This window comes from Mercenaria mercenaria, chromosome 16 (genome assembly GCF_021730395.1).
Source record: "Mercenaria mercenaria strain notata chromosome 16, MADL_Memer_1, whole genome shotgun sequence".
NCBI classification, from domain to species: Eukaryota; Metazoa; Mollusca; class Bivalvia; order Venerida; family Veneridae; genus Mercenaria; species Mercenaria mercenaria.
Window position 1 is genome coordinate 55,936,360 of NC_069376.1, and position 72,089 is coordinate 56,008,448.

The 72,089-nt window shown below is 36.5% G+C and overlaps 2 protein-coding genes across 6 annotated transcripts in view; one reads left to right on the forward strand and one right to left on the reverse strand.

The window, feature by feature from the left end:
* The first annotated feature begins 269 nt into the window (after nucleotides 1–269).
* Nucleotides 270–39,612, forward strand: LOC123540310 (tetratricopeptide repeat protein 39C-like). Of its 2 annotated transcripts, XM_053527151.1 has the most exons (13): nucleotides 270–513; nucleotides 6,845–6,893; nucleotides 8,601–8,738; nucleotides 11,245–11,791; nucleotides 13,472–13,569; nucleotides 16,920–17,013; nucleotides 18,354–18,408; nucleotides 19,543–19,595; nucleotides 22,442–22,675; nucleotides 26,162–26,259; nucleotides 29,061–29,165; nucleotides 30,964–31,002; nucleotides 31,359–39,612. In XM_053527151.1, the coding sequence occupies exons 1-13, from the start codon at nucleotides 356–358 to the stop codon at nucleotides 31,440–31,442; spliced, it is 1,752 nt and encodes a 583-aa protein (XP_053383126.1). In that variant the 5' UTR covers nucleotides 270–355; the 3' UTR covers nucleotides 31,443–39,612. The 2 variants fall into 2 exon arrangements, with proteins under 2 accessions (XP_053383126.1, XP_053383127.1); XM_053527152.1 differs by lacking the exon at nucleotides 6,845–6,893 and having other exon boundaries at nucleotides 384–513.
* Nucleotides 39,613–56,136: 16,524 nt separating this feature from the next.
* Nucleotides 56,137–72,089, reverse strand: part of LOC123540320 (solute carrier family 22 member 18-like) — a 24,815-nt gene continuing 8,862 nt past the window's right edge. For all 4 annotated transcript variants that reach the window (XM_045325240.2, XM_045325239.2, XM_045325241.2 and 1 more), the window contains exons 2-10: nucleotides 67,970–68,260; nucleotides 67,255–67,498; nucleotides 64,420–64,552; nucleotides 63,589–63,689; nucleotides 62,539–62,634; nucleotides 61,956–62,068; nucleotides 60,217–60,318; nucleotides 58,958–59,078; nucleotides 56,137–57,890 (exon numbers count right to left, since the gene is read on the reverse strand). In XM_045325240.2, coding sequence (XP_045181175.2) covers nucleotides 57,718–57,890; nucleotides 58,958–59,078; nucleotides 60,217–60,318; nucleotides 61,956–62,068; nucleotides 62,539–62,634; nucleotides 63,589–63,689; nucleotides 64,420–64,552; nucleotides 67,255–67,498; nucleotides 67,970–68,227 — 1,341 coding nt within the window. In that variant the 5' untranslated portion in view covers nucleotides 68,228–68,260 and the 3' untranslated portion in view covers nucleotides 56,137–57,717. The remainder of the gene's footprint in view (nucleotides 57,891–58,957; nucleotides 59,079–60,216; nucleotides 60,319–61,955; nucleotides 62,069–62,538; nucleotides 62,635–63,588; nucleotides 63,690–64,419; nucleotides 64,553–67,254; nucleotides 67,499–67,969; nucleotides 68,261–72,089) is intronic.

The window sequence follows — 72,089 nt, forward strand, 5'->3', positions numbered from 1 at the left end:
TTTTTAATGTATTAACCTAATTATAATACATATGATGAAATTATTCATAACTATACAACCCCCTCCCCCACCAAAAAAACATTATAATCATATTTAATAATAAAAACCAATAGGGGGTGAAAAGTCTTCATATGCTATAAAACACCAGACTTTTCACTCCCAAATTGGGGGTGAAAAGTCTTGGGAGGAAAAGTCTTGGGAGGAACAGTCTTGGGGGTGAAACGTCTGACACCCATCCGGAAGTGGGAGAAACTGATACAAAATGGCTGACTTTGCCAACTGAAAAAAGAGTCATATGACATTTTGTGTATTATCTTGCAGTTAAAAGGTTTTTAACCTCAATTTTGACAGTGAAATGGCTGAGTCTAACGAACAAATGAATAAGATGGAAGAAGGAAACAGTGCAGAAGATGACATCGATGTTTTCGACGAAATTCAGGTCGCTAGGAATGGGATCAACAAGCTGCTCAACAACAACTTTGAAGATGCTTTTAAATTGTTCGAGCAGCACAAGTATATATTTTTCTCATACTCATAATTACGATGCATAGGTCAACAAGATGCAGCATTTTTTTAATCTGTAAAGTAAACCCTGGGAGAGAAAATACCAAGGTTGGTTCAAAAGCTCACATGAGCTTATAAATGTTGACTTGTTGTACTTGTTTGCTGTCTTGCCGACTTTAAATAAATCTTATTTTATCCCTACAGGGGCTTGAACCTTGGACCTCATGATCAGTAAGCTTACCAGCTCTCCAGAATGACACTCCATGCTCACCGCATGAGTCCATCAAACACTTCTGACACCTTTAAAGTAAACCCTGGGAGAGAAAATACCAAGGTCCCCACTGGGGCTCAAACCCTGGACCTTGTGATCCATATGCAGACACTCTAACCACATCGCTAAAGAGTTAACACAACAGCAAGGCTGTTTGAAGTGGCTTATAAACCTACTATCACTACATCCAGATGACCTTCATGTTGATTACGACTGTCATGCCCAGAAAGTCATGCCGATTATTTTTGTTATTATAAGCAATAAAACATACTGTATACTTATGTAAAATTTAGGTACCGGTAATTAAGCTTTTGCTTATCAGATTGCCATTGTACCATTTATCTAAAAATTTCTATCATGCACCTTTAGGCAAGTTAACAACTCGTGACAGCATGTGATTATGATGCCTATTAATTATTAAGTTGGATAACTTGTATATGTTTTACTGAATTGAAACATGATATATGAAAAGTAAGAAACATGACATTTTAAAATACTGATAGAATTAAAGGTGTAGTAATTAACTAAATTTAGTCTAATTAAGATATGCAGGTTTAAGTTTTTTTACGCAGCAGGGCTCTCGTGAGTGGGCGACTTGAGCGAAATAGGCGCTTTGGAACTTCAAACTTGGCTCAAAACTAACCTCAAAGCGAAATGCAAGTCGCCCGATTTTCTTTGATATCCGCATTCGCTAATTACCGCAACCCGGACTGTTGACAATTCGCACGGTGTCAAATGAGTGTTGAATACACAGAGACACACGCCGAAAGCATAATTTAAGCTCCGCCTACTTCAGGTACTTGCGAGATTTTCCCGAGAAGTGTGAAAGCGAATCAGATTGTCGGATACACCAGAGTCGATTGTGTTTAGCCAATTAGCGCCGCGGTTACGTCTTTGTCACTTCGCGTTTAATTGTCAAGGAATAAGACCAGTAATTCGGTCGAAAATGTGCTTCCTTGGTGTAGTCCAAAGAAGTCCACAATAAATAGATCCTAATTTTCCAATTTTTTGCGCAAATTCGTGTAGAACGAGTGCTTTAATCACCGTTTTTCACTACTAGAAGACATTCTGCATGAAATGAGACGGTTTTCATGTTCATACAGCCCACATGGCAAGTTTTGCAGATCGAAACCGGAAGTAGGTGTTTATTGCGCGGACGAGAGTAAATATGCACCATTTTTAGGGTAGCAGACCACAACTGACTGGCATTTCACTAGGAACTACATAACCCCCTAATTTCTTTTCATTTTTTCGTTAATTTTTGATAGAACTTTCATGAAAAATAGGTGTAGGAAAAAGTGATGTTCTCTAAAGATACGTAAAGACGACCTGAAGTTGTCGTTTTTTATATGAAACAAAGAAGGATTTGAATTACTGACCTTTAACCTCAACATGTTTGAGTGCAAAAAGCAAAGTTTTTTTTAGAGAAACTGCTGATTAACCATGCGATTAATTGGAATTTGGTACACAATTATTTGTTATCTATGATAAAAGAACGACATGTAATGTATTAACTATGTTTAAATTGACTTCCATAGATGAATTTATTTGAATATGTATTTCTAGATTACACAGTTTACTTTCAGTTTCATTCGAGTGAGATTCTGACATTCCTCGGTGTTAATAATAAACACTTCATACAAGATATAACCAAAATTCGGCGGGTTACATTTACAGCATCGGCTTAAATTTTGAAAACGATATTTTTTTCAAAATTTTTTAACAAAACAATAACCACTGTATGGGAAATGATCTAACTAAGAAAATGAATGGTCACATCAATATTTTTATCAAGAAACAAGAAAGTTACAGCCACCTTTCGAATCACTGAACATCATTGCGGTAGGAAAAGTCTTCCCACTTCTCCTTAAAGTCTCCCCACTTCTCCTTAAATTTGCTTGAGGGAGAAGTGACTTCTCCCAAAAAATTGGACCTAGCTAGACCCCAGACGCAGTCTTTTGATTAATTTGTTTTGCAATTGATGAATTAATTAATTTAAGTTTTAACTAAAAAACAGTATATATAAAATTATCTTTTGTTGTGGTGTTGTTTGAATGTCAAATTAATGATTTAATGTCCTAAACAATAGACATGATGCTAGATATTAGCCTTTTAACTACAACATACATACCTTGCACCAAAAAAAGAAACAGTACTGAACCTGTCCTGCAGACAGGGATTCTTTATTATTATTACTTATCAATACAACCATCGTGCTTATAAGAAAAATATCTGGCACAACTGTCATGCTGATAGACACTTCCAAATTTACTAAATTATAAAATGGAAAAGAAAATACCATATTCCCTATTGGGGATTGAACCCTTGAACTTTTGATCCATAGGTGGACACTATTCACATCTCCAAAGGGTTATCCCAACAGCAAAGCTGCCAGAAGTGGCCTTTAGGTAGGGCACAATGTTTGTTCTTAGAATCTATATATCCTGTATAAACAACAGAACATTGTAAATCTAAAAGATATTTTCAGTTTTGATATATTTATTAAGATACTACATTTTCCAATGTTTTTATTATTGGTTGAAATTGCAAAATTGCATTCACTTACCTAATATGTCCTACAGAAATGCCAATTTTTTATGGTATCTGAAATGTTTTTCACTGATAGGTCAATTTTTGAAGCCTTTTATTGTTGTTAATTTTTAGTTTGTTTGCATTTGCATAATACATTCATTAAATAAACCACTACCATGGGGAACCAGGCTACATAACATAAATCTGGAAAAATATATATATATGTTTTGACTTATTATGCCCTTTTGTATGTTTATGATAAAGACTTTAGAAGAAGTAATACATTAATCATTATATCAAAATATTGTTACATTTACAAATGATCTGTTGAGTAATATTTGATATGTAGGGTGAGCATTGTACCCTACCTGTCTGTCTGTCACAAAGTTTGTCCAACTTCTCCAGTACCACTACAGTAGGGGTATTTACACCAATCTTCCCAGGAGTGATCATTGCCGAGCCTAGTTGACTGTTGAGCAAGTCATCAGCATTTTCCAGTTTGATGATTTTCAGCAGAGTTATGGCCATTGGGTTATCAAATTTTATGATGTTTTGGTCACTTGATTTATAATATTCGGCAGATTCCACCAAACCTCACAGGAGAGATCAGTGCCAAGCCTCATTGTGCATATTTTCGGCATTTCTCAGTAAGATTATTTTCAACATAGTTATGGCTCTTGATTTGTCAAATACAAGCCTCATTTTGCATATTTTCGGCATTTTCCGGTTAGATGATTTTCAACATGGTTATGGCCCTTGATTTGTCAAATATAAGCCTCATTGTGCATATTTTTGGCATTTTCCTGTTAGATGATTTTCAACATGGTTATGGCCCTTGATTCGTCAAATCTTTTATTATTGGGTGGAATTTCACCAAACCTTACAAGTACCAAGCCTTATTATGCATATTGTTTGCATGCTGCAGATCAGTAATTTTCAGTGGAGTTATAGCCCTAGATTTGTCATATTTTACCTTGTCCGGGCAACTGCTCTGATACCACATGGAGGAAGTACACCAAACTTCACAGAAGTGATCATTGCCAGGCCTAGTTGTGCATCAGCATGTTTCAGTTGGGTGTTTCCAGCAGGGTTGTGGCCCTTGATTAGTCATTATTTCTTTTAGATAAAACAGTGTTGTTCAAAAATTACAAATCATATTAATATTCTGCTAGTTAAAATTTCTTGTGCTGGCAAAAAATTGTGGTTACATAAAATATTTATTCTTGTGCTTGCTGTAATGAGATGATGATGTTATTTTTAGCTCACCACCTGAGCACAAAGTGCTCAAAGGTGAGCTTTTGTGATCACCCTGTGTCCGTCAGTTGTCTTGTCATCAACAATTTGACTGTTAACACTCTAGAGGTCACAATTTAGGCCCAATCATAATGAAACTTGGTCAGAATGTTACCCTCAATAACATCTTAGAAGAGTTTGATATTGGGTCATCTGGGGTCAAAAACTAGGTCACCAGGTCCAATCAAAGGAAAAGCTTGTTAACACTCTAGAGGTCACAATTTTGGCCCAATCTTAATGAAACTTGGTCAGAATGTTACTCTTGATAAAATCTTGGACCAGTTCAAATTGAGTCATCTGGGGTCAAAAACTAGTTCACCAGGTCAAATCAAAGGAAAAGGTTGTTAACACTCTAGAGCCCACAATTTTGGCCCAATCGTAATGAAACTTGGTCAGAATGTTATTCTCAATAAAATCTTGGACAAGTTCGATATTGGGTCATCTGGGGTCAAAAACTAGGTCACCAGGTCCAATCAAAGGAAAAGCTTGTTAACACTCTAGAGGTCACAATTTTGGCCCAATCTTAATGAAACTTGGTCAGAATGTTCCTCTTGATAAAATCTTGGACGAGTTCAAATTGAGTCATCTGGGGTCAAAAACTAGTTCACCAGGTCAGATCAAAGGAAAAGCTTGTTAACACTCTAGAGGTCACAATTTTGGCCCAATCGTAATGAAACTTGGTCAGAATGTTATTCTCAATAAAATCTTGAACAAGTTCTTATTGGGTCATCTGGGGTCAAAAACTAGGTCACCAGGTCCAATCAAAGGAAAAGCTTGTTAACACTCTAGAGGTCACAATTTTGGCCCAATCTTAATGAAACTTGGTCAGAATGTTACTCTTGATAAAATCTTGGACGAGTTCAAATTGAGTCATCTGGGGTCAAAAACTAGGTCACCAGGTCAAATCAAAGGAAAAGGTTGTTAACAGTCTAGAGCCCACAATTTTGGCCCAATCGTAATGAAACTTGGTCAGAATGTTATTCTCAATAAAATCTTGGACAAGTTCGATATTGGGTCATCTGGGGTCAAAAACTAGGTCACCAGGTCCAATCAAAGGAAAAGCTTGTTAACACTCTAGAGGTCACAGTTTTGGCCCAATCTTAATGAAACTTGGTCAGAATGTTACTCTTGATAAAATCTTGGACGAGTTCAAATTGAGTCATCTGGGGTCAAAAACTAGTTCACCAGGTCAGATCAAAGGAAAAGCTTGTTAACACTCTAGAGGTCACAATTTTGGCCCAATCGTAATGAAACTTGGTCAGAATGTTATTCTCAATAAAATCTTGAACAAGTTCTTATTGGGTCATCTGGGGTCAAAAACTAGGTCACCAGGTCCAATCAAAGGAAAAGCTTGTTAACACTCTAGAGGTCACAATTTTGGCCCAATTTTGATGTAACTTTGTCAGAATGTTACTCTTAATAAAATCTGGGTCAAATTTGATATTGAGTCATCTAGGGTCAAAAACAACGTCACCAGGTCAAATCAAAAGAAAAGCTTATTAACACTGTAGCGGCCACATTTATGACTATATCTTCATGAGTCTTCTTCAGAATGTTAATCTTGATGGTCTCAAGGTCCAGTTTGAATCTGGGTCATGTAGGATCAAAAACTAGGTCACCAGGTCAAATCAAAGGAAAAGCTTGTGAACACTCTAGAGGTCACAATTTTTGGCCCAATCTTAATGAAACTTGGTCAGAATGTTACCCTTAATAAAATCTTGGATGAGATTGATATTGGGGACATCAAGAAACACAACTCTATCCTGCTTTTTGCAAGAATGATGGCCCTTTTTAGACTTAGAAAATCATGGGTAGGACAATATTTCTATTACACAAAAAAAATCAGATGAGCGTCAGCACCCGCAAGGCGGTGCTCTTGTTTAAAATCAAAATTCATATCTGAAATGTACTAACAGGATATGGAATATATTCTGTCTACACGTGACGTCTATTGACCAATAGAAATGCAAGAAACTTGTAGGAGGCAAGATATTTGATTGTATCTTCTTATTACTCATTCTAGAGTGTTATCAGTCTGTAACTGGTATGAAATTATTGGCACCTCAGTTGTTAGTACTGAAAATTGATGTTTTTATTGATAATAATATCATTTCATATTCTTTGATCAGCCTTAAAACACAATTGAAATACTTCAGTGGAAAGACATATTTAACTTGTAAACATTTTCAGAAAAAGCAAAAAGAATGATGTTACATGAAACATTTTTTTTTTTTTTTTTTTCAGAGAAGAAAGTCCTCTTATGCATGCAGGGTACAGTTTCGTTTTTTTCATGGTTAGTACTCAATATATAAGATATCATGGTTTCCTGCTTACCTCATGGATAGTACCCAATTTATGAAATAGCATAGTTCGTGCTTACCTCTTGGTAAGTACTCAGTTTATAAGATACATATATCCTGCTTACATCCATAACATCATGGTCAGTACCCAATGTATATGGTACCATAGTTCCAGCTTACCTCAGTGTCAGTGGCCGATTTATGAAAAACCATAGTTTCCTGCTTACCTCATGGTTAGTACTCCGATTATAAGAAACCATGATTTCCAGCTTACCTCATAATAAATAACGTAATCAATTTATAAAATGTCAGTTTCCTGCTTACTTCATTATTGATATACAATACCATAGTTCCTACTTACTTCATGGTTAGTACCCAGTTTATAAGATACCATAGTTCCTGCTTACATCAGTGTTAGTACACAATTTATAAGATACCATGGTTCCCTCTTACCGCATAGTTGGTGCCCAATTAATAAGATACCATAGGTCCCACTTACTGCATAGTTGGTGCCCAATTAATAAGATACCATAGTTCCCACTTACCCCATGGTTAGTTCCAAATTAATAAGATACCATAGTTCCCAGTTACCTCATGCTTAGTTCTCAATTAATAAGATAACATAGTTCCTACTTACCTCATGCTTAGTTCCCAATTAATAAGAAACCATAGTTCCCATTTACCTTACTTCACACTTAAGATCACATGTCCCTTACCTTTGTTTTCAAGTCCCCACTTTGGACACAGAATTTTTTTCTAAGAGTAAGCCATCCAGCTGGCTTGTAGGCTGGTAGTTGTTCATGCTTTACCTATATTTGAAATAATGGTGAGAGGGGCACCAGGGTTTTTTATGCCCCCGAAGGGAGGCATATTAGTTTTCAACTGTCGTTCGTTCATTAGTCACAATGTTAACTTTTTGCATGGAGGCACTTTACTCGCAAACCACTGCACCCAGGACCTTCAAACTTCACATGCTGATAGTATTTACTGAGTACACAACCCCTACTGACTTTGGGGTCAAAGGTCAAGGTCACCAGGTCAAAGGTCAAGGCGCTGTGGGGGCATTTGTCACCATTAGTGACAGCTCTTGTTTCTACATCAGATAAAGCTGGTAAGTCTTTATATGACTTAACTTGTATCTACACAACACACACAGAAGCTGCTGTTAGTTATTGTATACTATAAATTGCATCAGGAATTATAGGGATTTGAACAATTTGACTAAGTTTGTCTAGGATCAGACTCTATGCCAAGATCTTTTTTGTGCCTTAGGTAAATCTCATATGATATATGGAAACTGAAAAAAAATCTTATAGAAATTTGCTTATAACTGACCACTTGGTTCCTGACTTTAAGTTACTTGAAGCAAAACTTACCCCTCTCTGCTTTGGGTTTGAAGCCTCATTTCTAGAGCTTAGAGCGAAACTGGTCTATCTGTTTCTATTTCTGTATACAGATAGACCAGTTTCGTTCTAAGTCTTCAAGTTTGGGTTGTAGAATTCTTCGTGTGTGGAAGTACAGAAGATTGGTTCTATCCAGGTGTCCACACATTCCTGTAGTAGTGACCAGAGGGGCACCTACAGTCTTCTTCCACCATCAACAGCTTGAAAATTGCTATATGACCTATTTTTGTGTTAGTTTGAAAACTTTTAAGGTACAACGCAAGTGTAGAAATAATTTGTTACAAATGAACATTTCAGCAAGGACTGATGTCTTTTGAAGATGAGCAGATGGATAAAGCGCTCAAAGCCCTGGAGGAGACAGAAAAGAAATGTGAAGTCAGCGATGGATTTGTCAAATCTATCAAGAGAAAATTTGGAAAAAAGAAGAAAAAAGAGGTATGTCTTAAAATGTAGATCAAAATCAGCATCCAGAATATTTAGCATGTAGTTCTTACTGTAGCTGATATATTGCTTTTTTTTGTGTCCCCCCCCCCCCCCCCCCCCCCCCCCCAATTGTTATAGGAGGGCACTTAGAAGTTGCCCTTGTCCGTCAGTCTGTCTTTCCTTCAGTCTGAATTTGTGTTTTGTATATCGCAAGTATTTGACCCAGAGTTATCATACCTCACATGATTGTTATTCAGCATGTGAAGTTGTGCACCTGGGGTTATAATTGGGATCTGGAACTGCCAGACCAGAGTTGTAGCCCTTGACTTAGTAAAAAATATGCATAAAAATGGTCTAAAAGTTTGTGTCGCGTGTATCTCAAAAAGTATTTGACCTAGGATTGTGAAACATTACAAGTTATTCTGGAATATTATTCAGCATGTGAAGTTGTGCACCTGGGGTTTTGTTTGAGATTTCATTCTGCCAGACCAGAGTTATGGCTCTTGACAGACCAGAGTTATGGCCCTTGACAGAAATATGCATAAAAGGACATAAAATTAAATGTATTTGACGTATGGTCATGAAACATAATAACAATATTATTCAGCATGTGAAGTTATGCACCTGGGTTTTGTTCGGGATTTCTGTCTGACAGATCAGAGCTATGGCCTTTAATTAAGTAAAAAATATGAATAAATGGCATGCAAGTTTGTGTGGCATTTATCTCAAAAGTGTTTGACTAAGGGTCATAAAACATGAGGACATTGTTACCTAGGATGTGAAGCTGTTCACCTGGTGTTCTGTTCGGGATTTCACTCTGCCCGGCCAGAGTTATAGTCCTTGACTTTATGAAAATTACACATAAAGTGCTTAGAATTTTGTGTTGCATATATTTTTATGCCCCCAAAGGGAGGCATATAGTTTTTGAACCGTCTGTCGGTCTCTCGGTCTGTCAGTCTGTCTGTCGGTCTGTCAGTCTGTCCGCAATTTTCGTGTCCGGTCCATATCTTTGTCATCGATGGATGGATTTTCAAATAAATTGGCATGAATGTGTACCACAGTAAGACGACATGTCGCGCGCAAGACCCAGGTCCGTAGCTCAAAGGTCAAGGTCACACTTGGACATTAAAGGATAGTGCATTGATGGGCGTGTCCGGTCCATATCTTTGTCATCCATGGATGGATTTTCAAATAACTTGGCATAAATGTGTACCACAGTAAGACGACGTGTCGCGCGCAAGACCCAGGTCCGTAGCTCAAAGGTCAAGGTCACACTTGGACATTAAAGGATAGTGCATTGATGGGCGTGTCCGGTCCATATCTTTGTCATCCATGGATGGATTTTCAAATAACTTGGCTTGAATGTGTACTACAGTAAGACGACGTGTCGCGCGCAAGACCCAGGTCCGTAGCTCAAAGGTCAAGGTCACACTTAGACATTAAAGGATAGTGCATTGATGGGCGTGTCCGGTCCATATCTTTGTCATCGATGGATGGATTTTCAAATAACTTGGCATGAATGTGTACCACAGTAAGACGACGTGTCTCACGCATGACCCAGGTCCGTAGCTCAAAGGTCAAGGTCACACTTAGACGTTAAAGGTCATTTTTCATGATAGTGCATTGATAGGCGTGTCTGGTCCATATCTTTGTCATTCATGCATGGATTTTAAAATAACTACGCATGAATGTGTGACACAGTAAGACGACGTGTCGCGCGCAAGATCCAGTTCCGTAGGTCAAAGGTCCTAAACTCTAACATCGGCCATAACTATATATTCATTCAAAGTGCCATCGGGGGCATGTGTCATCCTATGGAGACAGCTCTTGTTTAAAAATATTTCACCTAGAGTGATGAAACCTTGAAAGAATATTATTCAGCATGTGAATTAGTGCACTTGATTTTTTTTATTTATTTCAGTCTGCAAGACCAGAGTTATGGCCCTTGACATAGTCAAAAATATGTGCTAAGAGCATAAAAGTTTGTGTCCCATGTATCCCAAAATGTATTGGCCTGGAGTTATAAAACATTAGAGGATTATAATATAGTATGTGAAGTTGTGCATCTGGTGTTCTCATTTGGATTTCACTCCACTTCTTCAGAGTTGTTTCACCTAAAGTCATGAAACCATGTACAGTGACATGAAGTTGGGGTACCTGTGTCCAATGGACACACATCTAGTTTCTAAAAGATTTTGGCTCTTGAAACAATTGTTAAATTTTGTATTAATATCCCACTAAGGCCAAATGTTAAAATAATGAATATAGTTTCACCTGGCTTATTTCACTGGTAAGACTTTAAATATAGCATTCTGAAAGTTTAGCGATATTAAAATTTAAATGATAGCTTACTTAGCTCTGTTGATAAATGAAAAACACAGCAGTCACCTGCAGAAATTAAAATAGGGCCAATTTTAATAGCATAATTGGGAACTTTGCAAACAAAAGTAATCTAAGGTAGGAATAAATGTTCTTTTTTTGCTATAATTAATGTCTATATAATTTTTTGTATTTTCAGGGTCAGCAGATAAGTGTAGAAGAAAAGATACAACGTCAGGTTATAGTTGGTGACTCGTTATTATATCAAGCTATTCTAGTCTTCACTGGTCAGGATATACCCAGCTACATCAAGGGTGGCTGGCTACTCCGCAAAGCGTGGAAAATCTACGAAAAACTTTACAAGGAAGTGACCAATTTACGTGAAAATCCCAAAATGAAGAAATCTGCATCGAAAGCTAGTATTTCCAGCAACAGTGTCACTTCGGATGGACCAATGGATGACAACGACAACGAAATTCCGAAAGAGGTTTTAGATCGGTTGCAGGGTGCAGTGAATTTTGGTTACGGAACTTTTCAAATATGTATATCAATGATACCTCCTAAGATTATAAAAATTATAGAATTTCTAGGATTTGAAGGTGATCGGGTTTTAGGACTCCAGGCATTAAATTATACGAGTGATTCAGATGCAATGAATGCACCTCTAGCCACTTTAGGATTATTATGGTACCATACAGTATTACGCCCTTTCTTTGCCTTGGATGGAGCAAATGGTTACGATGCAGGTAAATAATTAGAATTGATTTCTCATACCATTGGTTGTAAACAGTAAATTTTTTAGTAGCAAATTATAGAGCAATATTAATATGAATAATGCAGATTCAGTTAAAAGCCATTTTCATAGTTGCTAGCACTACCTACATTGAAGGTACATGTAGATACACACATAAAACTTGCAAGTGTGTGAAAAAAATATTTAAAAAAAAAATTTGAGCTTGATGTCATTGAAATAGACCATTGGTAGTCCAAAATGTAAGCTGAATCTTACAGTAGCAATTACATTAATTATCCAAATCATAATTTAATGATACATTAAAAACCTTTGGATTTATAAAAGGAATTTAAAAGTTTGTATTTTCACTTACTAAGGTGTACGAAATGGTATGTAACATCAACATTGCTATCTAACATGACTGAGCCGTGCCATGGAAAAACCAACATAGTGGCTATGCGACCAGCATGGATCCAGACCAGCCTGCGCATCTGCACAGTCTGGTCAGGATCCATGCTATTCGCTAACGGTTTCTCTGATGACAATAGGCTTTGAAACTTTGAAAGCAACCAGCATGGATCCTGACCAGAATGCGCGGATGTGCAGGCTGGTCTGGATCCATGCTGGTCGCAAAGCCACTATGTTGGTTTTCTCATGGCACGGCTCATGTATATTTAAAGATATATTAGACCCTTACAGCTACAAATCAGCCCGCTTAGCGCAATAGGGAGAGCGTCGGTCTAGGGATCGCGGGATTGTGAGTTCGATCCTTGGGCTGGGCATATGTTCTCGGTGACGATTTGATGACAGATATTGTGTCTGAAATCAGTCGTCCTTCACCTCTGATTCATGTGGGAGAAGTTGGCAGTTACTTGCGGAGAACAGGTTTGTACTGGTACAGAATCCAGGAACACTGTTTAGGTTAACTGCCCGCCATTACATTACTGAAATAGTAGAAGAACGGCGTTAAACCCAAAACAAAAAACAAAAAATCATACAGTTACATGTACTTCTCAGATCTACAGATCTATGTAAATATAACATGTTTGTATGTATAACATTACCATGTGTTAGGTCTAAAGTAGTGCACAATTTATATAGTACATGTATACTCGTTGCTAAGCACATTGATATACAATGTATATATATATATATAGTCAAGCTTAGCTTATTGGATGGGGATTTGCTATATTTAAACTTAGCAGCTAGCGATAAACTATTTTAGTGGAATTTGTGCAAAAAGAACTCGGCCAAAAATCCACATGGCATAAAGAATTTAACGCTTACTTGAATCATTCTCAATTCAGTGAAAGCAAGTACTGGTGTAATTTGATGACCATTTGGGGTTTTCTGGTTTCATACTTCTTTGACCAAATGATAACAGAAGGAACTATTGAATTAAACATTGTGCATTTAAATTTTAGTGTTGTGGTTAATGTTTTTGACTTGCAATCACTTGCCCTGTATACATGTATCCACATTGCTTGTTGAAAGTCAATGATTCTACTCAGGTACTGACTTTGTCTGAAATAACGTTTGAAGTTGTACCTCCCGTGTTAGAGTTTGAAACTTGGCAGTATGATCTAATGTGTGTTGGTGTGACTCAAATTCCAACCAACAAAAAATATACAGTTACACAAGGAATTATTCTACATGAACTTAGTTAATAAAACATGTCTTTATCTCATAATAGGTTGTAATGATGCAGAAAATCTGATAGAAAGTAAGAGAGAGCAGTTCCCGAACTCCTGTCTCTTCTTATTCTTCAGAGGAAGGATACATCGACTAAGGGTTAGTGCACATAGCGAATAACACTTTCTGCTTAAATCATTCAGAGGTTGTATATTTCCATATATTATATATTCGTACTAATATCTGTATATAAATAGAAAATGCCCGCCCACTTAGCTCAGTAGGTAAGAGCGTTGGTCTGCGGACCGCGGGGTCGCGAGTTTGATCCTCGGGCGGGGCGTATGTTCTCCGTGACTATTTGATAAACAACATTGTGTCTGAAATCATTAGTCCTCCACCTCTGATAATTCATGTGGGGAAGTTGGCAGTTACTTGCGGAGAACAGGTTTGTACTGGTACAGAATCCAGGAACACTGGTTAGGTTAACTGCCCGCCGTTACATGACTGAAATACTGTTGAAAAACGGCATTAAACCCAAAACAAACAAACAAACAAATAAACAGAAAACTGCTCTTCTTAGAATGACATTGTAATGTCTGACCATCTTTTTGTGTATTAGGGTTTAATAGCATTTGTAAGAATATTACAGTCATGAAAATGACAGTCAGTTAACCTTACCTGTGTTCCTACTCCTAAATTCTCTGCCAGTTCCTACTTGTTTTCTGCAAATAATTGACAACTTTGCCACATGGATTAGAGATGTCAAACAATGACTTGCAAGTAATTGATAACTTTACCACATGGATTAGTAATGTTACACAATGACTGGGAAATAACTGACAAACTTAACCACATGGATCAAAGATGTTAAACAGTGACTTGCAAGTAACTGACAACTTCCCACATTGATTAGAGATGTAAAACAATGAATTCAGAAATACTGTTTTTGAGTCAGCTAAACGCTGTCAAGCATTTGACGAGTCCTTGCTATCGCACGATTTCTCATTCTTAAATGGCCTCACAACACAGCGAAGTGATGTAGTTCCATTAGATTGTCTCTAATTTCAAAGAGTTCATTGATCGAATGAAGTTCATTTATATCAATCCTATTTGCTATGACCAATATACATGTAATCTGTCATATTTATGACTTGTAATTGTGCAATACTCAAATAAGGCCACGTATTTTCTTCCACGGCAACTCATTAAGCATAAACACGCATAACGATTCTGCGGGATTTGGTAATACATTTGCACATATGATTATGGTGACGAATTCTATGCCCTTTTGTCACAAAATAGCAAATATGATGTTCACAAATTCAAATAAAAACTGCATATTAACTTATTAGCCAAATTATCCATTTGTTACCCTGTCTGTTTCAAAAAATAATCTTTAAAATCATTGCGTAAACAAATTTATTGCGCTGTGCATTTTATGAATTGCGCAGACTTACAAAGCTTGCGTAACATCCAGCGAAAAACAAAATATAGTTCCAGAACATACTGCTAGTATGTTATTGAGTGGGTACCTCTGAAAGCATTTGAATGTCTCTTATCAAAGAGTTTACCACATCGATGAAATTTAATTATGACAGCTTCATTTTAAATGACCCGAATAAGATATGTGCAGTACGTTAATTCTTCCGCGAGACTTCGCGGATGAATCCTAACTACATTCTGGACACTTGTCGGCGAACACGCGTGACCTGTTTATAACAACGCTTCTACGACTTTGCGTGGGTTGAATTTTGCAGTCAGTAAACGGATAAATTATCGGAAGAAGAAGCTCTTACTGGTTTGTTTAGTTATTACTTATATTAAAAATGATTTTTTTTTCTGATTTTTCGAGAAATAAACAAATCGGCGAAACATTAAATTGTATTTTCTTGTAGTTTTTGAAATCGAAAGTAGATCGTCTATGTCTGGCTGCTTTGACAAAACGAAATAACGTTTTTATGAAAAGATTTAAATAAGAGGTAATTTAACCGTAAACTTCAATGTCAGATACTGCCAATTGCTGCTAAATGTCTTCGTTTCATCACAATTTGTAAAATATATTGTTGAAACTGGAGAAAAGTGTAATCGTATCCGGATATAATATTTTGGGTAAATATCGAGCTGTGTTATGAAATTTTAACATTCAAGTAACATACATGATAGATATTATTGTAACAGAAATGATTCTAGAATTTATTTTTATTACACCTACATATAATCTATATCAGACTCATATTCTAGTCCTGAGGCATGATCTGAAAGTAAAAAGATGAAGTGACAGTCATACTTTGGATATTGTAATACTAGAAAGAATCTAGGTAATATTTAGAAATTGAAACAGAAGATCTTCAGTTAAAATCGCACCAAAGGCTGTATCAACGGTCTACATATTCAAAAATTTCTTGTGGTAATACCTCAAACCCTTCTTGCAGGAGGGGGTATCCTCCCACACCCTTCCCCCATATTGCCACTTTACAGTTTGATACATTTGCCCTTTTACCACCTGCCGCAATGCCCATTTCAAAATCTGACTGCAATTTAAAGCGAAAAGAAACTCCCCTCCCCATACCCACGCTGCTACTGACCACGTAAAAATGGCTCAAACATTTTTTCTGCCCAGTCTGGGCCTGTCTGTCTACATGAATCAAAATTGATAATTGAAAGTGGATGGACTTCGGGGTAACAGACATGATTTTTAAGGGGTTAACAAGTCTGAAATAGAATAAATGATAGTTTTAACTAAAAAAGAACTGCATTTATTAATATCGGTTACACTATATATTGACACTCAGCAACATTTACATACATGTATCTCTAAAAGCAAAAATAAGTATACTTTATATTGACATTACTTATAATATGATTGAACAATACCTAACATATGACAAGGCTATCGCCAGGTCCATTATAATATCTGTAAAATATCAGTTCTTTCGTCCATCCGTTACAAATTGTATGTGGCAATCCGCGCTGTAAAATTTTAATATTATAAATTGTCATATTCAAATTTTATCATGTGTGAATATATAATTGCCTCTTTTGGCAATGCCGGAGGCAAATGTTTACTGGAAAATATATAAAGTCATGGGCAGTATCTTAGTGTCAGCTGTCAAATTGTAGTTTGTACTTTCAACATTTTTATTTCTGCGAACCATTCTTCAATTTTAGAGAAATATATTGGGTTTAAATACTTGTATAATGTCAATCAAAGTTTTACTAGGCATCGACCGAATGTTCATTTCATTTATTGTAACAAAATCTCTCTTTAGTTGGGGAAAAAACTAAAAAAAAATACTGAAACTGGAAGACTATACTGTCAGTACATCAATCATTAGCCGACTCAGGCCCTTCAGGCCTTTGATTGAAATTGTGACAGAATTATTCACTTTACTATTAATTTAAAATATGTAAACAGGCTTCTTCACTGATTATACAGCTATTCAAATGTTGAATATCTCTGTGTTGGATTAATTAAATTTTGATTAGCATGAATGGTTCTTGAATTTCAGAAACAGACTGATCTGTCTCTCAAGATGTATAATGAAGCATTTAAGGCAGCTGATGGGCAGAAGGAACTGGAACTTATGTGTCAGTATGAAATAGGTAAGCTTTTTGTACCCCCCGACAACAAAGTTGGGGTTCTTTTAGATAAATATTCTGCATAGTTATGGGACTTTGTTTTTTGTTACTATACTGTATACATACAGTCTATATACATACAGTCCACATATTTATGCAATCTTGTGTGCGTCAAATTGCAATGTACTATGTCAGTGCATGCGGGGGGTACATTCATCACCTTCAGTGATAGCTGAAGTTTTAGAATGTGCAGGGGCCTCCGTGGCCGAGTGGTTAAGGTCGCTGACTTCAAATCACTTGCCCCTCATCGATGTGGGATGGAGCCTCACTCGGGGCGTTGAATTCTTCATGTGAGGAAGCCATCCAGCTGGCTTACGGAAGGTCGGTGGTTCTACCCAGGTGCCCGCTCGTGATGAAATAATGCACGGAGGGGCACCTGGGGTCTTCCTCCACCATCAAAGCTGGAAAGTCGCCATATGACCTATAATTGTGTCGGTGCGACGTTATACCCAACAAAATAAATAAATAAATTTAGAATGTGCATGTCCTGCTCTGTGTAACATGTTTGTTCAAAATTTTGGTATGCTAGAACCAAGTTTTTGACCACCACAGGGTCAGCATTTCACATAGAATCTTGGAAAACTTAAAAAAAAAACTCAAAAAGTACAAAGTTAGGTGGTAAGAAAGTTTACATCGGCTAATCACACTAAAACTGAGGCTGCATTAGAGGTTTGTGTTTTTAAATAGACTATAACTTATATTTAAGAAGTGAATGCTATGTTTTGTGTGTTTATACGAATATAAACCACATTGGGACTTTTCGCAAATCCATGAATCACACTAGCGATTCCTAGATGATTTGCAAGAAGTCCCAATATGGTTTATACCAGTATCAACACATAGAAAATAGCATTCAATTCATATATTTACATTTTCTTGGTAACTTGCTACAAAAATAAGTGGTTTGCTTTCCATGAGTGTCAGAAAAGTGAAATAAATGTCAGGATATTGATCTTTTTGACATTTAAATAGAAGACACGCCCACTTTTAGTTGTAGTTTGCCTTCCTAGTTTTTGTTTAAAATGTTAAAACCAGCGAAAAATCATACAGTTTTGTCAGTTCACTTTTGATATTTACTATTTATTAGAAAAATTAGTTAAAGCTATAGTCAAGTGTTCTTTTTAAATTCCTGCATCTAATTTGAAATAATTTTTCAAACAACACCATTTTGTTCATTTTTTTTGTGAATGACGTCAGATATTGCATCAATGTTGTTTATACCAAAATAAATGTTTTTTTCTTTCCATTCAACATGTAGAGTGAATGTAAATATATACACTTATATCACTTGTATTTTTCTAAAGGATGGTGCAGTATGATGATGCTCAATTGGAGAGATGGCCTAGCTGCATTTACTAGGTTTGTCTTCATTATAGTTGTTACCGTTAGGAAAATTCTTAATTTTTATTGGTACTGTTTAAACAAACAATATACTTTACTGCTTCCATACTTCTACAGAACTTGTTCAAAGCATTGATTAACTATTAAAGTTAATTGGGGACAGTGGTGTATAGTAGATCAGATGTTGGCAGTTCAGGTAGGTGTTTTGAACCCAACTGATGTCATAGCAGACCGTCTTCACAGTAACTTTTGGAGTTTACATGTATGTACAAAGTTTGTATGTACTGAAATTATGTTAGCCTGTGTGTCGAGTTAGGTAAGGTCAATAGGTAGAGCACACAGCTTTCAACCAGGTCATTGATTAAAATTCCAAGTGGGGTCATTGTTCTTTATAAAAATTAAGACACTTTGTCAGAGGTCATTAACCATGCTCTTCATTTGATGTGGGGAGTTGTCTGTTACTTGCAGCAAAAGGGTGATGGATTCAGGAACACTTATTTGCTTAACTGATCATTGTGTTTACTGAAATACTACATGTATTTAAAAACAGCAGTAAGCTAGAAAAAAAAAGAAATAAAATGAAGTTATGTATAGTAAAGTAGACTTTCATGCTGTGAGGAAAAGCATTTATAACAATTTAATATATAAATTTCAGTGCAGTTGTACATTTATAATTATGTTCATGTTGCTGAAGGTTGCTGGCTTGAAACCCAAGTATATTAGGACTTGTGCATTTCAAAAGACACTAGTGCTGGCATTATTCAAAAGCTTTAGAATCTTCTAGCTGTTTCTTCAGTAAAGCTTAAAATGTTATCTTTATTAACTTAACTTTTGATAGCCCTTGTTTGATATTAGGTCAGAAATTTTAAGTCTGTTTGTTTGTTTTGGGTTTAGCACTGTTTTTCAACAGTTTCAGTTATGTAGTGGCTGGCAGTTAACCTAGCCAGTGTTCCTGGATTTTGTACCTGTAAAAACCTATTCTCCGCAAGTAACTGCCAACTTCCCCACATGTATCAGAGGTGGAGGACGAATGATATCAGACACAATGTCTGTTACCAAATCATCACAGAGAACGTGATGGATCAAACTCGCGTCCCCGCGATCTGTAAATCTGTGCTCTCCCTATTGAGCTATTTTGCCTGTTTATTTCAGGTTAAGAAAAGAAACAAAGTGGTCCAAGTGCTATTATACTTACATGGAGGGTGGTAAGTTATGTTGTTACTTATTGGAGAAACTTACCAGTAAAACATAAATTCCATACTCATTTACTGGGCCATGATTCTTCGGAACACTCTAAGTGACATCCAGAAACCTGCTTGTCATCTTTGGTTTAAACAATATTTATTTTCAGCAAATATACATTTACACAAATCAAGGATTGAGTAGAAAGCTAAGCTTATTTAGAAACTTGTTCCTTTGACTCCAACTTCTAACCACATTGCTTTCCAGTTAAATATAAATCTTGTTTTTAGCTCACCTGTCACAAAGTGACAAGGTGAGCTTTTGTGATCGCGCGGTGTCCGTCGTCCGTCCGTGCGTGCGTCCGTCCGTAAACTTTTGCTTGTGACCACTCTAGAGGTCACATTTTTCATGGGATCTTTATGAAAGTTGGTCAGAATGTTCATCTTGATGATATCTAGGTCAAGTTCAAGACTGGGTCTCGTGCCATCAAAAACTACGTCAGTAGGTCTAAAAATAGAAAAACCTTGTGACCTCTCTAGAGGCCATATATTTCACAAGATCTTCATGAAAATTGGTCAGAATGTTCACCTTGATGATATCTAGGTGAAGTTCGAAACTGGGTCACGTGCCTTCAAAAACTAGGTCAGTAGGTCTAAAAATAGAAAAACCTTGTGACCTCTCTAGAGGCCATATATTTCACAAGATCTTCATGAAAATTGGTCAGAACGTTCACCTTGATGATATCTAGGTCAAGTTCGAAACTGGGTCACGTGCCTTCAAAAACTAGGTCAGTAGGTCAAATAATAGAAAAACCTTGTGACCTCTCTAAAGGCCATATTTTTCATGGGATCTGTATGAAAGTTGGTCCGAGTGTTCATCTTGATGATATCTAGGTCAGGTTTGAAACTGGGTCACGTGCGGTCAAAAACTAGGTCAGTAGGTCTAAAAATAGGAAAACCTTGTGACCTCTTTAGAGGCCATATATTTCATGAGATCTTCATGAAAATTGGTCAGAATGTTTATCTTGATGATATCTAGGCCAACTTCGAAACTGGAACAAGTGCCGTCAAAAACTAGGTCACTAGGTCAAATAATAGAAAAACCTTGTGACCTCTCTAGAGGCCATATTTTTCATGGGATCTTAATGAATATTGGTCAGAATGTTCACCTTGATAATATCTAGGTCAGGTTCGAAACTGGGTCACGTGGGGTCAAAAACTAGGTCAGTAGGTCTAAAAATAGAAAACCTTGTGACCTCTCTAGAGGCCATATTTCTCAATGGATCTTCATAAAAATTGGTGAGAATGTTCAGCTTGATGATATCTAGGTCAGGTTCGTAACTGGGTCATGTGCGGTCAAAAACTAGGTCAGTAGGTCTAAAAATAGAAAAACCTTGTGACCTCTCTAGAGGCCATATTTTTCACGAGATCTTCATGAAAATTGGTCAGAATGTTCACCTAGATGATATCTAGGTCAAGTTTAAAAGTGGGTCAGGTACCTTCAAAAACTAGGTCACAAGATCTTCATGAAAGTTGGTCTGAATGTTCATCTTGATGATATCTAGGTCAAGTTCGAAACTGGGTCAACTGCGGTCAAAAACTAGGTCAGTAGGTCTAAAAATAGAAAAACTTTGTGACCTCTCTAGAGGCCATACTTGTGAATGGATCTTCATGAAAATTGGTCAGAATGTTCACCTTGATGATATCTAGGTCAAGATTGAAACTGGGTCACGTGCCTTAAAAAACTAGGTCAGTAGGTCAAATAATAAAAAAAACCTTGTGACCTCTCTAGAGGCCATACTTTTCATGGGATCTGTATGAAAGTTGGTCTGAATGTTCATCTTGATGATATCTGGGTCAGGTTTGAAACTGGGTCACGTGCGGTAAAAAACTAGGTCAGTAGGTCTAAAATTAAAAAAATCTTTTGACCTCTCTAGAGGCCATATTTTTCAATGGATCTTCATGAAAATTGATCTGAATGTTCACCTTGATGATATCTAGATCAGTTGCGAAACCGGATCATGTGCGGTCAAAAACTAGGCCAGTAGGTATAAAAATAGAAAAACCTTGTGACCTCTCTAGAGGCCATATTTTTCATGAGATCTTCATGAAAATTAGTGAGAATGTTCACCTTGATGATATCTAGGTAATGTTGAAAACTGGGTCACGTACCTTCGAAAACTAGGTCAATAGGTCAAATAATAGAAAAACCTTGTTACCTCTCTAGAGACCATATTTTTCAATGGATCTTCATGAAAATTGGTCAGAATTTTTATCTTGATAATACCTAGGTCAAGTTCAAAACTAGGTCACTATGTCAAATAATAGAAAAAACGACGTCATACTCAAAACTGGGTCATGTGGGAAGAGGTGAGCGATTCAGGACCATCATGGTCCTCTTGTTATATTCTATTTATACATGCATCAAAGCAAGAACCCTTTTGACCTGTCTAAAGGTTGATTTTGAATTGTTTGGATATTTTAGTTTTAATGGGTACTTTATATTTAGGCAACTTTCCAGTTTTGGATTGTGGAGGAAAACCCCAGTTCTTGGCATTTCCAGCACTGGCAGAGACCGGGGCCAGCACTGGCAGAGACCAGGGCAGAACAACTGAATTTCTGCAAGTCAGGTTGATGGCATGTGATACCGAGTCAGCCACCTGATCTGCTGGGCCACAGAGACCGTAAAGGCCAGATAACAATAGAAAGAACATTGGACACAACTTTGTCTTTAACAACAAAAGAAAAGAATTATGTTCAATAGAATCAAATGAATGAAATTTTGTTATTTATTGGTATATTTGTCTCGCAGGTGAACAAATACATTTTATTTGGAAATAAAATTAGCTACATTCTCTATATTGTAACAGTGTGCCTTGGAGGTATGGGTGACATCAAAGGAGGGTATGATTTGTTTAAAGATGTTCCTGGACTTCTAAAGAAGAAGAACAATCAGATTGAGGCATTTGTTTCAAGACGTGCAGAGAAGATGAAAAAGAACCCACCTACTCAGGAATTTTGTCGATTACTCACGTTAGAACTGATCTTCTTGTGGCATGCTTTGCCCACCTTAACTGCAGAGGAACTTAGACCATATCTTGATGGTATGATATATATTAGATGGATAAAAGTTGATTTATCTTGCATAGGAGTTGGTGATAATGAAAGTGAGCCAATGTTAAGAGGTGTTAAAGGCAAAGTTATTCTAATTTTTAAAAGTGGCATTTTCTTATTACAGTAACCAAGTAAAAGTATTTCTTCTATTTACTCAGATATTCAGCAGTTACTTTGTTAACTATTATAACCCTAGATCAATCTATTTAGAACTATTTGTTATGCACCTAGAAAATAAAACAGCTGCCATCTTGAATAAGTTTTATGCCCCTACACATTTATGTGGGGGGCATATAGCATTGCTGCTGCCCATACGTCCATCCCAAAACCTTGTGTCTAACTCCTCCAACATTCTTAGCCTGATTTGCTTCAAACTTTCACAGATGAACAAGCTTGATGTGCAGATGACCGTAAAGGACGGATTGTTTTCTGTGGCTATTTTTTCTACAGTTATGGCACTTTGATACTTTTTAGCTCACCTGAGCCTGAAGTGCTCAAAGGTGAGCTTTTGTGATCGCCCTGTGTCCTTCGTCCGTCGTCGTCCGTCTTCAACAATTTGACTGTTAACACTCTAAGAGATCACATTTTTGGCCTAATCTTAATGAAACTTGGTCAGAATGTTACCCTCAATAAAATCTTGGACAAGTTCGATATTGGTCATCTGGGGTCAAAAACTAGGTCACCAGGTCAAATCAAAGGAAAAGTTTGTTAACACTCTAGAGGTCACATTTTTGGTTCAATCTTCATGAAACATGGTCAAAGTGTTATCCTCAATAAAGTCTTGGACGAGTTTGATATTGGGTCATCTGGAGTCGAAAACTAGGTCACCAGGTCAAATCAAAGGAAAAGCTTGTTAACTTTGTAGAGGCTGCATTTATGACTGTATCTTCATGAAACTTAGTCAGACTGTTAAACTTGATGATCTTTAGGTCAAGTTTGAATCTGGGTCATGTCGGGTCAAAAACTAGGTCACCGGGTCAAATCATAGGAAAAGCTTGTTAACACTTGAAGGCCACATTTATGACTATATCTTCATGAAACTTAGTCAGAATGTTAAACTTGATGATCTTTAGGTCAAGTTCGAATCTGGGTCATGTCGGGTCAAAAACTAGGTCACAGGGTCAAATCAAAGGAATAGCTAGTTAACACTTTAGAGGCCACATTTATGATCATATCTTAATTAAACTTGGTCAGAATGTTAATCTTGATGATCTTTAGGCCAGTAGGTCAGGTGAGCGATACAGGGCCCTCATGGCCCTCTTGTTGTTATATGGAATATAGAGAAAAATCTTGTGTGTCCTTCTCCTCCCACACTATTAACCAGATTTGCTTCAAACTTTCACAGATAAACAAGCTTGATATGCAGATGACCATAATGGAAGTAATTTTATCTGTGAATATTTTTACTGCAGTTATGGCCCTTTGATAGTTTTTGCTGTATAGAGTATGGCACAGTATGTTGGGGCATCCATGTCCTATAGACACAATTCTAGTTGTTCGTAATATTATGTGACTAACTTTAGACCGGAGTAGGGAATAGAACAAGTGTTATGATCATGACGTCAAATAATAAAGACCATTAAAGCAATGAATGTCCAGTGTGAGAGAGATGTTACATTGATATTGTAGTCAGAAATTGTTGTCTTATTGGTGAGGGAGTGTTCTGTGTATTATTTAGTTGCATACAGTGCCATGAACAGATCTCTTTGCCACTACTCAGGTACTTTTTTAAAAAACCCGCCTGCTTAGCTCAGTAGGTAAAGCATTGGTCTACGGATCGCGGGGTTGTGAGTACGATCCTCGGGTGGGGTGTATGTTCTCTGTGACGATTTGATAAAAGACATTGTCTGAAATCACTAGTCCTCCACCTCTGATTCATGTGGAGAAGTTGGCAGTTACTTGCTGAGAACAGGTTTGTACTGATACAGAATCCAAAAGCTTATTTGTGGGTTTTTAGCTCACCTGAGCAATGCTCAGGTGAGTTTTTCTGATCGCTCGATGTCCGGCGTCCGTCGTCTGTCGTCTGTCTGTCGTCGTCTGTCATCTGTCGTCCATCAACATTTAGCTTGTGTATGCGATAGAGGCTGTATTTTTCAACTGATCTTCATGAAGTTTGGTGAGAATGATAACCTTGATGAAATCTAGGTCGAGTTTGAAAATGGATCATCTGGGGTCAGAAACTAGGTCACTAGGTCAAATCAAAGAAAAACCTTGTGTATGCGATACAGGCTGTATTTTTCAGTTGATCTTCATGAATTTTTGTCAGAATGATTACTTTGATGAAATCTAGGCCAAGTTCGAAAATGGGTCATCTGGAGTCAAAAAACTAGGTCACTAGGTCAAATCAAAGAAAAACCTTGTGTATGCGATAGAGGCTGTATTTTTCAATTGAGGTTCATGAATTTTGATCAGAATGATTACCATGATGAAATCTAGGCCAAGTTCGAAAATGGGTCATCTGGGTTCAAAAACTAGGTCACTAGATCAAATCAAAGAAAAACCTTGTGTATGCGATAGAGGCTGTATTTTTCAATTGATCTTCATGAAATTTCGTCAGAATGATTACCATGATGAAATCTAGGCTGAATTCGAATACGGGTCATCTGGGGTCAAAAACTAGGTCACTAGGTCAAATAAAAGAAAAACCTTGTGTATGCTATAGATGCTGTATTTTTCAATTGATCTTCATGAAATTTGGTCAGAATGATTGCCTTGATGAAATCTAGGCCAGTTACGAATATGGGTCATCTGGGGTCAAAAACTAGGACACAAGGTCAAATCAAAGAAAAACCTTGTGTATGCAATAGGGGCTGCATTTTACACCGGATCTTCATGAAATTTGATCAGAATGTTTGTCTGGATGAAATCTAGGTCGAATTTGAATATGGGTCATCTGTGGTTAAAAACTAGGTCTCTAGGTCAAATAAAAAAAACCCTTGTGTATGCGATAGAGACTGTATTTTTCAGTTGATCTTCATGAATTTTTGTCAGAATGATAGCCTTGATGAAATTAAGGTCAATTTTGAATACGGGTCATCTGGGTTCAAAAACTAGGTCGCTAGGACAAATAAAAAAAAAAGGTTTTGTATGCGATAGAGGCTGTATTTTTCAATTGAGGTTCATGAAATTTAGTCAGAATGAATGCCTTGATCAAATCTAGGCCAAGTTTGAATGTAGGTTACCTTGGCTTAAAAACTAGGTCATTATGTTAAATTGAAGAAAATACTTGTTTACACTTCAAGAGACTACATTTTTGGTCCAATCTTAATGAAAATAGGTGAGAATATTTGTTTCCATGAAATCACTATGTCAAACATGTTTACACTGTTATGGTGTGTTTAGGTGAGCGACCTAGGGCCATCTTGGCCCTCTTGTTTATTATTTTAATATGGATTAAAAAAATTCAGACTAAAGGGGTTGTTTTACTTTCATAGTCTTTGTGCCAGATAACAATTGAGTGTTTTATGTGATTTCAGTATGTGATATGCAGACAGATCCAAAAGTGTTTCATTTAAGAAGTCTTCTTGAAGGTGCAATATTTAACCAGCTTGGAGAGGAAGAAATGGCTTTACAGGTGTGTATAAATAATTCCTATCATTTAGTTAAAATGGTATGTTATGTCACAAAATGGTGTCAGCCTCATATCCATTATAGGAATGGTCTCCGTCCTTCCATCCGTCCGTAACACTTTCGTGTCTGCTCCATATCTCCTAAACCCCTTGAAGGATTTTCATGAAACTTGGGTCAAATGATCATCTCATCAAGACGATGTGCAGAACTCATGAGTCAGCCATGTTGGCTCAAAGTCAAGGTCACAACTCGAGGTCAGATGTTTTAGCCTTCCATTTTGTGTCCGCTCCTATCTCCTAAACCCCTTGAATTTTATAAAACTAGGGTCAAATGATCACCTCATTAAGAGAATGTGCAGAACTCATGAGTCAGCCATGCTGGCTCAAGGTCAAGGTCACAACTTAGGGTTAAAGGTTTGAGCCTTCCATTTTGTCTCCGCTCTGTATCTCCTAAACCCCTTGAAGGATTTTCATGAAACTTTGGTCAAATGATCAACTCATCAAGAGGATGTGTAGAACTCATGAGTCAGCCATGTTGGCTCAAGGTCAAGGTCATAACTCGGGGGTCAAAGGTTTGAGCCTTCCATTTTGTGTCCGCTCTGTATCTTCTAATCCCCTTGAAGGATTCATATGAAACCTGGGTCAAATGATCACCTCATCAAGAAGATGTGCAGAACTCATGAGCAGCCATGCTGGCTCAAGGTCAAGGTCACAGAGGTTTGAGCCTTCCATTTTGTGTCCACTCTGTATGTCTTAAACCCCTTGAAGGATTTTCATTAAACTTGGGTCAAATGATCACCTCATCAAGAACTCATGATTCAGCTATGTCAACTCAATGTCAAAGGTTTGAGCTCTGTATGTCCTTTACCCCTTGAAGGATTTTCATGAAACTTGGGTCAAATGATCACCTCATTAAGATGATGTGCAGAATTCATGAGTCAGTTCAAGGTCAAGGTCACAGCTCAAGGTCAAAGGTGAACCCTTTCACTATCCGTAACAGTGGCGGGGGATTTAGCTGTCTTTCAGACTGCTTTGTTACTCCTGAAAAAGGATTTTGAAATTATTTGGCACAACTTTTTGCCATGATGGGACAACTTGCAGAATGCAGGTCAAATCAGGGTGAAGTTAATACATTGAAATCATTGGTCAAATGGGGAGCACTTCATGTCCACTAGGTATTTTTTTTACCTCAGAAGGAATTATCAGATAAATTGGCATAAATGTCAGCCATAATGTTACAATATGCAGATAGTTGCCAGGATAGCCTAGTGGTGAGAACCTGCTTTGAGTGCTAGAGGTTGTGGGTTCACTCCCTGAGTGTGTCATACGAAAGACATGAAAAATGGTACTAGTTGTTCCTTTGCTTTGCACTCAGCACTAAACAGAGATCTTGGTTCTCTTCTCTCATAGCCTCAAGGGGATGGATCCCATCAGAAAAAAAATTGTGGAGATTGATACATTTATGTTGTAGAACATGTTTCATATTCATTCTATAATGAGCTTGTACATGTATATAACAATCTGCAGTACACACAAGCTCACACATCCCTGTGCTATGGCCAGATATTACATATCAGTTAATCACCCTTCCATTTGGGGGTTGACTTAGATTGGCCTGTCTGCCCCTCTGGCTGACCGGCAGTATGGCAAAATTTGTATATTTTGGAAAGTATTGACCTAGAGTCATCAACTTTACAGGAATGTTATTCAGCATGGAATTTATGCTCATTGGGTTTAGTTTTGTATTTCACTCTATAAGACCAGAGTAAAGACCCTTCACTTGGTATATGCACACAGAGGCTAAAAGTTTCTGTTGTATGTACCTCAAAAATATTTGACTTTAATTCTTGAAATTGTATAGGAATGTTACCTGATTATTTTTTTTTTTAGATCTTCTGTCCCAATCCAAGTAAGTCAACAAGTAACACATTAACATTCAATAACAGTAAGTGGGGTGGGGGTGGGTGGGGGAGCATTTCTATAGTATGAGAGGAAAAGTAAGAAATGGTAATACAGGTGCAAATTAAAACAAGTTCTGGAAATAGTTTAGCTTAAATCTATATATTTTACATGGAATGTCAAGAAAGTTAACATTACATTTAACTGATTAAATATTTTGCTCAGATCAGTAGCTTTTTCCCTCATACTTAATCAAATGTCAAACTTAGGGACAATAAAGTGTTGCCGCAAAATCTACTTAATGAAGTGTAACTGTTGTCATTGGTATTTAACCAAAGGAATGGTATCTATTGACTGTCTTCCATCTTTGCTCAGTGCCGGGAATTTGTCAGTCACTGACAGAGAACAAGTTAGTGTGCATGTAGTTGAAAAAGAGACCCATGGTCTGTTAACAGACCACATTAACTTGATCAAAATACTGCTCACAAAAGTACATTAGAGGACATGGATTTCAATTTCATGATGGTGACTCTCTGAACAAATGGTTAAGGCTTTGACTTACAGATCACTTGTGGCTCACCATGGTGGAATCAAAACCCTGCTTAAGGTGTAGCATTCTTCAGTGTTAGGAAGGCATCAGGATCTTCTTGGCTTATGGAAGATTGATGGTTCCACCCAGATGCCTACTGTGCCAGAAATGATATTTTGGATAGCAGCTATGGTTCTTCCTCTCCACTACAGTTAAAAAGCTTGAAAATCACCACACAACCTTAAATGTGTTGTTATACTTTGAAACAAAATAGAACTAACAATTTGAGTCCTTAGAAATATAAGTCGTAAGTGCTATATAATTTCTATAGGCTTACAACCTTATACTTCTAATGACAATGTGATATATATATTTCAGTGTTTAGAGGAGGCGGTTGCTCGTCACTCTGGTATGAAGGATGATCTACATGTTCCTCCGTTTGCTCTTTTTGAAATGGCATCTATTCACATGAAAAAACCAGAGGTACGTAAAATATTGTAGGGTTACAACCTTTTTCATTCCAATAAATATAGAGATACACAGGTGGAATTGTGGACAAAGAAATATAAATATTTAATTTGTTATAGAAACAATATTTCTCACCTATGACTAACATACTTAGATTAAATAGATTTTTTTTCTTACTTTAATGATGTGGGTGTGTAATTTCCATGTTCAAATATTTTGATGACATATGCAAGGTTAGGATAACACCCAAACATTTCTATAAAATGTCATATTCTACTTTTCTTTTGAAATGTTTATCATTTATACCATTTGAAAAGATAAAATTATTTAATTTTTACATGCTTTACAATTGTAACGTCACATATAGTTTGATAGTGACTATGGCAGCAAGGTTTAATTCCATAAAAACAGCTTTGTTCTATTTCCTTTAGTTGTCTGTCAGTGTAAATTATAATAAAAAAGCACAGATATATATCTTGAAAAAAACAGAACTTTTCTCAAACTGCACTTCTTTTTATGCCCCCGAAGGGAGGCATATAGTTTTTGAACCGTCTGTCAGTCTGTCGGTCTGTCAGTCAGTCCGCAATTTTCGTGTCCGGTCCATATCTTTGTCATCGATGAATGGATTTTCAAATAACTTGGCATGAATGTGTACCACAGTAAGACGACGTGTCGCGCGCAAGACCCAGGTCCGTAGCTCAAAGGTCAAGGTCACACTTAGACGTTAAAGGATAGTGCATTGATGGGCGTGTCTGGTCCATATCTTTGTCATCGATGGATGGATTTTCAAATAACTTGGCATGAATGTGTACCACAGTAGGACGACGTGTCGCGCGCAAGACCCAGGTCCGTAGCTCAAAGGTCAAGGTCACACTTAGACGTTAAAGGATAGTGCATTGATGGGCGTGTCTGGTCCATATCTTTGTCATCGATGGATGGATTTTCAAATAACTTGGCATGAATGTGTACCACAGTAAGACGACGTGTCGCGCGCAAGACCCAGGTCCGTAGCTCAAAGGTCAAGGTCACACTTAGACGTTAAAGGATAGTGCATTGATGGGCGTGTCCGGTCCATATCTTTGTCATCCATTGATGGATTTTCAAATAACTTGGCATGAATGTGTACCACAGTAAGACGACGTGTCGCGCGCAAGACCCAGGTCCGTAGCTCAAAGGTCAAGGTCACACTTAGACGTTAAAGGATAGTGCATTGATGGGCGTGTCTGGTCCATATCTTTGTCATCGATGGATGGATTTTCAAATAACTTGGCATGAATGTGTACCACAGTAAGACGACGTGTCGCACGCAAGACCCAGGTCCGTAGCTCAAAGGTCAAGGTCACACTTAGACATTAAAGGTCATTTTTCATGATAGTGCATTGATGGGCATGTCCGGTCCATATCATTGTCATTCATGCATGGATTTTAAAATAACTATGCATGAATGTGTGACACAGTAAGACGACGTGTCGCGCGCAAGACCCAGCTCCATAGGTCAAAGGTCCTAAACTCTAACATCGGCCATAACTATTCATTCAAAGTGCCATCGGGGGCATGTGTCATCCTATGGAGACAGCTCTTGTTTGTCCTTAATTGTTAATTGTTGCATGTTGGTATTAAGCATTGTTCAGATTTTCTTTCCTTGAAACAGGAATAAAAGAAGAGCACTTTTATACAACTGATCATTTTCTGGATTGAATGTTTTACCCAGTGAAGGACAAAAGGAAAATATATTTCACTGTCCCAGCTTAGCTCCTGTTTGATAGTTTAGAAAATAGGAAATAAAAGAAAGTTTGTTATTTTTCTGTTACAGGGATATGCGAAGGCAAAAGCAATGTTGGCTGAAATAAAGGTTGGTTTGTTTGGAATTTTTAACTTTCTTTTACTTCATCAGCTTCTCGCTTTCCCTACACAGTGAAATACCACACCCTCAGGTGTTGAAACTCTAGGTGACTTGAGCATTTGTCTTATTACCTTGCAGCATCTGGTGGTCAGTGTTTCACATATGTAGGTTTTATACTCTTTTAAATGAAAACGAAGTAGAAAATGTGCTTTTATATTGTAAATATAAACTGACAGGAAATGTGTCAGTGTATGTTTGGATTTCATTTGGTAAAACAGGTACACTGAATAAGTAGAGAAAACACTTTGTAGTGTGCGTTACATTCCTTTGAATTTTGAAAGTACACATATAAAACTGTTTTTCAGGACAAACATAAGGATTATGACTTTGAGAATCGTCTTGTAGTCAGAGTGAACAATGCTGTAAAACAGATGAAAGAAAAAGCATAGACAATAAGTGGTCTCCATGGAATGAACTGTTTCTATCGGTTTACAATATTACTTTTGTGCGGTCTGCACTGGTTGCAAAGGCAGAATCACTTGCCACTAGCAGGCTAAAGGTTAAGTATCTATTTCAAACAGAAGATGGTATAATACAAGTCATGTTGAGGAGTCTAAAATTAAAAATAGAAAAAAATCATGGATCAGCTAGAAAACTTTTAACAAGCATGGACAGCTCCTGTTACATTTTTTTGTTGTATTGATTTTTTTGTTGTTCTTTTTTTTTTTTTTTCTTTTTTTTTTGGTATGAAGTTGAAATGTGATAATTTGAAGTTTAGTTCAAAGGAATCAAGATAACTGAATTTATATTATTATTATGATTATTATTGTTCCTTAATATTGTCAATTTGAAGGCTGGCCTTTGTAAAATTCTGTCATTGTAAGTTGTTTAAATACTGTAGATTAGCTATTATTCCTGATAGATTTATTATCGCCAATATGTGTGATAAATGCCACTGACAAATTGAAAATGTTCATAAATAATATGGTTCATTGTGTTTTAAAACAAACACTTGAGTACACCTGCCCACTCAGCTTTATAGGGAGTGTGCAGATCTACATATCACAAGATCGTGAGGTTGATCCCTGGGCAAGGCGTATGAACACCATGAGGACTTGATAAAAGACATTGTGTCTGAAATCATTCGTTCTCCACCTCTGATTCATGTAAGGAAGCTTGAAGTTACTTGTAGAGGACAGGTTTGTACTAGGACAGAATTCAGGAACACTAGTTAGGTTAACTGCCCGCCGTTACATAACTGAAATACTGTCGAAAAATGGTGTTTAAACCAAAACAAACAAAACCAAAATAAAAAACTCACGTTCCTTGAATTTTTGTCACAAATAAGGCTGATAACCATGTAATCACTAAATAATAATCCAATCTACAACTCACTGGCGCAATACTGTGCTCTAGTCATGCCAAAATAAATGTTTGAGGGCCTCCAGACTTTGATGCCTATGTCATTTTAAACATAACCAAACAAAGTTAACATTGTGCAATTATTTAGTTTACCATTTTACTGTGTATTTAATCTCAGAATCATTTCAGCATTAAATATTTACAATGGTAACTGTGGCGTTTCACTGTAGATTTTCTGTTTGAAAGTTTTAAATAAAGGCAATTACAGTTCATTTTTCATACAACTATACTTTCCTCGACCAGCTTATCCTAAATAGGCATTTCATTTTGACAAAACATTCCATTTCTTGTGATACCTCAAGATGCAGAGATGAGTACAGATTTGCCCTTGTATACATATCTCAAAATAATCTTAGTGTCAAAATTGTCATTCATTTCAAAGTGTAAAGGGTATACACTTTCATTGTTGATCTTACATAAGTTTTAGGTTATGAGTTATGGTTCTTTGTGTAAATTTGTGGGGAAAAAAGAGATTTAAGGCCAGACCATTAATTTTTACACGCTTCAGAGTATGTATTGAGTCAATATGACACTTTGTTTGAAACTTTTTATTGTTAAATGAATCCATGTATTTTTTTCATGAATCTTTCAAAACCTCTTCTATTTACAACTTTATAGGGTTGGGCATTTTTGGCTTTTTAAGAAGGTTGTATCCATTGTTCCACTTTGTTTTCCATGTATAATTGTTTGCCTACTGTTCCTGCCTGTTTTCTGGAACATTAAATGGAGAGAAAATATTGTTTTGTATGTCTTGCATTACTTTGAAGACAATGATATTTGTTATACCATGACATTTTGGGTAGTTAGTCATTTTAAGAAAACACAGACAAACGATCATTGAAAAGATTAACCTTTTGCCATTAAAAATGTTTGTAGGTGGCTAGAATATTTTGTAATTTACATTTGAATTTGATTGTACTTTGAGCATTACATAAAATTGGCATAGAGTTCAGTTTTGATTCTTCAATCTTTTTTGTAGTTGTAACATTTGATATCTGGAGTCAACAGCTTTTCTGTAAATTTCACAGTGACATGAGTGGTGTATTCCATTGAATAAGATAATACATGTATTCTGAGAGTGCTTTTTCAATAATAAAGAAAATAACACACTGGGGGCATACTATTTTAAATGATCTCTAACTTGTTGCCAATTAATAATCTGTGATTTATTAAAAAAAATTCATTAATGTTGATCAACTTATAAATATTTGTTCTTGTCAGTTATAATTATGACTATGTGAGCTTAATTGAAGCCTAATTTTGCTTGTTGAACACATGTTTATGTAAACACAAGGTGTTATAAGGTATAGTTGTAACATCCATTTTTATGTAGATACAACAGTTTCATGATCAAAATTATTTAAAATATTATATTTTTGTTATATTTTTCATCCTTTTCATATAACCATGTTATTTATTTAATTCTCGTTGCGTTTCAGTTATCAGAGTATTTGCTATATAGAATTAGCAGAACAGGTTGATTTACCAGATCATGTTTATCAATTGATTTCTTTGTATTGATGTTTCAAGACTTCCATGAAGAAAAGTGACAAATGAGCCATGCCATGAGAAAACCAACATAGTACGTTTGCGACCAGCATGGATCCAGACCAGACTGCGTGGATGCGCAGTCTGGTCAGGATCCATGCAGTTCGCTAACAGTTTCTCTAATTGCATTAGGCTTTGAAATTGAACAGCATGGATCCTGACCAGGTTGCGCGGATGCGCAAGCTGGTCTGGATCCATGCTGGTCGCAAACGCACTATGTTGGTTTTCTCATGGTGCGGCTCAAGTGTCTCTTTTCATTTTTTTTTTCAAGATATAAAGGATATTTGGTTGAATGTAAGGTTGAGAAATTTTCATAGAGTGAACATCAGGTACAATATTTTCACGAGTGGATAAGTCACGAGTAAAAATGTAAGATCTGGTATTAACGAGTGAAAGAGTTTTTTATCTTACATGTGTACCAAACAAGAATCCATTGAAAAATGTGATATGATAAGCTATTTAAAGAATGTGAAAACTATGTTTTTTATACACACTTATTGGTGCATAATTATTGCTGATCACAGTGTTCTTTCCTGCTGATACCCATGTACCACCACACTAAAAAGGACCAATACTTTTCATGGCATGTTTCAAAACACGGGTAACCTTACCTAGATATTAGGTAACCTTACCTAAGATATTGTTTAACCTTTTACATGTGCATTTTGTAGATCCAGTGTTAATGTGATATACAGTCAAAGCTGCGCTAAACATCACCTCCAAATTAATGCCATCACTATATAGCCATTTTCAATGTACCAGAAACAGCTCACATTATTTTTTATAGGTACTCGCCTGTTAAAAAAGACCACTGATTTCTCAAGGACAGCCTTTTGTTTGGCTTTATTTCAGATTTACATGATGATTTCTGACCACCTTTAGTGTTTTGTGCAAACATTGTATACTGTATGCCAGCAAAGTGTTAGGTTAATTTTGGAGAGAGAGGTAGCTTTATCCGAGCCATGTCTTTCTTAATTATTTATTGGAGGAAAAATATTTTTACTGAATTAAGATACTCAGAATAAATGTTATTTGGACACAATAGTTTGCTGTTTTTCAAGTTTGAGGTGTTTTTCAGGCGCAGATATGTTGCTAATATTGTTTCTACTTAATATGTTTTGAAACCAGTCTGAAATAAGAATAGTTATAAATATGTATCCAGACAAAACATGTTGATCTACTAAATACTTACTTAGGTCTAATGAAGACCTAATGGAGCTGTCTGCTTAACCTAACAATCTGTAATTCAAATCTCAAGGTTATAAACAGTTCAGCCTCAGAATGCAGTTTTGTCATTGGTCAGTTTCAACTTTATGCTGAAATGCTCGAACTTGTAGACTGGTCTTCAAACTCAGTTTTTAGCTCACCTGTCACAAAGTGACAAGGTGAGCTTTTGTGATCGCGCGGCGTCCGTCCGTGCGTACGTGCATGCGTCTGTGCATCCGTAAACTTTTGCTTGTGACCACTCTAGAGGTCACATTTTTCATGGGATCTTTATGAAAGTTGGTCAGAATGTTCACCTTGATGATATCTAGGTCAAGTTCGAAACTGGGTCACGTGCCATCAAAAACTAGGTCAGTAGGTCTAAAAATAGAAAAACCTTGTGACCTCTCTAGAGGCCATATATTTCACAAGATCTTCATGAAAATTGGTCAGAATGTTCACCTTGATTATATCTAGGTCAAGTTCGAAACTGGGTCACGTGGGGTCAAAAACTAGGTCAGTAGGTCTAAAAATAGAAAAACCTTGTGACCTCTCTAGAGGCCATATTTTTCATGAGATCTTCATGAATATTGGTCAGAATGTTCACCTTGATGATATCTAAGTCAAGTTCGATACTTAGTCATGTGGGATCAAAAACTAGGTCAGTAGGTCTAAAAATAGAAAAACCTTGTGACCTCTCTAGAGGCCATATTTCTCAATGGATCTTCATGAAAATTGGTTAGAATGTTCACCTTGATGATATCTAGGTCAAATTCGAAACTGGGTCATGTGCGGTCAAAAACTAGGTCAGTAGGTCTAAAAATAGAAAAACCTTGTGACCTCTCTAGAGGCCATATTTTTCAATGGATCTTCATGAAAATTGGTCAGAATGTTAACCTTGATGATATCTAGGTCAAGTTCGAAACTGGGTCACGTGGGGTTAAAAACTAGGTCAGTAGATCTAAAAATAGAAAAACCTTGTGACCTCTCTAGAGGCCATATTTTTCATGAGATCTTAATGAATATTGGTCAGAATGTTCACCTTGATAATATCTAGGTCAGGTTCGAAACTGGGTCACGTGGGGTCAAAAACTAGGTCAGTAGGTCTAAAAATAGAAAACCTTGTGACCTCTCTAGAGGCCATATTTCTCAATGGATCTTCATAAAAATTGGTGAGAATGTTCAGCTTGATGATATCTAGGTCAGGTTCGTAACTGGGTCATGTGCGGTCAAAAACTAGGTCAGTAGGTCTAAAAATAGAAAAACCTTGTGACCTCTCTAGAGGCCATATTTTTCACGAGATCTTCATGAAAATTGGTCAGAATGTTCACCTAGATGATATCTAGGTCAAGTTTAAAAGTGGGTCAGGTACCTTCAAAAACTAGGTCATTAGGTCAAATAATAGAAAAACCTTGTGACCTCTCTAGAGGCCAAATTTTTCAATGGATCTTCATGAAAATTGGTCAGAATTTTTTATCTTGATGATATCTAGGTCACATGTGCTTAAAAACTAGGTCACTATGTCAAATAATAGAAATAACGACGTCATACTCAGTTCAACACTGGGTCATGTGGGGATAGGTGAGCGATTCAGGACCATCATGGTTCTCTTGTTATAATTGTGGGCACAGACTGGTGCTTATTCCTGCAATGGCATATGCAAAATTAGTCGAAATGTAACTCGAAGTACTTTTTAAAAAATCAAATTATATATGTGATGTCAGTCTGGAAGTTACTGCACAAGTCTATCTTTTATCATTTTGAAAAATCAATTTTTTTGTGTAGATTTATTTATGTACTTTTCTATTTATAGTATTCTTAGATGCAGAAACAAGTTATGGTTCTAATCAAAACAAAACCCAAACAAATCTGCTCAACAAATTTTGAAAATATTGTTTTATGAATAAATTTACACATTTTAGGTGTAATTTATTTTTTAGCTCACCTGTCACAAAGTGACAAGGTGAGCTTTTGTGATTGCGCGGTGTCTGTCGTCCGTCCGTCGATCCGTCCGTAAACTTTTGCTTGTGACCACTCTAGAGGTCACATTTTTCATGGGATCTTTATGAAAATTGGTCAGAATGTTCATCTTGATGTTATCTAGGTCAAGTTCGAAACTGGGTGACGTGCCATCAAAAACTAGGTCAGTAGGTCTAAAAATAGAAAAACCTTGTGACCTCTCTAGAGGCCATATATTTCACAAGATCTTCATGAAAATTGCTCAGAATGTTCACCTTGATGATATCTAGGTCAAGTTTGAAACTGGGTCACGTGCCGTAAAAAACTAGGTCAGTAGGTCTAAAAATAGAAAAACCTTGTGACCTCTCTAGATGCCATATATTTCACAAGATCTTCATGAAAATTGGTCAGAACATTCACCTTGATGATATCTAGGTCAGTTTCGAAACTGGATCACGTGCCATCAAAAACTAGGTCAGTAGGTCTAAAAATAGAAAAACTTTGTGACCTCTCTAGAGGCCATATTTTTCATGGGATCTTCATGAAAATTGATCAGAACATTCACCATGATGATATCTAGATCAAGTTCGAAACTGGGTCACGTGCCGTCAAAAACTAGGTCAGTAGGTCAAATAATAGAAAAACCTTGTGACCTCTCTAAAGGCCATATTTTTCATGGGATCTGTATGAAAGTTGGTCTGAATGTTCATCTTGATGATATCTAGGTCAGGTTTGAAACTGGGTCACGTCCGTTTAAAAACTAGGTCAGTAGGTCTAAAAATAGAAAAAGTTTGTGACCTCTCTAGAGGCCATATATTTCATGAGATCTTCATGAAAATTGGTCAGAATGTTCACCTTGATGATATCTAGGTCAAGTTCGAAAGTGGGTCACGTGCCTTCAAAAACTAGGTCAGTAGGTCAAATAATAGAAAAACCTTGTGACCTCTCTAGAGGCCATATTTTTCATGGGATCTGTATGAAAGTTGGTCTGAATGTTCGTCTTGATGATATCTAGGTCAAGTTCGAAAGTGGGTCACGTGCGGTCAAAAACTAGGTCAGTAGGTCAGATAAAGGAAAAACTTTGTGACCTCTCTAAAGGCCATATTTTTCATGGGATCTGTATGAAAATTGGTCTGAATGTTCATCTTGATGATATTTAGGTCAAGTTCGAAACAGGGTCATGTGCGGTCAAAAACTAGGTCAGTAGGTCTAAAAATAGAAAAACCTTGTGACCCCTCTAGAGGCCATACTTGTGAATGGATCTCCATAAAAATTGGTCAGAATGTTCACCTTGATGATATCTAGATCAAGTTTGAAACTGGGTCATGTGCCTTAAAAAACTAGGTCAGTAGGTCAAATAATAAAAAAACCTTGTGACCTCTCTAGAGGCCATACTTTTCATGGGATCTGTATGAAAGTTGGTCTGAATGTTCATCTTGATGATATCTAGGTCAAGTTTGAAACTGGGTCAACTGCGGTCAAAAACTATGTCAGTAGGTCTAAAATTATTAAAATCTTTTGACCTCTCTAGAGGCCATATTTTTCAGTGGATCTTCATGAAAATTGATCTGAATGTTCACCTTGATGATATCTAGGTCAGTTTCGAAACTGGGTCATGTGCGTTCAAAAACTAGGCCAGTAGGTATAAAGATAGAAAAACATTGTGACCTCTCTAGAGGCCATGTTTTTCATGAGATCTTCATGAAAATAGTGAGAATGTTCACCTTGATGATATCTAGATAAAGGTCAAAACAGGGTCACGTACCTTCGAAAACTAGGTCAATAGGTCAAATAATAGAAAAACCTTGTGACCTCTCTAGAGACCATATTTTTCAATCGATCTTCATGAAAATTGGTCAGAATTTTTATCTTGATAATATCTAGGTCAAGTTCGAAACTGGGTCACATGAGCTGAAAACTAGGTCACTATGTCAAATAATAGAAAAAACGACGTCATACTCAAAACTGGGTCATGTGGGAAGAGGTGAGCGATTCAGGACCATCATGGTCCTCTTGTTGTGATATACATTTTTTTGCTGTAAAATGCATGTGTGCAAGTGATTTAATCTAACTTATTGACTTTAGTAACAGAATTGCATTTGCTATTTTTTAAAATGGGAGCTGTTATGTTAAAGAGCATTATTGTATGTTTGACATTGTCTATTATAAATAAGGCTATGTTTGACATTGTCTGTTAAAAATAAGGGTATGTTTGACATTGTCTGTTAAAAATAAGGCTATGTTTGACATTGTCTGTTAAAAATAAGGCTATAACATTTTGGTGTTACACTAGTGTAATACATGTAATAACATTTTGATGTTGATATCATTTTAATGTCAAACTGATTTTGTCTGTAATTTGAAAAGAAAGGAGAAACTTCGATGTTTCAGCAAAAAAATATAGCATGTGATAAAACATTTATTACATCTGTGTGTTTCTACATTGAATTTGTTTAACTTGTTGAATAAAAATGGTAAAATGCTTGACAGGGCCTTGCATTTGTAATTTTCTTTAACTAGTTTAATAAATTCAGCATGACAATGCACTCATGTAAAGGCCTCTATTTATCTGCTTTATTGAATTTAGATTTTGCATGTAGTTATGATTATATATACCTGTATGGTAGCGTCTAAAAGTAAAATCACAAAAATGTAATTATTTATAAAAAAATTCTGCACAGCCTCTATTGTGTGAACTCTGCTAGAATATGTTTTTGCTCAGCAGTGTTATTAACATGACATATTTTGTACTGTCACAGATAATGTTGTATTAAACAACTTTGCTCTGCAGCGAGGTCCCTTTTAACATGACACCTCACATATATAATTAATATTGATCTTGTTTACTTTTGTTGAAGTTATTTTGGAGGCACACTTGTTTTTTGTGCTACAGTAGATAGGTTGATATTTTTGTAGTTAGTTGTAGTGTGCTATAAATAGTACAGATATACATTCTACTGTGATGCTATTTGTATTTTAATTGAATTATCTATGTTCTTTGTGTGTGTGATATTTCCCAGTAAAGATGTAATTTTTTTTTTGGAACATAATTTAGATTTTTGTAAACAAGTTTTATGAAAATAACAAAACTCAATTACCATACATGTTCATAATTTGATATCATTTATAAACCTTGAGATAGTGCTTTACAAATGAGCCGCACCATGAAAAAACCAACATAGTGCATTTGCTACCAGGATGGATCCAGACCAGCCTGCGAATCCTCGAAGTCTGGTCAGGATCCATGCTGTTCGCTAACGGTTTCTCTAATTGCAATAGGCTTTGAAAACGAACAGCATGGATCCTGACCAGACTACGCGGATGCACAGGTTGTTCTGGATCCATGTCGCAAACGTTGGTTTTTTCATGGCACGGCTCAAATTATAACAGAGGTTCTGATTTATGATATTCAATGACATGTAACTATGATCTCTATTATACAAAAACTAATGCCATTGTTTAACCCTGAATACAATGTGCACTACACTAGGTCAGATTTACTAGTACATGTATTGTAATCACATGGTATGCCAATGAATTTGAACCGTTTCTTGATATAAGCTGGTTGGTATATGTTGAATCTTTTTACCAGTCTTCAGTATATTTTTTTTAAGTCATAAACTAGTTTTGTGTTTTGATTGTATACTATAGAAAGAAAGGCAAATCTTTGTGTGGACCAGTGTTGTTTTACCAGTCTGCAGATATTTAGTCAGTTGGAAGCCAGTTGTGTTTACAGCTTTGATAGCTAGGGCATGTAGGCTCACTTGAGCAACTATGATCACTGACTGTTTTCCTTTTTATTTATTGTATGGTTTGATTGCTCGAAACCCTTCATAACTCCAGTTTTCCGTCAGTGTTCTACAGTACTGTCACGATAATTTTGTTGTCCTTTATGAAGCGTGGTTTTGATCTCTTATGGTACCATAAATCAACAGATCTTCCTTTTTAGCTCACCTGTCACTTTGTGACGAGGTGAGCTTTTGTGATCGCGCAGCGTCCGTCGTCCGTCCGTGCGTAAACTTTTGCTTGTGACCACTCTAGAGGTCACATTTTTCATGGGATCTTTATGAAAATTGGTCAGAATGTTCACCTTGATGATATCTAGGTCAAGTTCGAAACTGGGTCACGTGCGGTCAAAAACTAGGTCAGTAGATCTAAAAATAGAAAAACCTTGTGACCTCTCTAGAGGCCATATATTTCAAAGATCTTCATGAAAATTGGTCAGAATGTACACCTGGATGATATCTAGGTCAAGTTCGAAACTGGGTCACGTGCCATCAAAAACTAGATCAGTAGGTCAATTAATAGAAAAACCTTGTGACCTCTCTAGAGGCCATATTTTTCATGGGATCTGTATGAAAGTTGGTCTGAATGTTCATCTTGATGATATCTAGGTCAAGTTCGAAACTGGGTCACGTGCAGACAGAAACTAGGTCAGTAGGTCTAAAAATAGAAAAACCTTGTGACCTCTCTAGAGGCCACACTTGTGAATGGATCTTCATACAAATAGGTCAGAATGTTCACCTTGATGATATCTAGGTCAAGTTCGAAAGTGGGTCACGTGTCATCAAAAAGTAGGTCAGTAGGTTAAATAATGAAAAAACCTTGTGACCTCTCTAGAGGCCATATTTTTCATGAGAGCTTCATGAAATTTGGTCAGAATGTTCATTTTGATGATATCTAGTTATAATTCGAAACTGGGTCATGTGCGGTCCAAAACTATGTCAGTAGGTCTAAAAATAGAAAAACCTAGTGACCTCTCTAGAGGCCATATTTTTCATGGGATCTTTATGAAAATTGGTCTGAATGTTCATCTTGATGATATCTAGGTCAGGTTCGAAACTGGGTCACGTGCGGTCAAAAACTAGATCAGTAGGTCAAAAAATAGAAAAACCTTGTGACCTCTGTAGAGGCCATATTTTTCATGGGATCTGCATGAAAATTGGTGAGAATGTTCACCTTTATGATATCTAGATTAAGTTTGAAACTGGTTCACGTGCGGTCCAAAACTAGGTCATTAGGTCAAATAATAGAAAAACCTTGTGACCTCTCTAGAGGTCATATTTTTCATGGGATCTGCATGAAAATTGGTCAGAATGTTCATCTTGATGATATCTAGGTCAAGTTTAAAACTGGGTCACGTGCCATCAAAAACTAGGTCACTAGGTCAAATAATAGAAAAACCTTGTGACCTCTGTAGAGGCCACATTTTTCATGGGATCTGCATGAAAATTTGTCAGAATGTTCACCTTGATGATATCTAAGTCAAGTTCAAAACTGGGTCACGTGCGGTCAAAAACTAGGTCAGTAGGTCAGATAATAGAAAAACCCTTGTGACCACTCTAGAGGCCATATTTTTCATGGGATCTGTATGAAAGTTGGTCTGAATGTTCATCTTGATGATATCTAGGTCGAGTTTGTAACCGGGTCAACTGCAGTCAAAATCTAGGTCACTAGGTCTAAACATAGAAAAACCTTTTGACCTCTCTAGAGGGCATATTTTTCAATGGATCTTCATGAAAATTGTTGAGAATGTTCACCTTGATGATATCTAGGTAAAATTCAAAACTGGGTCACGTGCTTCAAAAACAAGGTCAGTAGGTCTAAAAATAGAAAAACCTTGTGACCTCTCTGGAGGCCATATATTTCATGAGATCTTCATGAAAATTGGTGAGAATGTTCACCTTGATGATATCTAAGTCAAGTACAAAACTGGGTCACATGCCATAAAAAACTAGGTCATTATGTTGAATAATAGAAATACCTTGTGACCCCTGTAGAGGCCATATTTTTCAATGGATAATCATGAAAATTGGTCAGAATAAACGACGTCATACTCAGTTCATGTGGGGACAGGTGAGTGATTCAGGACCATCATGGTCCTCTTGTTTTTCAAACTGGTGCATTTTTATTGTCTCAGTTTAAAACTGCTGCACCTTATACTGTATTTATGTAGTTACAGTTTATTGCACCAAGGAGAAACATTGTAAGAATGTGTGAAATGATTTATGTTGTTTTACTAGTGAAACTTGCACACATTCTGTCTACAAATTTGTGTTGTATGTCTTATAGTACTATTTTCTTGTATGTCTTACAATTTCAGTCAGCTTTGTTGTTTTTGTTTCTAAGATTATTGTTCCGTTGCTTGTTTGTTTCCCAATTGTTGCTTATGCTTACCTGAACAAAATAATGAAATTCTTATCTTGCAATTGGGCATATCAACAGTTACAAATTAAACTGAGAACTGTTTATTATATACAGTGTAATGATGTCTTTATACTTTCTATGAAATATTTTCCGATTTTCAACTAACTTTAGAACTTTTGGTATTTGTGTGATAAAGTAAGATTTTAAAATAAAAAGTAAGATCAGATTTTGCTTTGTTATATATGACAAGACAATCATATCCCATGCCGCTTTACTTCAAAGTAAGAGAGGAATATAAATAAATAATAAAGAAGCTTAATTTACAGTTTTACACACTTCTGCTCATTTACCATGTATTTAAGGCACTGACCTGATTTTTGCTAAATATCACCTTTCTTTAAAAGTGAAATTTGGTCATTAGTTTTTGTGTCTTAACAATAAAAAAATGCCAAATTAAGAAAAAAAAATGCCAGAGTCGGGAATCGAACCCAGGCTTCTACAGCAGTAAGAACTTTCCGGCTTTCTTGACCAATACACCATGGAGGAATATGTTCTTCAACGTAAAAATAGTAAAAACAACTTTCCATAACATCTAGTATGTCAGTAATTAAGTGTCACTTAAGAAATATAGCATTAATTTCCAAATACCTAAAAATTTCCCTTTTTTAGCTCACCTGTCACATAGTGACAAGGTGAGCTTTTGTGATCACCCTTCGTCAATCGTCCGTCGTCGGTCCGTCCGTCCGTCTATTCATCCGTCAACAATTTCTTGTCTGCACGATAGCGGTTTAATTTATGATTTTATTGTACCCCCCGACAACAAAGTTGTAAGGGGGGTATACTGGTTTCAGGTTGTCTGTCTGTCCGTCTGTCTGTCTGTCCGTCTGGTCGTCTGTCCGTCTGTCCGTAGACGCAATCTTGTGCGCACCATCTCTCCTTATCCCCTTGACAGAATTTAATGAAACTTCACACAAGTGATCAGTACCAACATAGACACAATCTTGTGCGCACCATCTCTCCTCATCCCCTTGACACAATTTAATGAAACTTCACACAAGTGATCAGTACCAACAGTAGTTGTGCATGGGGCATGTTAGGTTCTTTTAGAAAAAAAATTTGCAGAGTTATGGGACTTTGTTTTTTTGTTACTATACTATATACATAGACACATCTTGTGCGCACCATCTCTCCTCATCCCCTTGACACAATTTAATGAAACTTCACACAACTGATCAGTAACAACAGTAGTTGTGCATGGGGCATGTTAGGTTCTTTCAGAAAAAAATTTGCAGAGTTATGGGACTTTGTTTTTTTGTTACTATACTATATACATAGACACAATCTTGTGCGCACCATCTCTCCTCATCCCCTTAACACAATTTAATGAAACTTCACACAACTGATCAGTAACAACAGTAGTTGTGCATGGGGCATGTTAGGTTCTTTCAGCGACAAAAATTGCAGAGTTATGGGACTTTGTTTCTTGTTAACATACTATGTACATACAGCCTGCATATGCAATCTTGTGCGTGCCTAATCTACCAAACCCTTGCACACAATTTAATGAAACTTCACACAAGTGATCAGTACCAACCCTAGTTGTGCATGGTGCATGTTACATTCTTTTAGATAAATATTCTGCATAGTTATGGGACTTTGTTTTTTGTTACTATACTGTATACATACAGTCCACATAATTATGCAGTCTTGTGTGTGTCAAATTCAATGTACTGTGTCAGTGCATGCGGGGGGTACATTCATCACCTTTAGTGATAGCTCTAGTTTTAACCAAACTTGCACACAACTTGTATCACCATAAGATCACGGTTCCTTTCTTGAACTGGCCATATCTCTTTATAGGTTCCAGAGTTATGGCCCCTGAAAGGGCCAAAATTAGCTATTTTGACCTTGTCTGCACAATAGCAGCTTTATTTATGATTTGATTTTTACCAAACTGGCACACAACTTGTATCACCATAAGATCTCGGTTCCTTTTTTGAACTGGCCAGATTCCATAATGGGTTCCAGAGTTATAGCCCCTGAAAAGGCCAGAATTAGCTATTTTGACCTTGTCTGCACAATAGCAGCTTCATTTATGATTTTATTTTAACCAAACTTGCACACAACTTGTATCACCATAAGATCTTGGTTCCTTTCTTGAACTGGCCAGATTCCATCATGTGTTCCAGAGTGATGGCCCCTGAAAGGGCCAGAATTAGCTATTTTGACCTTGTCTGCACAATAGCAGCTTCATTTATGATTTGAATTTAATCAAACTTGCACAAAACTTGTGTCACCAGAAGATCTCAGTACCTTTCTTGAACTGGCCAGATCCCATAATGGGTTTCAGAGTTATGGCCCCAGAAAGGGCCAAAATTAGCTATTTTGACCTTGTCTGCACAATAGCAGCTTCATTTATGATTCGATTTTAATCAAAGTTGCACACAACTTGTATCACCACAAGATCTTGCTTCCTTTCTTCAACTGGCCAGATTTAATCATGGGTTCCAGAGTTATGACCCCTTAAAGGTCCAAAATTGGCTATTTTAGCTTTTGCAGCCATATAGAGACTTCATTTATGGTTTTTATTGAAACAAACTTCCAAAATATCTTCAACAACAATACATCTTGGATTCCATGGCAAATCAGATCCAATCGTAGGTTCCAGAGTTATTTTGTATCTGATTATCTCCCCTGATTGTAATCAAAATGGATTTATATCAGTAAGTACTTATAGGACTTATTTGAAATTTCATTATTATTATTAGTTGGACTGAAACAATCGGGGTAGATAACTATGAACTGATTTTATGGCAAATTACCTCCCTTTTTAGCTCATCTGATTTTTTGAAAAAAAATGATGAGTTATTGTCATCACTTGAGCGGTTGTCGGCGTCGGCGTCAGCGTCGGCGTTGCCTGGTTAAGTTTTATGTTTAGGTCAGCTTTTCTCCTAAACTATCAAAGCTATTGCTTTGAAACTTGGAATATTTGTTCACCATCATAAGCTGACCCTGTATAGCAAGAAAGATAACTCCATCTTGCTTTTTACAAGATTTATGGCCCCTTTTGTACTTAGAAAATATCAGATTTCTTGGTTAAGTTTTATGTTTAGGTCAACTTTTCTCCTAAACTATCAAAGCTTTTGCTTTGAAACTTGGAATACTTGTTCACCATCATAAGCAGACCCTGTACATCAAGAAACATAACTCCATCTTGCTTTTTGCAAGAATTATTGCCCCTTTTGGACTTAGAAAATCAGTTTTCTTGGTTAGGTTTTATGTTTAGGTCAGCTTTTATCCTAAACTATCAAAGCTATTCCTTTAAAACTTGCAACACTTGTTCACCATCATAAGCTGACCCTGTACAGCAAGAAACATAACTCCATCCTGCTTTTGCAAGATTTATGGCCCCTTTTGGACTTAGAAAATATCAGATTTCTGGTTAAGTTTTATGTTTAGGTCAACTTTTTCTCTTAAACTATCAAAGCTATTGCTTTAAAACTTGCAACTCTTGTTCACCATCATAAGCTGACCCTGTACAGCAAGCAACATAACTCCATCCTGCTTTTTGCAATAATTATTGCCCCTTTTGGACTTAGAAAAATCATTTTCTTGGTTGAATATTATGTTTAAGTCAACTTTTCTCATAAACTATCAAAGCTACTGCTTTAAAACTTGCAACAGTTTTTCACCATCATAAGTGGACACTGTACATCAAGAAACATAACTCTATCCTGCTTTTTGCAAGAGTGATGGCCCTTTTTAGACTTAGAAAATCATGGGTAGGACAATATTTCTATTATAAAAAAAAATCAGATGAGCGTCAGCACCCGCAAGGCGGTGCTCTTGTTTCAAATTAAAATGGGTATATCTTCATAACTAATGAAGATACTGATCTGAAATTTCATTTATGTCAACAGATTTATTTGGCAGATCCTTCTTTTGTTCACTTACAATATTTTTTTTAATTACTTCCCTTTTATGTTACTATAAATGGCTTATTTTTAGTAACTTTTTTATTATTGGTCATAGGGAAAAACCAAGACCAGTTTTCTGTGGTACAACATGGATGGTACCTCCAATTTTTAGGTGTATTTTGACATATCTATACCTTGTAAGAATTTTTTTTCATTTTGGTTAAATTTCTTCGCTTTGTTGTTCCTATCTTTTGGACTTAGATATTTTTTCTGAGGACCTTCTTGTGCTCAAGTGCAGTGATAACAGGTGAGCGATATAGGGCCATCATGGCCCTCTTGTTTGTTATCATACGATCTTGAGGCCAGTGTTTTGTCTTATCATCCATTGAATTCTCTTCAGTAGTTGCTCAGATTTTGCCCATAAAAAATTTAAGTAGCACCAGGTAACCTATTATTGACAGGTACCATTTATTGACAAAATATTACATTTTACTTGATTTACACTATATGTTTATAAACTGAAGGTAATTATGTCTCCTCCCCACTGGGGGAGACATACTGTTTTTGCCCTGTCTGTCCTGCAGTCTGTCACAATTCATTTACGATCAATAACTGGAGAACCATTTGGCCTAGAACCTTCAGACTTCATAGGGTGGCAGGGCTTATAGAGAAGATGACCCTTATTGTTTTTGGGGTCACTCCATCAAAGGTCACAGGGGCCTGAACATGGAAAACCATTTCCAATCAATAACTTGAAAATCACTTGATCTAGAATGTTGAAACTTCTAAGAATGATTGGACATGCAGAGTAGATAACCCCTATTGATTTTGGGGTCGCTCTGTTAAAGGTCATAGGGGCCTGAACATGGAAAACCATTTCTGATCAATAGCTTTAGAACCACTTGACCCAGAATGTTGAAACTTCTTAGGATGATTGGACATGCAGAATAGATGACCCCTATTGATTTTGGGGTCACTCTGTTAAAGTTCAAGGTCACAGGGGCCTGAACATGGAAAACCATTTCCGATCAATAACTTGAGAACCACTTGACCCAGAATGTTGAAACTTCATAGGATGATTGGACATGCAGAGTAGATTACCCCTATTGATTTTGGGGTCACTCTGTTAAAGGTCAAGGTCACAGTGGACAGAACATAGAAATTCATTTCCGGTCAATAACTTGAGAACCATTTGACCTAGAACCTTCAGACTTCTAAGGGTGGCAGGGCTTATGGATTAGATGACCCCTATTATTTTGGGGGTCACTCCATCAAAGGTCAAGGTCTCAGTGGGCTGAACATAGAAAACCATTTCCAATCAGTAACTTGAGAATCACTTGACCCAGAATGTTGAAACTTCATAGGATGATTAGACATGCAGATTAGATGACCCCTAATGATTTTGGGGTCACTCTATTAAAGGTCAATGTCACAGCGGACAGAACATTGAAATCCATTTCTGGTCAATAAGATGAAAACCATTTGACCTAGAACCTTCAAACTTCATAGGGTGAAAGGACTTACAGACCAGATGACCCCTAATGTTTTTGGGTTCACTCCGTCAAAGGTCAAGGTCACAGGGGGGCTGAACATAGAAAACTCTTTCCAATCAATAACTTAAGAACCACTTGACCCAGAATGTTGAAACTTATTAGGATGATTGGACATGCAAAGTAGATGACCCCTACTGATTTTGGGGTCAGTTGATGAAAGGTCAAAGCCACAGGGGCCTGAACATTGAAAACCGTTTCCAATTCATAACTTGAGAACTGCTAGGCCCAAAATGTTAAAACTTAGTGGGATGATTGGACATGCCAAGTAGATGATTCCTATTGCAGCCAACCATCAGTGTCTCTTTGACTTCCACTCCTGTCCCCTATTGACTTCTTGCCTATATGACTTTGCCGTGGGGGAGACATGCACTTTTCTACAAAAGCATCTTCTAGTTACCATGACATTGTGTGTAGACAAACAAATATGTCACTAATCTGAAACCACTTTGTGCCAAACACCTGGACTGGTTTTTCAGATTCAGCAAAGTACACCTACAATCTTTAAAAATTGATGTGATCAACAAAATACTGAATTTCTTTAGACTGTCAGTTTTGCAAGGTGGCTTTGCTTCGAACTTAATATAGTTATTACTCAATACCACCCACATCCTCAGTATTTCACAAATTATCCCCCTTTTACTTGAAATTATTCTAAAATTGGGCTAGCAGTTTCACACAAGAAGATTTTTAAAGTTTCCACTATATACATACAGGGAATGTGACCATGCCCTCTGGAGGCCATGTTTTAAAATGAATCGGAATAGACTGAACACTCTTGGTAGAGGGTCACACAAGGACCACTTGTGTAAAATTATTCTAAAATCGGGCCAGCAGTTTCATACAAGCAGATTTTTAAAGTTTCCACTAAATACATATAGGGAAAAGTGACCACACCCTCTGGAGGCCATGTTATTTGATGAATCAAAATAATTTGAACAATCTTGGTAGAGGGTCACACAAGGACCATTTGTGTAAAATTGTTCTAAAATCAGGCAAGCAGTTTCATACAAGAAGAGTTTTAAAGTTTCCACTATATACATATAGGGACAAGTGACCACGCCCTCCAGCAGCCATGTTTTTTGACAAATCCGAATAATATGAACAACCTTGGTAGAGGGTGACATAAGGACCATTTTTGTGAAATTATTTCAAAATCGGACCGTCGGTTTAGGAGATGTCGTTTGAAGTTTTTTCTATTTTTAGCTCTGGCAGCCCCTATGTGCAACCAAGTGGAACTGTTTTAACAACTTAGTAGAGGACCACCCAAAGAACATCATGGCCAAGTTTCACCAAAATCCTTTCATTAGTTTTGGAGGAGATGCCGATAAACACAAATTTTGACAACGGACGGACAACTTGATGGACGCACGCATGCACGACGTACGACGGACACAGTATGATCACAATAGCTCACCAGGAACACTTTGTGCTCAGGTGAGCTAAAAAGATGTTCCACATCATCAGGTGAGTTTTTCTGATCGCTCAATGTCCGGCGTCCGGCGTCCGTCGTCTGTCGTCCGTCGTCTGTCAACATTTAGCTTGTGTATGCGATAGAGGTTGTATTTTTCAATTAATCTTCATGAATATTGGTCAGAATGATAACCTTGATGAAATCTAGGCTGAGTTCGAAAATGGTCATCTGGGGTCAAAAACTAGGTCACTAGGTCAAATCAAAGAAAAACCTTGTGTATGCGATAGAGGCTGTATTTTTCAATTAAGCTTCATGAATATTGGTCAGAATGATAACCTTGATGGAATCTAGGCCGAGTTCGAAAATGGGTCATCTCGGGTCAAAAACTAGGTCACTAGGTCAAATCAAAGAAAAACCTTGTGTATGCCATAGAGGCTGTATTTTTCAATTGATCTTCATGAATATTGCTCAGAATGATTGCCTTGATGAAATTTAGACCAAGTTCGAAAATGGGTCATCTGGGGTCAAAAACTAGGTCACTAGGTCAAATCAAAGAAAAACCTTGTATATGCAGTAGAGGCTGTATTTTTCAAATGATCTTCATGAAATTTAGCCAGAATGATTACCTTGATAAAATCTAGGCCGAGTTTGAAAATGGGTCATCTGGGGTCAAAAACTAGGTCACTAGGTCAAATCGAAGAAAAAGATTGTGTATGCAATAGAGGATGTATTTTTCAATTGATCTTCATGAAATTTTGTCAGAGTGATTGCCTTGATGAAATCTAGGTCGAGTTTGAATATGGGTTATCTGAGGTCAAAAACTAGGTCACTAGGTCAAATTAAAGAAAAATCTTGTGTATGCGATAGAGACTGTTTTTTTTTCAATTGATTTTTATGAAATTTGGTCAGGATGATTGCCTTAATGAAATCTAGGTCGAATTTGAATATGGGTCATCTGAGGTCAAAAACTAGGTCACTTGGTCAAATCAAAGAAAAAGCTTGTGTATGTGATAGAGGCTGTATTTTTCAATTGATCTTCATGAATTTTGGTCAGAATGATTGCCTTGATAAAATCTAGGTCGAGTTTGAACATGGGTCATCTAGGGTCAAAAACTAGGTCATATCTAAGAAAATGCTTGTTTTATCGCAAGAGACCAATTTTTTGGTCCAATCTTAATGAAAATTGGTCAGAATATTTGTTTCCATGAAATCACTAGGTCAAACATGTTTTACACTGTTATGGCGTGTTTCTTAGGTGAGCGACCTAAAGCCATCTTGGCCCTCTTGTATAAATTAAATTGTCCCCTAATTACTTAGAATTTCATGTTATTTTTTATGCAGTTCCACTTTATTTCTGTTATTATTCTGTTTGATTTAAATCAAACTCAAACTAATTGTTCCACATCATCACCCATATCAAAGGACACAAGGTTCATAACTCTTAACACAAATATTTCATGAATTATCCTCCTTTTCCCTTTAACTTAAAATTTCAGGTTAAATTTTTGATTTACTTTCACTCTAACTCTATAATTACTAAATGGATTCGATTCAGACTTAAGGCAGTTGTTCCAAAGCATCACCAACATCATATAACGCAAGGACCATCACTTTCACACCAATATTTCATGAATTATGCCCCCTTTTTACTTAGAATTTCAGATAAATTTTGATGCATTTTCACTATATCTCCAATTTTACAAATGGATTTGATTAAAACTTAAAAATACGATAGCTTCTTCGCCATTGTCCTCATCATGACTTCATCTGCCATGGTAGCCTAGTGGTAGAGCAACCACTTCAAGTGTGGGAGATTGTGGGTTCGATCCCTGGCCGTGCATACAAAAGACGTAAATAATAGTACTGGTAGCTTCCTGGCTTGGTGCTCAGCATAAAGAGGATAGTGCTAGGACTGGTCAGCCCGGTCAGTATAATGTGACTGGGTGGTATATCATGTCTGGTGTCTAGGGTGTGATATTCCAGTGAGGCAGCACTATAAATCTGGGCTCACTGTAGCAAGTACACACCGTCCTTTATGATTGAAAAAAATGTTGAATACATTAAACCCGAACACACATACAGTCACTCATCATGACATAAAGACAAAACTCGGGCACAAATATTTCATAAATTTTGTCCCTTTTTACTTAGTTTTCATTTGATTTTTTTTTATGCTTTTTCACCATATCTGTGTTGTTAATTAATGTTTTGATACAGTTTCATCTTATCTCTGTTATTACTACATACATTTGACTTTAACTTAAACTATTATCCAATAGAGTCAAATTCATCCATTGCTATTATAGACAAAGATTAGTTGGGACAGATGGAGAAAAAGCCCCCAGAATAGAGGTTTTTATTAGATAAAGACATGTCCAGCTTAAAAAGCCTAACTCTTTGCAAACAGACAGCCTGGTTCTTTAAGATATCAAGTGTATAGCATTGATACATTCCTGGGAGGAACCAGCACTGGTCTCTTTGTCGCGTGGGAGACACATGAGAGCATCACAAAAATTTCCAGTGCCCGGATTTGGATTTGAATCCTGGACCTCTGGATTTATATTGAAACATGTTACTGCTATACCACTGGACCAGTCAGTCAAATTTCATTTTTTCCTTCAGCAGTATTATCTAGAGAAACAAAAATCTGTTTATTCCCTTAAGCATTTTTAGCTCCACTATTCGGAGAATAGGGGGGCTATTCTACTTGCCCCGGTGTCGGTGTCTGCGTGAGCTTTCTAATGGTTAAAAGTTTTTTCGGCAACCTTTGTTTTTCTGTCATATCTTTGTTACTATTGCTTATATCTTACGGTTACTTCATGTAAACATTGTCCAGCATACAAACAAAATATGTGCAGAGGCTGGGCCCATTATACATAAGGTCAAGGTCACCACGGTGTTATACTTAGGCTATTTTTAAGGTTAAAGTTTTTCGGCAACCTTTGTTTTTCTGTCTTAATCTGTGTTACTATTGCTTATATCTTACTGTAAGTCCACATAAACATTGTCCAGCATACAAACAAAGTATATGAAGGGACTGGGCCCATTATGCCCAAGGTCAAGGTCACGAAGTTGTTATACTTGGAATTATTTTCATGTTAAAATGTTTTCGAAAGCTTCATTATTTTTATAGTCGTATCTTTGGTATTTTAAAAGATAATAAATTGATATTAAAAACGTTTCTTTATAGTCATCATCTGCATGTATGGTTACAATCCCCATAACTCTTATTGCGTTTTTGATAGAATTATGCCCCTTTCATACTTAAAGTCTTCTGGCAATCTTCGCTTTCTGGATATAACTTTAGAACTATATAAGATAATGACTTGAAACTTAAAATGTATCTTTATCATCATCTTCATGTGTGGTAACAATCCCTCTAACTCTTTATTTTTGACCAAATTATGCCTCTTTCTTACACAAATATTTTGACAAACTTCGTTTTCTGGACATAACTTTAGTTGAGGCCCATATGTAAGACTGGTTTTCAAATATGTTTGCCTCGTAAATTAAGTTCATTATTATTATTATTATTATATAGTACTATATAAGATAATGACTTGAAACTCAAAATATATCTTTACCATCATCATCTGCATGTTTGGTAACAATCCCAATAACTCTTTGTGTTCTTGACAAAATTGTGCTCCTTGGTGTATCTTCCTTTTAAAGTAGAGGTCTCTTATTGAGACATATGTTCATCTTACTGTCAAATCACCAAATAGTTGAGCGCGCTGTCTTATGGACAGCTCTTGTTTAAGTTTTTACCTGTAAAAGGTGGAAAGGATGGACTCATAACCGGACTTTGTCGGCTTTTCTTTGACCTAATGATTTTCACTGTGCAACAGAATAATATTTTCTCAGCCTCACGTACATCTCACTGATACGCCAATTACTGTTTATTATAATTCTGTTTTTTAAATTTAATCACTTTGCAAGTTGACAAGCAACCTAATCACACATAACCTGGTGTTTAAAGCCCCTCTTTGGGAAATAAAGTGGTTCTTGTGGACAGGCAATCTCTCAATATGGGCAAAACATTCAATTTATGGTTAAACAGGCCGTATAGTAGTGGCCTTTATTCAGAGATGCTCTTTAGCAGAGATTTAATTATATTTTACACAATGATTTATAATGACAATTCTGTATTCAATGACCTTGAATTTCCCCAACATAACGGTTGGTGGCAACTAAATTTCTGTATTCTAATGCCAACCCCTATCCTGCATGCTAATGTTGGGAATTAAAATAAACAAGGGAACATGTTGATATTTACATAAAAAGGTAAACATTTGCTTTCTGATCAACAGCTGAAACCATGTCACAATCCTTGACTGCATAAGGGTAAAGATTAAAGTGTCTGTAGGATGTGTACCACGATTTGCTGTCAAAAATCCAATGGTTCACTGTCATGTCTCTGATGTTCTGTTAGATGCACCGTGATTTGCTGACAAATATTCCATGGTAAACTGTCAAGTTTCTGGTGTGCTGTTACATGTATCATTGTTTGCAGTCAAATTTCCTATGGTGCACAGTCATGTTTCTGATGTGCTGTTAGATGCACTGTGCTTTGCTGTCAAATTTTCGATGTTTCTGGCATCTCACGACATATTGTCCACTTTCCCATGGTGCACTGCTGTCATGTTTCTGGTGTACTGTTAGATGGATCATTGTTTGCTGACAAATTTCCCATGGTGCACTTTCATGTTCCTGATGTGCTGTTACATGCACCAAGATTTGACGTCAAATTTCCCATAGAGCACTGTCATGTTTCTGGTGTATTGTTACATGCGCCATCATGACTTGCTGTCAAATTTCCCATGGTGCACTGTCATGTTTCTTGTGTACTGTTACATGCATCATGAGTTGCTGTCAAATTTCCCATGGTGCACTGTCATGTTTCTGGTGTGCTGTTACATGCATCGTTTGCTGTCAAATTTCCCATGGTGAACCGTCATGTTTCAAGTGTACTGTTAGATACATCATTGTTTGCTGTCAACTTTCCTATAGTGCACCGTCACGTTTCTGGTGTACTGTTACATGCACCAGGAGTTGCTGTCAAATTTCCAATGGTGCACTGTCGTGTTTCTGGGGTACTGTTACATGCACCAGGAGTTACTGTCAAATTTCCCATGGTGAACCATCATGTTTCTAGTGTACTGTTAGATGCATCATTGTTTGCTGTCAAATTTCCCATAGTGCGCTGTCATGTTTCTGGTGTACTATTACATGCACCAGGAGTTGCTGTCAAATTTCCCATGGTGCATTGTCATGTTTCTTGTGTACTGTTACATGCAACAGGAGTTGCTGTCAAATTTCCCATGGTGCACTGTCATGTTTCTGGGGTACTGTTACATGCATCATGGTCTGCTATCAAATTTCCCAATCTGCAGTCAGATTTTCCCTAGTGTACGATGAGATTTCCAATGGTGTGCTGTTAGACGCAATATGAGGTACTGTTAGATACACTCAGCTTTGCTGTCAGATTGCCCACAATGTGCTTCAAGATGTAACATGGTATGCTGTAAGATTTCTGATGGTGTGCTGTTAGACATAATATGGTAGACTCTCAAATGTGCTGCTTAGATTAGACATGGTATGCTGTTTACACGAAATATGGTGCACTGTTCTGATGCAACATGGTGTGCTGTCAAGATGAAACGTGTTACGATGCAACCTAACATGATGTGTAGACACAACATGGTGTAATGTTTGTACTGTTGCTGATAATGCACCAGTCAGATATCCTCTTGTGCATGGTTACATTTCTGATTGTGTGATGCAAGACTGGTTTGCTGTCAGGTATTACCTGGTGTACTGTTATATGTAAGATGGTGGGCTGGTCAGATCCACCACATTAACCAGTTACATTCATAATCCATTACAGATATTACATTCTAAGGCACCATATCTTTCTAACTTTCTGCTGTCATAAACAGACCAATATACAGTTTCTCTCAAAGTCAAAATATTTCAACAAATATTATGCTAAAAACTTGTTTATTGAAATAAAATTCTAACAAATTCAACTTTTCTGCATTTATATTAAATACTTATAGGTCCCTAGTGTTCAACCCTCTTATTTACATCCATGTTTTAGTTAATCTTAAGTTCATACATAAATTTATATAAATAAAAGAATAATTCTTCAATAACAAGACATAAAAACGTAAAAAGACAATAAAATCAGCCAATAAAAACATAGGTCCTTATTCAGTTATCAAGCTACATAATCAAGTTTTGGTCAAACATTTGCAATATCATCATTACACTGTGAGCATAAAATGAAAGCAGAATATATGTTAAAACACAGTCATGTAATACAAGTATTCTAAGCAAGGCCCAACAGTTTTTAAACAAGAGTCTGGTCAAAGTTATTGAGGCAAGTATATTAAGACATAGCTTGATTAAATCAACAATTTGCCGTAGAAATCTTCTGTTTGACATCCAACAAAAGAACTTAAAGTGCCTTGCTTACATGGGATGGAAAGCTCATGAAGATCAAATGTTTGTTTGTTTTTGTTTGTATTGAGTTAAAAGCTGTTTTCTAACAGTATTTCAATTATGTAATGGCAGGTAGTTAACATAATTGGTGTTACTGGATTCTGTACCAGTACAAACCTGTTCACCGCAATTAACTGCCAACTTCCCCAATTGAATCAGAGGTGGAGGACGAATAATTTCAGACACAATGTCTTTTATCATATCATCACAGAGAACATGCACCCCACCCTCAGATCAAACTCAAGACCCTGCGATCTGTAGATCTGCACTCTCCCTGTTGAGCTAAGCAAGCAGGCTCATGAAAACGAATCCAGTAGAACTGATGGCAATACTTGTCATCTAAAGGAACAATTGTAATGTGGGAGGCATCAAAGTAGCACATTGTTATAAGAAACATATATTAACAGAATGAAAAAAGAAGTCTGACTCAGAGAAGAAAACTCATTGAATAAAAGACTGATCTATACCTTGCTTTGTCCAAATATAAATACAGTTGCTGTTTTATTTTTGGGTTTAGTGCTGTTTTTCAACAGTATTTCAGTTATATAACAGTGGGCAGTTAATCTAACCAGAGATCCTGGATTCTGTACAAGCACTAATGTATTCTCCACAAATAATTGTCAACTTTCTCGAAATGAATCAGATGTGGGGGACAATAAAACTTCAGACATAATGTCTTGATTGAATCTTCATGGATACCATACAATGGGGATCAAACTCACAATCCTGCAATCTTTAGATCTGTGCTCTCCTTACTGAGCTAAGTGGGTGGGTCTGAGTGACCTGGTATTGCTTAACTTTCAAAAATGATTTTAAAAACGAACTGATAGGAATCAATTGAAAAACAAAAACAGATAATAAAATATTTGATCCATAACTAAAGACCTAGGAATGTGACATAATACACATTATTTTACAATTTTATATTTATAAATAAATAACATTTCATACAGTTAGAGAAAGTATGATTGAGCATATTCTTTAAGAAGTGATATGATCAACAAGAAATAAAACTGTATGTGTAACAAATAGGGCATGAACTTTAAAAATCAACAAGAGGTCATGTTTTGTTCCGGAACTTGATAAACAGCACTGCAGTTACAATGCCGGACGATAGGAAACCTAGATATCCAAACGATGAAAATCCAAGATTTTCCAACATTATTCCTCCGATGGTAGGTGAAACTGTCCGTATTAGGGAATTTGTTGCCATATTTAAACCCAACATTGCACCTGTAAATTATGAAAACAAATTTTAAGGAATAAAATTTCATAAGGTGAATGAAACATTAGTTTTTGCCTGAATGCAGTGAAAGCAGTACACTAACTGACATACTTGTCAAGTCTGCTTTCTGGAAATGCTAGTGCTTGTGTCGTTATACAATTATCGACTTTTTCATAGGTTGATATCAGTATTTATCAACCCTCAAATAGTTATATTCACCGAGGCGAATTCTAAAACTGGAAATATTGACGTCTATTTTTAGACCAACAGGTTGATATTGGTTTTCCAAGCACCTACTTCGATCTATTTTTATTATCGTACTATTTATAACCCAAGATAAGTTTATATGATATGTACTTCGAACCGTTTTCAGCCAGTCAGAGAAACAATAGAATACAGTCATGTAATAAAAAAGAATATGTGGTTATGACCCCTCCAAGACTTCAGAGTTTAGTGACTGTCACCTTAACCACTAGACCAACACTCCCCTTCATGGATGCTACATTCAACACTGGACATAAAACATCAAGCTTTGTGTTTTAAAGTTGATAACTGAATTTTTCTGATGTACTAAAATTTCGCTGCTGAGGACTGACAATGTATACCATTATAATCAAAAACTATGTTAGTTACATTCAAGTGAGAATCAACCTTACAGGAAGTGCCTGATTAAAATTTCGCACCAGTTTTCATCAGGAACTTCTGGTGGGGTGATTAGTTCTCTTTGCTTTTACTTTATTTGAGCCGTGCCATGAGAAAACCAATGTAGTGGCTTTGCGACCAGCTTGGATCCAGACCAGCCTGCACATCCGTGCTGTTCACTTTCAAAGCCTATTGCAATTAGAGAAACTGTTAGCGAACAGCATGGATCCTGACCAGATTGCGCGGATGCGCAGGCTGGTCTGGATCCATGCTGGTCGCAAAGCCACTATGTTGGTTTTCACATGGCGCGGCTCATTTATTTCAAGAACTTTGCAGCATGATCTTTTTTATGTCCAGAAATATACTTTAGATACTTGAAATATAAACTATGTGTTTCACACAAAGACGTTGTCTGAATAACAAAAACATTTACCAGTATCAACTTCATCTACCGTCCTTGTCAATGCACTGCTGATGACAATATTCTGTGATGCTAGACTGATAGTTAATGGTGCCAGTACAACACATAACTGGACAATGTCTGATACATAAGACTGAAAGGTGAAAACAGAACAAAGTAAATTTACATTTATATTAAGAGAAACAATTACAGAGAATGAGATTGCTATAATATCTTTATTGTGAAATCATAACATTCATGGGGACTAACTTTCTTGACTGATTTCACTGTTTCAATCTTAAGGTCAGAATGACTTTGACCTTTAAACCCCTGTCCCCTAAAACTATAGCCATACATAAAAGTGCCATGTCTTCTTTAAAATGGGGCATGAAATTGTTTTTGAGAGGGGCCTTTATATAATAGTGTAACACAAAATTAAATGTTTACAACACACTGTTTTGAGGTGTTAATAATCAAAAGTGAACAGGAATATTTTAATCCTAAGTTTTCCTTCTGAAGTTTTATTATTTTTCAATATGAAAATTAAGAACATGTTTTGTTTTAGAATTATGTTTTACTCTATCTCTGAAAGAGTAGCTTCATTTAAAGATGACTACATTTTGAGAAAAGACTCCATGCTTAAGATCATTTTAAAATTATACCCAAATTTAATTTTTGAAATTAGAGCTGCCTAATCATTTAGTGATTCAAAGTGGTTTGGGTGGTTTGGGTGAGTGGTTCCGACAAAGTGGTTTCGGTGGTTTGGGTGAGTGGTTTGGACAAAGTGGTTTGGGTGAGTGGTTCCGATCAGTAATTCAAGGGCCATAATTCAAAAGTGCCTGGGCCAATTTGGCTAGTTATCAAACTTGGCCGAAGACTTATTGGCAAACACAATTGTTCAAGTTTGGTGAAGATCGGATAAGAAATGTTCGACTTAAGAGTGCGGACAAGTTTTGTGACAGACAGACAGACAGACAGACACACACACAAACAGGAGTAAATCAATATGTCTTCCACACCACTGTGTGGTGGGAGACATAACAATAAGTATACATGTACTATATTATGAAAAACGTGAAATTATCATGTTTGTGTATAGTCAGTATTGTGTGCTAGGTTAAAAATAGTACACAGTCAAACCTGCATAAAGCTGCCAACCAAGTGAGTGATACTATCTAGCTGATTAAGGCAGGTGGTTGCTTAGGACAACTGAAAATTCTCACTAAACTATTACAGCAAAAGAAGAGCATTCTAAATATTACTCAGACTAGTTACACACAGTTTATACTTACAAGACTTAAGTATGACCACACAAGTAGAAATGAGGCCCATTTCATTATTGCATTTTCACTGACTTTCTTCAGCACTATTCCCACTCCAACACCTTGTACTATCTGTAAAATAAGTAACAAACAAACTCATAAAAATCTTCTGTTGCCATTTCAAAACACACAAGTCAAATCAATCTTGCCTTTCAACAAAATGCCAGAAGCATCTCTGTGATTTCACACTATATACATTTTTTTTAATTTACTTTTTTTTATTTTCTCTTTTATGACATACATACAAACATGTTACACTTGTTTTTGTATAATTCTACAGACCTATCAAATAATAACAAAGCAGAAATAATATCTTTGAGATACATAAAACAATTGCAATTATTTCCCATTCAAGTTTATCAAATTGTTTTGTATATCAACATACATTTTACACTGTATAAATAATTGCTGTCTGATGTATCAATATTTTACTATTTAAAACAACATAAAACATTACTACGAAAAATATTACATAAACAACAAGTGGGTCATGATGACCCTATATCACTCACCTATTAAACTTGGCATTGAAATCATTCTGTGCAAGTTTGTATCAAATCAAAGCATAAATGTAACCTCTATATGGCTGAAAAGGCCAAAACAGAAAATTTTGCCCCCTTCATGGGCAGTAACTCTAGAACCCATGATGGAATCAAGCCGGTTTTCGTAAGGAACCGAGATCTTATTGTGACTTAAGTTGTACATAAGTGTGGATAAAATCGAATGTAAATGTCACTTCTTTCCTGTTCACAAGGTAGAAAATTAACAAATTTTGGCTCTTTCAGGGGTCAGTCAGGGGATGTAACTGCCGAACCTATGATCTGATTTGACGGATTCATCATGGAATCCAAGATCTATTTTTTTAAGATATTTTGCAGGTTGTATCAAATCAAACCATAAATGAAGTCTCTATATGGCTGCAAAAGCCAAAATAGCAAATTTTGGCCCTTTAAGGGAACCAATGATGGAATCTGGCCAGTTTTCGGAAAGAACCGAGATATCATACCATTACAAGTTGTGTGCAAGTTTGATTAAAATCCAATGCAAAATGTGAACTCTATCGTGTTCACAAGCCAAAATAGCAAATTTTAACCTTTTACGGTGCTCTCTGGAACTCATGATGGGATCTGGCCAGTTTTTGAAAGGAACCAATATATTATGCCATTACAAGTTGTGTGCAACTTGGATCAAAACTGATTGCAAAATGTGATCTCTATCATGTTCACAAGAAATTGTGAATGGACAACAGACGATGGACGGACGTAGGGGGATCACAAAAGCTCACCTTGACTGGACATTTTTTTTTTGACGTGTTTAGAGTCACACTGATACAATTAAGGTCATATGATGACTTTTCTAGCTTTTGATGGTAGAGAAAGACCCAAAGTGCACATCCGAGCATTATTTCATCACAGATGAGCACCTTGGTAGAACCACCAACCTTCCATAAGCCCTCTGGATGGCTTCCTCACATGAAGAATTGTACACCCCAAGCAGGGCCTGGATCCCACATAGGTGAGGGGCAAGTGATTCGAAGTCAGCACCCTTAACCACTCGGCCACAGAGGCCCCTCACCCTGTACAAAGTTTAGGTGAGCCAATAAAGGAACAAGCAAAAAACACTTTTAACCTTTAGCCCAAACTGAATGATGGACCAGTCCATTTTAGAAATTTAACAGTTAAAAGGTTAAGCTACTAAACTGAACTAACCATCGTGAGTATTCCTATATAAGCCATTAAATATCCATTTTGATCAGCTGGCAAATTAAATGTTTCCAGAGCAACCACTTGAAACATGCTCTGAAATATTCCAATTGGAATTCCTGGAAAATATAACACATTGTCACAATCACTACATGTAATTCACAAATAGTCTAGAGACATAACAGAAGAGAAATTATATAAGAAAAATCATAAGCATGAAACATGTCAATCTTCCCAAACATAGTGCAAATAATTGCATATTTATACATGAACAGTAGTAAGGCCTCACAGGTCAAGTTTTACTTCTGTTCTTACAGGGTATTTGTTCTGGGTGACATATCTTGGCCCCTTGTACTTTCAAATATTGCACACATTTCACTGTTGAGGTCTATCACATGTACATACCATTCTATGCAGACAACTTGTAAGTTGTATTCATCCAAGGTCAAAATATGAGTTGACAATTTGTTACAGGAAAAAATATAAACATCAAAATTGCAGACTTAGTTTCTCAAATACTTTAATCACAACAGTTAAACTTAGCAAAAGAAACACACATAAAACTAGCATTAAATGATACAATCCTTACCTGTTGCTACCCTCAGAATGAGCAGGAACAGTGCCCCAGGGGCCATTATCAGTGACAACCATTTCCTCCAGTCTAATAAGGCACCGCCACCTTTTTCTAGAAAATAAATATTTCAAGGATTTTTTGTTGAAAATCAGACTCTTTTTAAGCTATAAAAAATAATGCCAGGGTGTTATTAAACAAAATGTTAACTATTTATCTAATGTTTCAACATGAAAGTTCTTTTTGTTTACTATTACTTCTGAACAAAACAATAAACACTTATACTGACCAGGATAGTCAATTTAATATTCAAATTGTATTTTCTTCAGAGGGTCATTTAATGAAAATTACTGATGAGAAGATTTATGAAAATTTCAATTTGTAGCAATCAAAACAAAACTATCCCCCCACCAACTCCACCCTGGTGGTCATGTTTTTTAATTTGAGAGAATTAGTAGAGGATTCCTTAAGCAATACTGCTGTGAAACTATTTTGAAAGCGAGCCAGCAGTTTCAGAGATTTCCATGTAGCCATGTAAGTAATTAGATGTATAGAACAGCACGACATTGGTGATGACAAAATATCATGTTATCCAATATTATTGTATTCATACCTTTTGGTGTTAAATTGTTTAATTTATGAATCCAGTATTATTCTCTAAATAAATGTACCATATTTGACATGGTAAATAGGCTTGAATTTGACACATTTCTATAACCACGAATTATAAATTGTTTAAGCAATGATTGTCTTTATCAACCCTTATGATGCTGGACACAATTGATTCTTTGCCTTTTCTTCGAAAAGTCGAGCTAAAAACTTTTACATTGGCAAATACTATATCACTTACGCTGATCCATGTAATGTACAGTAACTGTATTTGCTTTACTGTAACACTGACATGTATGTTTTGCACAGTTACTTTTCCACATTAGTGTCATATTCAGTGTAGCACTACTGCTTAACAGATGTTATTAAACTTTGCTTGAATATTTGATAAAGACTCAATGTGTCGAAATAAAAATGTTTGTTCTCTTTCAAAAGACTATCTATGACAATTTCACTAACCTTCAACTTGCACTTTTTTAGTCTGTTTTGGCACAAACATTACCACCAAACATATACTGAGCACAGATCCCAGGAACGCAACAAATGCAGCAAACTCTAGTCTGAAACAAGAATACCAAATAATCAATTAACATGAACCTTCTGGTAATATTCATCTCTATATTTTCATTATAAAACCTACTTGGAATTTTCAATACAGTCAATTCTGAAATAAGACTACCTCTTAATCAAGACAAACTCCAAATAAATGGCTTGAAAGGTCAGTATTTACTACCCATTTAAAAAAAAAAAAATTCTATTTCTGAAGGGTGGTCCTCACAGACAGGTTTGCCCGTATAACATTTTTACATTTTCCAAGATTCACAAGGACACCAGAATACAATGACATTAGACATAATATAATGCTTGTTTCTGTTTGCTGATGTTTTAAGTTATACCAATATCCAGGCTAATTCCTGAAATACAATGTCCCCCACCCCACCCACCTCCACCTTGCACCAGCTTAAATGGAACCCTATTACAAAGATACTGAATGGACTCCATGATCCCGAAGGGGAGAGGTGGTCTAGTGGATAAGGTGTTGGCCGCTCAATCCAGCGGTCATGGGTTCGAACCTCACTGGGTCATGACTATGACTTCTCATATGACACCAGTACTGGTTTTTCCAGGAAGCGGACTTGAGAGTGGTTCCAATTCATCACAACTGAGTTAAAACAAATTAGTATAAACTAAAGGACCAGAAAATATTCTTGCTCCTGTAGACCTTGCATGAAGAACTTGTATCAAACATGTATCATAAGTTAGCTATGATGAACTCTTCTGACAACTTACCCTTGAAACTTTGTGATGAGTCCCCCAACTACTGGGCCAACAACCATTCCAACTCCATAGGACAATCCTAACTTCCCCAGGGCATCTGCACGCTTGCCCGAGTCTCCCAAATCAGTAACAATCATCTGCCCTCCTGTAATATTAATAGCATCATCTTTATTAATACAAGTCATATGTATTTATTAAGAACATAACTGTCCAGCAGAGTACATTCTGCAGAATAAACTTTTCTTGTGCAAAACAGCATAACTGCATCATTGTATTTCATCTAATTTCAGCAAGAAATAATCTTTAAGTTTTCCCCTGTAGCAAGACACAAGAGGGGGTTCTAACTAAGTACAGTCTAACATGCATTAGCAGCCACCTGTATACAGTGTGACCCTGCTATAGTGACAGTTTCTAATGCTGTCAGCAGAAATGCTAAAATTCATCAAAATAATTAAATGCACTGTAAGGATCAATGAAAACCTTATGTAGTAAAATCATAGCAACATTTCAAAAGTGACATTGTTTTAAATAGATAATTAGCATTATATGATAGTACCTACTCCTAGTGAAACTTAGACGCCATCTGTTTTTAGAAAGGATAATTGCATCCATCTACAGTTAAGTTTGTGGTTTTATATTGTAATAAATTTACATGTAACTGAATATTTTAAATTTTGTATCAGTTTTCTGGAGGGCTTTTATGTGAAATTCAATGAAAACAAGAACTGTCACAGGAGTGACTCATACCCCCACCATACAGTCTTGTCACAGAAGAATGGCAACCATAAGAAATCTTAAAAATACTTTGGAGTACTTCATCCTGGGCTTCCACATATAAGTAATCTAGTATAATACTGATATAGTAATACTAGTAAATATATTAAATCTCTAATATTAGAGATGCACTGAAAGTGAATACAAAAAAGTGTCTTACCAACCCATGTTATTCCTGGAATTTAAGGGGAAGAAACTCAGTACAAAAGTTAAAAAAAAGGTTACTTCCCTTTGGCTCTAAGCCAATCAGAATGAGATATAGTGAAAATACATCAAAATTAACCTTAAATTCTAGGTAAAAGGGGACACAATTCAAGAAAAATTAGTGTCAGAGTTATGCACCTTGTGTCACATGATGTGGGTGATGAGGTGGAACATCTATTTTAAGTCTGAATCAAATCCATTCAGTAGTAACTGAGATATAGTGAAAATACATAAAAATCAACCTTAAATTCTGAAGTAAAAAGGGGCATAATTCATAAAAAAATGGTGTCAGAGTTATGGCACCTTTGTGTCACATATTGTGGGTGATGTAGGTGGAACAATCTATTTTAAGTTTGAATCAAATCCATTTGTAATAACTGAGATATGATGAAAATACAACAAAATTAACCTTAAATTCTAAGTAAAAGGGACATAATTCATGAAACTTGGTGTCAAGAGTTATGCACCTTGTGTCAACATGATGTGGGTGATAAGGTGGAACATGTATTTTAAGTTTGAATCAAATCCATTTGGTAATAACTGAGATAATAGATTTCGGGACGCGACGTGACAAAACTGACTCCTATATACCCCCCTCAAACATGTTTGGTGGGGGTATAAATATATGTCATAAGAGTGTACATAAGCCTAATGAAGTTTTAAACAGATTTTATCCCTATGTTAACAACCTATTTATACTGGTCATGTTCAGTCAATCCATTTTGTGGCTATTAAAAACAGGCTAGAAAGTAAATGATTACAGGAGAATCTGCCTAAAATAAGTAGTGTATGATACTTAACCAAAGTGTTCAAGGTTAATGCATGTATAACAGAATGGTAATGATCACTGGATTGAATAATTTACTTGTTATTGCTGTGGACTTAAATCCTACATGGCACTTACGTTAATGGTACTGAATGTAACATGGCACTGCAATTTTTTCTGAAAGAATCTAACATGCACAACTCCTGTTGTTACTGATCACTTGTGTGAAGTTTCATTAAACTGTGTCAAGGGCATGAGTAGAGTTGGTGCACATAAGACTGTGTCTACAGATGGACAGACAGACAGACAGATGGACAGATGAATGGACACACAACCTGAAACCAGTATACCCCCCTTACAACTTCATTGTACAGGGAATATAATGACTCCAAAGTTCCCCAAAGTCTTACTCAAGTTTAAACTTAGTATGAGGAATGAATATTAGCACTGGTTTACACTTTATCTCATAATCTCTAAATAGGCCACAGTTGTCAGAGTAACTTTAGTCTACAGAGAAAGAGTAGATGCCAGTACTTACAGCAACAGACTTGCAGTACTTAACCTTGCATTACATGCTGTATGAAAACTTAGGGTAATCTAGAGGACTAATGTTAATACTGACAACAGACTGGCAGTCATCTACCTTGCATAGCATGCATGAACACTGAGGGCAGTCTGGAGAGGAAGAGTATTGATACAGATGTTGATACTGACAACAGACTTGCAGTCACTTACCTTGCATAGCATGCATGAACACTGAGGGCAGTCTGGAGAGGAAGAGTATTGGTACAGATGTTGATACTGACAACAGACTGGCAGTCACCTACCTTGCATAGCATGCATGAACACTGAGGGCAGTCTGGAGAGGAAGAGTATTGGTACAGATGTTGATACTGACAACAGACTGGCAGTCACCTACCTTGCATAGCATGCATGAACACTGAGGGCAGTCTGGAGAGGAAGAGTATTGGTACAGATGTTGATACTGACAACAGACTGGCAGTCACCTACCTTGCATAGCATGCATGAACACTGAGGGCAGTCTGGAGAGGAAGAGTATTGGTACAGATGTTGATACTGACAACAGACTGGCAGTCACCTACCTTGCATAGCATGCATGAACACTGAGGGCAGTCTGGAGAGGAAGAGTATTGGTACAGATGTTGATACTGACAACAACAGATATGATAAAGCTGCTGAAACAAAGGCCAAGGTCATTGCTGCCCGACTGCCAAACAGGTCACCAAACCTTCCGTACAATGGTCCTCCAGCCAACTGTACAATGGCAAATGTAGTTTGAAGATACCCGTACCATACTGCATTCACTCCTAATTTTTTTGACAAATACTGAAAAAGAAAACATACAGGGCATATTATTATTAGCACTTTATTTGTAAGGTGGAACAATACAATTTCGCTTCCTTTTTAATTCTCCATGTCAGATAATCTTAAATAATTTGATTTGTGTCAGTGACATTTTGTTTTCTGTTTTTTCAGCAAAAAAAAGCAATTTCCTAGGGATATGAATTAGTTGATTTCAACTGAAGTTAAAGGATAAACTGAATGGGAATTTATTTGTATTCTGGGATATAACTTGCTATCATGAAGCCAAGAATAATTAGTGCTCCTGGAGTTTTAATGATTTCACAGTTACAGTACTCTCTGGAAATTATGTAATTAAATAAATTCTCATGAAATGCAAATAAGAACCTAGGTCTGAATGCCAATTCCGAGCCCCATAACTATTCAAAAACAGATGGAGGACTGAAAGTATGAAAGACTTAAAAATATATAAAATAAGTATAAAATTGTACATACTGGAAGAGTTCCTGTTTGTATCCAAAAACAGGCTGAATACAAAAAAATGTTGACATGTGTTAACAAAATCACTTTGTTAAAAGTCCATCCAAATAGGTGAATTTCATTACGTTTATTCTCCATGTTTGATGCTGGTTTTTCACTATTCAAGAGATTCTGCTGATCATTAAGATCTTTTGAGTCTGTCATATTATCAGATCTGTTTTCATTAGAACGTGTGATCCTCTGATAGGCCGAGCCATCTTCTCGTCCACTCATGATGCTGGTCTACAAAGAAAGTTGGAAATATCCCTGCAAATACAGTACAGATAAATTTTAAGATACCTTCAAAATACAAAGTTAGGAACTTCCAGTTAGGTAAAATTGTTAGAAAACTTACCTCTCTAGACCAACAATCTCAGTACAAGAAATATATTTTAATCTTTCAAATGGTGTTCACTTAAAAGAGGTTGCATTGTAGATATCCCTACTGTACTCAGAAGAAGTTATATATATATATATGACAAACTGCTAATTGAAAATTTGTATAATTTTATGTATATAATCAAGGAAGTGAAAAGTGTTCAAAAAGTAGAACAGCGTGGTATAAAACTTAAAAATAATGGACAAAGACAGTGTACAAGGGTGGATCGAAGGGGAAGGGGGTACACCCTGTATGCCCATCCCCCACTAAAATAAGGTGAGCATACTTTTGTGAAAGCCTGAAATTGATACAATTGCTGACAAAATTAACAAATATCATTAATATTGAGTCAAACTGATGTTGTTACAAATTTACTAATTTGAAAGATGACATGGTGTCAAACATTTATGCTCAATGTATATGTATGTCAAAATAATTGAAACAAGAGGGCCATGATGGCCCTATATCGCTCACCTTTTATCATTGCACTTGAGGACTAGAAGGTCCTCAGAAAAAATATCTAAGTCCAAAGGACAGGAACAACAAAGGGAAGAAATTTAACCAGAAAGAAAAAAAAATCTTACAAGGTATAAATATGTTAAAATACACCTAAAAATTGGAGGTACCATCCATGTTGTACCACAGAAAAGTGGTCTCGGTTTTTCCCTACGGCCAATAATAAACAAGAGATCACAGAGTGATCTTGGCGCCCACCAATGTGTCATTTTTGTGTGTTCCAAATTTCAAGACTTACTGACTAGCTCAAGGTCAAATTTCATTTCCGTACACAACACTGTGCATGTGGTCTAACTTCGAAAGCTGTAACTTGAGAAATGTGAAAGTAGGTCACTAGATCAATTTCAAGGACAAAGTTCTTTGTACACAAAACTATGCATGTGCATCAATTTGGAAGACTGTAGTTTGAGAAATTTGAAAGTAGGTCACTAGGTCAATCTTAAGGTTAAAGTTCATTTCGGTATACAAAACTATGCAAGTGGTCCTAATTTGAAGGCTGTAGCTTGAGAAATGTGAAAGTAGGTCACTAGGTCAAAATCAAGGTCAAATTTCACTTCACAACACAAATCTATGCATGTGGTCCAAATTTGAAGCCTGTTCCTTCAAAAATGTGAACGTAGGTCACTAGGTCAATATCAAGGTCAAAGTTTGTTTCGGTACACAATCCTATTCATGTGGTCTAAATTTGAAGCCTATAGCTACAGAAATCTGAAAGTAGGTCACTAGGTCAATCTTAAGGTCAAAGTTCATTTCGGTACACAAAACTATGCAAGTGGTTCAAATTTGAAGGCTGTAGCTTGAGAAATGTGAAAGTAGGTCACTAGGTCAAAATCAAGGTCAAATTTTATTTCGGAACACAGAACTATGCATGTGATCCAAATTTGAAGCCTGTACCTTCAAAAATGTGGAAGTAGGTCACTAGGTCAATGACAAGGTCAAAGTTCATTTCGGTACACAAAACTATGCAAGTGGTCCAAATTTGAAGGCTGTAGCTTGAGAAATGTGAAAGTAGGTCACTAGGTCAAAATCAAGGTCAAATTTTATTTCGGAATACAAAACTATGCATGTGGTCCAAATGCATGTGGTCCAAATTTGAAGCCTGTACCTTCAAAAATGTGAAAGTAGGTCACTAGGTCAATGTAAAGGTCAAAGTTTGTTTCGGTACACAAAACCATGCATGTGGTCCAAATTTGAAGGCTGTAGCTTGAGAAATGTGAAAGTAGGTCACTAGGTCAAAATCAAGGTCAAATTTTATTTCGGAATACAGAACTATGCATGTGGTCCAAATCTGAAGCCTGTACTTCAAAAATGTGAAAGTAGGTCACTAGGTCGATGTAAAGGTCAAAGTTTGTTTCAGTACAATTACCATGCAGGTGGTCCAAATTTGAAGGCTGTAGCTTGAGAAATGTGAAAGTAGGTCACTGGGTCAAAATCAAGGTCAAATTTCATTTCGGAACACGACATTATGCATGTGGTCCAAAATTTGAAGCATGTACCTTCAAAAATGTGAAAGTAGGTCACTAGGTCAATGTCAAGGTCAAAGTTTATTTCAGTGCACAAAACTATGCATGTAGTCCAAATTTGAAGGTTGTAGCTACAGAAATGTGAAAGTAGGTCACTTGGTCAAAATCAAGGTCAACTCATGTCAAGGTTCATCTTGCCACTCAAAACCATACATGTGGTCCAAATCTGAATGTTGTAGGTTATTGACAAGAAGTTTTTATAAGCTTTTCCCTAAATAAGTCTATATGAACCATGTGACCCCCAGGGCGGGGCCATATTTGACCCTAGGGGGATAATTTTAACAAACTTGGTAGAGAACCACTAGACGATGCTACATTACAAATATCAAAGCCCTAGGCTTTGTGGTTTGGACAAGAAGATTTTCAAAGTTTTTCCCTATAAAAGTCTATGTAAACCATGTGACCCCCGGGGCGGGGCCATATTTGACCCTAGGGGGATAATTTGAACAATCTTAGTTGAAGACCACTAGATGATGTCAAATACAAAATATCAAAGCCCTAGGCCCTGTGGTTTTGGACAAGAGGTTTTTCAAAGTTTTTCTTTATATAAATCTATGTAAATTATAGAAATAAACAAAGGGCCATAACTTACTAAAAATTTGTTGAACCAGTCTGATTTTCAGGGGGACACAACTAGGGTACCAATTCATCATTCTGACAAAGTTTGGTCAAAATCCCCCTGGTAGTTTCTGAAGAGATGCGATAACGAGAAATTGTTAACGGAAGGACGGACGGAATGACGGACGGACGGACGGAAGGACGACGGACCACGGACGCAGAGTGATTTGAATAGCCCACCATCTGATGATGGTGGGCTAAAAAGTTACTAAAAATAAGCTATTTATAGTAACGTAAAAGGGAAGTAATTAAAAAAAAAATATTGTAAGTGGACAAAAGAAGGATCTGCCAAATAAATCTGTTGACATAAATGAAATTTCAGATCAGTATCTTCACTAGTTATGGAGATATAACAATTTTAATTTGAAATAAAGGGAGGTAATTTGACATAAAATCAGTCCATAGTTATCTACCCTGATTGTCTCAGTCCAACTAATAACAATAATGAAATTTCAAATAAGTCCTGTAAGTACTTACTGATATAAATCCATTTTGATTACAATCAGGGGAGGTAATCAGATATAAAATAACTCTGGAACCTATGATTGGATCTGATTTGAAATGGAATCCAACATTTCTTGTTGTTGAAGGTTTTTTGGAAGTTTGTATCAAATAAAACCATAAATGAAGTCTCTATATGGCTGCAAAAGCCAAAATAGCCAATTTTGGACCTTCAAGGGGCCATAACTCTGGAATCCATGATGGGATCTGGCCGGTTCAAGAAAGGAACCGAGATCTTATGGTGACACAAGTTGTGTAAAAGTTTGATTAAATTCAAATCATAAATGAAGCTGCTATTGTGCAGACAAGGTCAAAATAGCTAATTCTGGCCCTTTCAGGGGCCATCACTCTGGAATCCATAATGGAATCTCGCCAGTTCAAGAAAGGAACCGAGATCTTATGGTGATACAAGTTGTGTGCAAGTTTGGTTAAAATAAAATCATAAATGAAGCTGCTATTGTGCAGACAAGGTCAAAATAGCTAATTTTGGCCCTTTCAGGGGCCATAACTCTGGAACCCATAATGGAATCTCGCCAGTTCAAGAAATGAACTAAGATCT

Coding starts and splice junctions, on each gene's coding strand:
- LOC123540310 (XM_053527151.1), top strand. CDS start 356: ATGGCTGAGTCTAACGAACAAATGAATAAGATGGAAGAAGGAAACAGT. Junction 514..6,844: donor AAATTGTTCGAGCAGCACAA/GTATATATTTTT, acceptor TTTTTTTTTCAG/AGAAGAAAGTCCTCTTATGC. Junction 18,409..19,542: donor GGCCTAGCTGCATTTACTAG/GTTTGTCTTCAT, acceptor TGTTTATTTCAG/GTTAAGAAAAGAAACAAAGT.